At 36.6% G+C, this 72,089-nt stretch overlaps 4 protein-coding genes across 4 annotated transcripts; 3 read left to right on the top strand and 1 right to left on the bottom strand.

The window, feature by feature from the left end:
* The first annotated feature begins 17,385 nt into the window (after positions 1-17,385).
* LOC145632934 (uncharacterized) lies at positions 17,386-18,051 on the top strand. The gene has a single exon (XM_081685255.1). It carries the CDS (start codon positions 17,386-17,388, stop codon positions 18,049-18,051), a length of 666 nt encoding a protein of 221 aa, XP_081541381.1.
* Positions 18,052-31,935: 13,884 nt separating this feature from the next.
* Positions 31,936-32,601, top strand: LOC145632933 (uncharacterized). The gene has a single exon (XM_081685254.1). The coding sequence runs from the start codon at positions 31,936-31,938 to the stop codon at positions 32,599-32,601; it is 666 nt and encodes a 221-aa protein (XP_081541380.1).
* A 14,348-nt stretch (positions 32,602-46,949) lies between these two features.
* LOC145632932 (uncharacterized) lies at positions 46,950-47,453 on the top strand. Its single transcript, XM_081685253.1, has one exon. The coding sequence runs from the start codon at positions 46,950-46,952 to the stop codon at positions 47,451-47,453; it is 504 nt and encodes a 167-aa protein (XP_081541379.1).
* A 3,594-nt stretch (positions 47,454-51,047) lies between these two features.
* On the bottom strand, positions 51,048-52,310 carry LOC145632931 (putative F-box protein At3g23950). The gene has a single exon (XM_081685252.1). It carries the CDS (start codon positions 52,308-52,310, stop codon positions 51,048-51,050), a length of 1,263 nt encoding a protein of 420 aa, XP_081541378.1.
* Between the last annotated feature and the right edge of the window lie 19,779 nt (positions 52,311-72,089).

Genomic DNA, 72,089 nt, shown 5'->3' with positions numbered 1-72,089 from the left:
GGTGAAAATAAGTTTTGACCGGTAAATTAATTTTAGTTGGTAAAAGTACTTGCAGTTCAGTAAAAATTATTATGTTCAATACTAATAACATAGATATTTATTTAGAAAACAAAACTACAAAAAGTACATTTATCACAAAATTTTATAAACATTACGGAGCATCGCTCGGGCACAAAACTAGTATCTTACTACGTATAAAGCAAGACTACAAAGCTCCGTGCCTTATATTAAGTTACAAATCATATGAATATTTCTAAGAGCTTGTACTCACCAAATGTAAGAGCTTGTAGAGTTGATATTACCAAAGTTAAAAATTCTTTTTGCCTTTATGGTGCTCAAATAAATTTAAATCTCATATTTTTTTTAATTTGACGGATCTTTATATACGTAATGTTATATGTAGCCCTTAGGGCTATATATAAGCATTAAATTTACTCTTGGAAATTGTATAAAATCTCAGCAATTAATTGAATTAAACACAAATAACAAACCAAGTTAAAGATGATGTAGAAAAACCAGCCATGAGGAAAAAGATAAACAATTGTATAAGATTATAAATAGAAATTGGGTTAAAAAATTATTAAAACCCTAACCTACTCAATTGTTGAAAATGGAAAAGATTAAAAAAAAAGGAATTAACTTGCTGTGGAAGTCTACGGTAATGGAGGAGGTAAAATGGTCAATACTGCCAGTTGGTGGTGGAAGTTGTCGGTCTTCAATCGGGACAAGTGAGGGCGGTGAATTGCAGGAGGCAAAGGCACCGAAATGCGTGGGCAAAGTGGAGGAGGCATCGCGGAGTCGGCGGCAGTGAATAGGGTATCGGTGATGTGGGGCGCGACGACCGGTAGGTTTGAAAACTGTACGTGGTGGTTGAGAGTGGGAAGAGAGTGAGAATATGAGAATTGAGAATGAAATGACGAAAAGGTCACTTATTTGGTTTATTTTTTCAAAGTTTCATTATTATTCATTTTGAAAAATGGCATTACTATTGTTAAAAAAAAAGTCATCACTAAAGCCCTTTAAATCCCTTTACATACAAGGTAAGGTGGGATAGTGCCGACACCGTTACAGTTTAGTTGTTGAATTACATATGCTGCTGATCATATATTGATTAGCATATCGGCTTAACATCCATAACAACCCTTTTCTTGGCCATGTGGGAAGCTGCTCTAGACCACGTAACCTATATTGATAGGTGGCACCAGCTTGGTTATCTTCCTATTGTAGACACCTAAAAATGTCTCCCCAAATCCAAACCCGATGATGAACAACCTTTCACCGCCATTATTGGTCGGGTTGAGTATGTAATCTTTAGAGTGCTTAAATCCATGTTCATTCCCAATACATTTCATAAACCAACCCAATTCCTAACCCATTTCACCAAACCATAACTTATTTTCCTCTTTTCGTGTCCTTTAAACTAATTCATTTCGTGTCCTTTTTATAAAAACGTTTAGACCAATTTATTTTAGTCCATAGTCTGGGTCCAATTATTAAATATTTGGATGGGGATTTAAAAGAGCTTTCCGACGATATATTATAAGCCCAAATCCGAGTTATAACGAATAAGTTATTGTCAAAATACTAAACTCAGTCTAAATCGAACCTAAGCCCACCTTACCTACGAGAGTCCAAAGGCTTGAATCCCACTCCCAATCCAATTAGGATTAATTAGAAGCTTATATAAGTTTCTAAATATGGTAATTATCCCTTTTGAAAAGATAAGATAAAGAGTTTAAAATTGAAATAAACTTTTCTTTTTGAAAGTCCTAATTCTATTCGAATTGAAAGACGTTCAAAGATAGTTAGATATTATTTTCATGATTCATAGTTTTTATCTAAACCTTAGATGGCTGGATAGCCCTTGAAATTATCTTTCCAATGATATATTATAATATTAATTCCGAGCTATAACGAAAAAGATATGAAAGAAATACTAAACTCTATCCAAAACTGACACCGTCCCACTATTTCGGCCATATTTTTGTTCTACAACATATTTTAATCTGATTCTAATTGGGTTAGAAAGTAGACTTCAAGAGATTTTCAACGATATCTTATTCATCTTATTCCGATTTCTGGATCAAAAGATATGATAAAAACAAAAACCGAAAAAACTGTTGTCTATCGCAAGAGTTTTATCCGATTCGAATTCTTATCTTTTCTTGATTCGACCTCTCTTTTTCCTTATAAATAGAGGTCATGTCTCCCCTTTTTTAATCATCAACAAGCTTGATCACCAAATTATTCTCTCTTCCTCTCTTCTACACCAAAAATCATTCTCTTCTCTCTCATACTCTAAACCTTAATCTTATATTCCTCTCTACATTATTCATCCCTTAAGCACTCCAAGGAGTCCATATAATACCCGAAGTTCTATACTTAAACCAAGGCGTGAAAGGTATAATTAACTGCGGGTTTGGACCAAATCATTTCTAAATTTATTTAATTATTTCAATTTGATTTATTTTTTATTGAAGTTACTAACAATTTATTCATGATGTAGCAATTTAAAGGAACGCGCGGAATGTGAGTAATTAATTTAATTACTTATATTATTTTATATTGCTAATATCATGATTAGGGTTATTTATATTTGATTTGACTAATGATATTATTGTTGAATTTCTTCCAATTTTAATGTTTATTCTTATATTTATTATGATCACCGTATTGCATGTTTAAAGGGAATATGTAATTGAAAATCACGCTTAATAAGATAATTTGGACAACCGGTTTAGGTTCCTTTTTAATCTAGTTATTAAATCAAAGTGATCACTAATATTTTAGAATTATGTGTGCATTAATATTCAACCAATTTAGCAAAATAATAGTTTGGAGCAAATTGAATATTTTGTTTGTATGCCTTTGAGATCGTAGGATTACTTTTCACAACAAGAATCGAGTAGAGGCCAATACGGGCGAATGTGACTCCATGACTCACTTCGTACCATCATCCCCGATCCTCTTTTCGTGGTTCCGAACCATATGGAGTTAGTAATCTCATGATTTATGAATGGGGTGTAACCTTCACGGGTCAATCGTTGTTGCCTATTGTTTTCCCTTAATCGTGGTTGCCTTAAATGATCCGTGAACGGTTTACAAGTTCCTTAAAAACTTGTTTGCGGCTCCCTACTTTGCTTTGTCCCTAATCGTTGTCCCTAATGGTAATGTCAATTCTCACTTCTTATGAGTGCCAAGCATATTCACACATGCTTTTACGTAGGCGCACTTCGAACGACGCCTACAATTTGGCGACTCCACTGAAGAGGATTCTTGGTTATTTATCGATTTGAGTGATCGGTATTTAATTGAGATGAGTGGATGAGACTTGAAAGATTCTTGAATTGTATTCCTGCGATTTAATTGACATTGTCACTTATGCATATGCATTTTAGCTTACCTATTTTGCCACAATAATACGTGTTCTACGTATGTGGCTAGCCCGGGGGATTTAAGCTCTATCAACCCAAAAACGCTCATGGCAACAAGGGTTCATCCGAGTTTTTAAATCCACCCAAACCATGGAGTCAAGTTTGATTTCATCACAAACTCGCGGAGCCGCCCGTTGGCATACACCCTCAAGGGAGGCTGCCTTGCTAACGCGTCCAAACTCTTAACCATGGTACCCTTTGACACCCAAATAAGCTTGACCATAGTGAAACATAGATCTTGACTTTAGGTTGCGAACTTCATTGCATCATTCGTGACAATGTGCTTATGTGTGCATATTTTAATTTTTTATTTTTTTTCTTCTCTTTTTTTTCTTATCTAACCCTTCTTTTTTATTAGAGTCGATCATAGATTTTTTTTTTATTTATTTTGAGTCAACCCGGATTTTTATTCCCATTTCCTTCATAAGAGTCAACTTGTTTTTGTCATAGCTGGAGTTCTAGAAAGAGTTACGTGTTGTGAAACCTATGAATCTGTAGCCGCAAGTTTTATCTTTCATTTAGCGTTGGTTTCGCCCCAATCAGAGTCATATATCAAAAGTTATAACCGATATACTACAGCCTGTCCAGTTTAGGTGTCTTTTTAGCGTCAACTTTCTTTTTTTTTTTTTTTTTTTTGTTTTTAAATATCTTTTCGTGTCAAGCTAGTCTTAGCCAAGTACTTTAATCCGTGTCAACTCATATAACGTAGGAATATAGATTTTTATTTTTATTTATTTATTTTTTTTTATACCTATGAGTCCTAACTCTTCTAGAATTCTAGTCCTCTTCTTAGTTTCTTGTGATCGATTTTTGTGCTAATTAACCTTAACATGTGTTATTTGTCTTTGATTGTGGTTGATCTTATTTATCACTACCGATTACCAATGGACCGTTTTCACCTAGTAAATAGCATAAACATTAAAATTGGACAAAATTAATCAAGTTAGTTTGTCTTTTAGTCTTCCGTGCTATTTGGTCATTGGGTCTTTTGTTTTTCACAACGTCCTCATATCTAGCCATGCGATCATACCACGAGTCTTAATAAACTCACCTAATCATACATGTTGAGTCATTGCACACACTTTGTCTTTGAGTAATACACTATATTGTTTATGATCGTACTATAGGACCATGCATGCTTCGTTTTCCGTCGTAATAGGAATGAGTGGAGTATTTCCCATCAGTTTTTAAAATTGTTTCATACACTCTTCCTTTCCAATCCGAGTATTGAGTTAATGCATTAGATGAGTTCATCCTTTCACATTACTTGAGTCTAAAATCAATAGGCAATAGTTGGAAGAATAAGGGGAACGTTACTCCTTCCTTCTTTCCTTCCAATCAAAGCATCAACAACAAGAAACTTTTTTCCTCAGTAGGCAACCTCACATTGAGGTGCGGCCACATTCACGTTCATATGCATGATCGAGTCAAAGAATATCCAATGCTTATCCCTATGCCCTATCCATCTAAAGCTAGACTTGGGGGCTTGAACCCACATCATTTAGCCTACCTAGCCTAAAGAGTCATCATCTTTGACTCTTCTCACATATATTTCCATCACCATAACCCTTGCAGCCAGCCTTAGTATCACATTCACACACTTCACTCAAACATCCATATCCATATCATCCTTCCCTTTAAGAACCCTTTTTCATGAAGTCTTGTTTCAACACTGTGCATGTCATCATCTTTCAAGACAACATTCATTAGAAAAAACATTGTATACTTGCTTAGCTTCCTGACCTGAGCAATATTCATTGTTTCATGCATTGCATAATGTGCTGAGCAACATTTATATATCAGTGATTTTTAATCATACAAAGCATATCGTGCTTAGCTCCTTGACTTAAGCAACGTTCATTATGCAATAATCACTTCGTCTATATACGTGCTTAGTTTCTAGACCTAAGTGACGTTCAAGATCGTTTCTTTACACCATATATGATGCTTAGCTCCATAACCTAAGTTCATTCATCTATCGTGTCACATGATGTAATTGTCCTTAGCCTCCTGGCCTAAGAACATGCATCATGCATACATTATTTTCAAGACAAGCAATTTAATCCATGCGATTCATTTCATCTTGCTCAACAAAGAAGTTCAAAACTTTTTCCCCTTTTTCATTATTTTCTTTTGGGGAAATTCAAAAACTTTTTCAAAATTTTCTCATCGAGGGAAGTTCGAAAATAAACCTTTTTTTCATGTCTTTCTTTTTCGGGAGAAAGTCGGTACCCTCCACTCATGACAAAAATGACGGAAAATTTTTGCTTTTGCATCTTCGTTTGCTTGTGTCTGCACACACACTCAAATCATACATATACACACACACACACACACAATCGCAAGTCAAACACATGTCATGTCAAGTCGTGTCAAGTCAAACTTGGTCAAGTCAGTTGGTCGAGTCAATCATAGTCTACACGAGTCCCTTGGCAAATATTATTTTGCTGGTCTCAATTACAGCCCACGTCCGGGGATAAGCGGACCATCTACAGCCCACGTTCGGGGACAATCGAACCATCATCATTTTAGTGATCATCTCCCAAGCGAAGACGATTCACGACGCAAGGTTCTCGATACACAGAGACTTGCAATTTCATCATCAGACAAGTTTTTCCTCAAGCATGGAAAATTGTCATCTATCAACTTTCCTCAAGCATGTAAAATATCTCAACCGGTGGGTTTCTTCAAGCATAGAAAACTGCCAACATCATCTGTCGACTTTCCTCAAGCATGGAAAGTATCATCCGGTGGATTCCTTCAAGCATAAGAAGCTACCAAACTCATTTGTCACCGATACACTGGTGTCAGATATATATTCGATCCCTTTACTCTTTTATCTGTGAAACTAACATTTTCTGCAGGTATTGGCGTATACAGAGTGATTTAGGATCGCCGAACGCCTTAAATCATTCTCCGTCCCTATCGACTACTTTGACTATTGTTTTCGAAACTAACGTTTCTACAAACTCTGTCAAAGTGGGGGCTTCTATAGACACCTAAAAATGTCTCCCCAAATCCAAACCCGATGATGAACAACCTTTCACCGCCATTATTAGTCAGGTTGAGTATCTAATCTTTAGAGTGGTTAAATCCATGTTCATTCCCAATACATTTCATAAACCAACCCAATTTCTAACCCATTTCACCAAACCATAACTTATTTTCCTCTTTTCGTGTCCTTTAAAATAATTCATTTCGTGTCCTTTATATAAAAACGTTAAAACCAGTTTATTTTAGTCCATAATCTGGGTCCAATTCTTGAATATTTGGATGGGGATTTAAAAGATCTTTCCGACGATATATTATAAGCCCAAATCCGAGTTATAACGAATAAGTTATTGCCAAAATACTAAACTGAGTCTAAATCAAACCTTAGCCCACCTTACCTACGAGGGTCCAAAGGCTTAAATCCCACTCCTAATCCAATTAGGATTAATTAGAAGCATATATAAGTTTCTAAATATGTTAATTATCCCTTTTGAAAAGATAAGATTAAAGAGTTTAAAATTGAATAAAACTTTTCTTTTTGAAAGTCCTAATTCTATTCGAATTGAAAGACGTTCAAAGATAGTCAGATATTATTTTCGTGATTCATAGTTTTTATCTAAATCTTAGATGGTTGGATAGCGCTTGAAATTATCTTTCGAATGATATATTATAATATTAATTCCGAGCTATAACAAAAAAGATATGAAAGAAATAAGAAACTCTATCCAAAACTGACACCGTCCCACTATTTCGGCCATATCTTTTGTTCTAAAAAATATTTTAATCTGATTCTAATTGGGTTAGAAATCAAACTTCAAGAGATTTTCAAAGATATCTTATTCATCTTATTCCAATTTCTGGATCAAAAGATATGATAAAAACAAAAACCGCAAAAAATGCTGGCTATTGCAAGAGTTTTATCTGATTCGAATTCTTATCTTTTCTTGATTCGACCCCTCTTTTTTTCCTTATAAATAGAGGTCATGTCTCCCCTTTTTCAATCATCAACAAGCTTGAGCACCAAATTATTCTCTCTTTCTCTCTTCTACACCAAAAATCATTATCTTCTCTCTCATACTCTAAACCTTAAACTTATATTCCTCTCTACATTATTCATCCCTTAAGCACTCCAAGGAGTCCATATAATACCCTACTTAAACCAAGGCGTAAAAGGTATAATTAATTGAGGGTTTGGACCAAATAATTTCTAAATTTATTTAATTATTTCAATTTGATTTATTTTTTATTGAAGTTACTAACAATTTATTCATGATGTAGCAATTTAAAGGAACGCGCGGAATGTGAGTAATTAATTTAATTACTTATATTATTTTATATTGCTAATATCATGATTAGGGTTATTTATATTTGATTTGACTAACGATATTATTGTTGAATTGCTTCCAATTTTAATGTTTATTCTTATATTTATTATGATCACCATATTGCATGTTTAAAGGGAATATGTAATTGAAAATCACGCTTAATAAGATAATTTGAACAACCGGTTTAGGTTCCTTTTTAATCTTGTTATCAAATCAAAGTTATCACTAATATTTTAGAATTATGTGTGCATTAATATTCAACCAATTTAGCATAATAATAGTTAAGAGCAAATTGAATATTTTGTTTGTATGCCTTTGAGATTGCAGGATTACTTTTCACAATAAGAATCGAGTAGAGGCCAGTACGGGCGAATGTGACTCCATGACTCATTTTGTACCATCATCCCCGATCCTCCTTTCGTGGTTCTGAACCATATGGAGTTAGTAATCTCATGGATTATGAATGGGGTGTAACCTTCACGGGTCAATCGTTGTTGCCTATCGTTGTCCCTTAATCGTGGTTGCCTATCGTTGTCCCTTAATCGTGGTTTACAAGTTCCTTAAAAACTTGTTGGCGGCTCTCTACTTTGCTTTGTCCCTAAAGTTAATGTCAATTCCCACTTCTTATGAGTGTCAAGCATATTCACACATGCTTTTGCGTAGGCGCACTTCGAACGACGCCTGCACCTATAAATACCCAAGCATACTTTCATTAAAAGGTACGATCTCTCTCTAGAAATACTTTCTTACTCTTTCATTTATTCTTCTCATCAAATTACTAACTTTAGCATCAGAGCGGTTATCCCCGGATAATCCCCCGGTTTAGCTAATTTGTGCTAACTGTGTAGGTGCTTAATTGGACGGTAAACCTTTACCAACCCTCAAGAACTTACGGTATGGAAGCTCACCCGGAACAATTGGCGCTAGAAGGAGGGGATAGTAATAACTTCTATCGTCCAAAAGACCTCCAACAGTCATGGAAGGAAACAATGAAATCATAACACCAGTTTCAGAAGCAGAAAACCGCAATTATGATAGCGGAATTCTTTATGCCAACACAAGTAAAACTTTAAACAACATACCTAAGATCATGGTGGAAGATGAAACTCATCTCATCCAGAAGGACCCGGTTAATATGCTAGTAACACCCGAGCAAAATCGAGCACCAACCCAGACCCTCTGGAGGTGTTTACTTCAGAGGAATTAGATATAACGCCCAAGGTCATGCGAGCAATGTCTTGGAAAAGAAAGGAAGTTACTAAGACAACAGCTGGCAGGGTATGAGGAAACAGTGTGCCATCTGCGCCTATATTCGTCAACCTCGAAAACCAGTTTAGTCAGGCAGCGCCACAACCCCAACCTCAAACTCGACTGCAACCCCATGAAGTGGTGGTGCTGCCAGGACGCCCAACCTCTCATGGTGTGCAAATAGGAGACTCGGAGTTTGATCGGCAAAAGAGGCCAGCAGTGGGCCGTCAAGATGTATAGCCAGAGCTATAGTTAGGCCAAGAATATCCCCATTCACTCAGGAAGTCCTTGACCAAAAAATGCAAAAAATCAAAATGCCATCATGCACATATGACGTCAAAGGGGATCCCAAGAGGTATGTGGCAGCATTCGAAAGCCACATGTTGTTGTACACCGACACGGACACTATGTGGTGCAAAGTCTTCCCAACAACGTTAAAGGGGCCGCCTCAGACTGGTTTTCCAATATGGAGCTCGGTTCCATTAACTGCTTCGAAACCTTGGTGGAGTTATTTACAGACCATTACATAAGCAACAGAGCAAGGCAGAGAACGCTAAGGGAACTTATGTCAGTCATGCAAAGAAAGGATGAGTCGCTTAAAGACTTCATAATACATTTCAACAATGAGGCCAAAAGCATACCGAACTTCAATAAGAAATAGCAGTAATGGCCCTCATGAATGGTTTGGGTGACATCAACTTCAAGAGATATGCCACGAAAATCCTTCCCAAACTTGGGTACAGCGTTCGGCAAGGCGTACAAATATATAAAAAGCGACGAACTCTTAAAGACCAGTAGCTAGGTAGCGCCAACAGAACCATCTCGACGACAGAATGATAATATAATGCCTGACACTCATGCTGGCGAAGTAAATAGATCGCAGTAGCAGAATAAACAAAGGGTGAATAGACCCAGTAAATTAGGCTGGTACAACAATTATACACAATTGAACACGTCTAGAGCTGCAATATACTCAATTAATCAGAAAAAAGAAGACTGGAATTGGCCAGCGCAAATGAAAACTAAAGGACGAGATGTAAAGAAGTATTGCATGTTTCACAGGGATGTCGATCACTATACTGAAGAATGCATTCAGCTGAAAGAGAATATTGAAGACCTTATCAGGAAAGGACAAATATCTCAATATCAACCTCAGGCAAGGCCGAGCCGACAGTATCCCTCTCAGGCAAGGCAAACGGAATACCGAAAGCAAGGTGACCCCTCAATGCAGAACGACGACACTTACCAACAAGGTCTTGCGGAGGTATACTGACAGGGTCATGCACTATTAACGGAGCGAAGAAAAGCTTATAGGAATACAAGCACACTATGAATGCTCTAGGAGTAGAAGAGCGACCTTGACATGCCATAATCCCTTCCGTATCTTTCTCGGAAGCCGATGTCAAGGGTATTGTTTTTCCCCATGACGATCCGCTAGTGTTGATACTGATGGTCAACCCAGAATTTTTCTTGTCTTTTCTGAATGATAAGGAGAAAAAAAATTTGGGGTTAAAAGAAAATGCTATTTTGGAGTTTTATCAACAATTTGCTTGTGTGGGTGGGGATCCCGTATTTTCGGAGGGTGCCACATCAAGCGAGCATTAGTAGACGGGGGTAGCTCCGCCAACATCCTGTTTGCGAAGGCGTTTGATGCCATGATGATAGGCCGGAAGTACTTAACATAAGTCCCATACCCTGTTATTGGCTTTAATGGTTCCACAGTCAGACCTAAAGGTAGCATCGCATTACAAGTCTAGATCGGTGAAGGTGCTGCGGCTAGAGATGTTATGACAGAATTCTTAATAATTGATGTGCCATCAGCATTCAATGCCATTATTGGCAGACCTCTGATTCATGACGTCCAGGCTGGAGTTTCGACATATCACCTAACAATGGTGTTTGTATCGAATATTGGAAGGACAGAGCGCATTAGGGGAAGCCAAAATATGGTGAGGGAATGCTACGTGTTGGCATTGAAACAACCAAGCCGACAACTGGCCACTGACCAAGCGAATAAGAAAAGAGAACGAACTCCATCTACACATGACTTAGTGATGGAAAACTTTGATACGCAACTGGTAACACCCCCTCGCCCCTCTTCAAGGGGAGGAACCGATAAGGTGGAGTTGTAGCCTGGAGTTCCAGGACCGGTAGTGTGAATTGGATCCAACAAGGATGTCGACACACGTTGCCACTTGGTGGAACTCTTACAGGAGAATGCGGATGAGTTTTCCTTATTGGCAAATGAGATGCCCAAGATTTATCCTGATGTTATGGTGCACAAACTGAATGTAGACAGGCGAGCACGGCCGATAAGGCAAAAGAAAAGGAACTTCTCGACAGAAAAAATTGAGGCTATACAGGCTGAAGTCAATAAGGAGCTAGCCACAGGGTTCATTGTGCCTTGCACATAGGGATGGCAATGGGTCGGATCTGGACCGGGTCCGGATGGACCGGATCCAGATCCGTTTTTCAACCTTGGATCCAGATCCGCCCCAGATCCATCGGGTCCAGAAAATGAAGACCCAGATCCAGATCCGACGGATCCAATGGATCCGGACCTGGATCCGGGTCTGGGTCCAAAAGCGCATTTCAACCAAGTTCAATACATAAATTAGAGTTATACAACTAAAAATACAAATTAACAAACATATTGTCTTTGAAAAAAAAAATCCAAACATTTAAAAAAAGGTACGATGGTACAAATGACCAAGAAAAAAAAAATAACGATGATATATCCAATATGAGCATCCAAAATCCATCTCTTGAAAGGACTAATCTTCATCACTACTAATATCATCAACATCCTAGAATAAAGAAATAAACCAAACAAAGAGAAGAATTAGTAATTGGCAAAAACTAAATTATACTTTGTATGTCTTAACATTAATTAATAATAATTTATAAATCTTACCATATCAATTATATCCACCTCTTGTACATCATTATCATTATCATCCTCACGATATTCGGTGATAGTTGAACATGAAAGTGATCCTTCAAAAGTTCCTATCATAAATATAAAAAAATAATTTACTTTAATTTGTATTAGAATTAGAAGTGAAATCTATAATAAAGTAAGGAGAAAAAAAAAAGATAACTAAGTAAAACATTACCCTTTACATCATCGACCATCCAACTTTGTAAGCACATCAAATCCTCTACAGTTTGAGAATGAAGTCGAGAACGGTGAGCACTAACCACTCTTCCACCCATGCTAAATGCACTTTTCAATGCAACCGAAGATACGGGAATTGCAAGAATATCCTTGGCAATTTTTTTCAAAGTCTGATAATTTTGATCTCTACCCCACCATTTAAGAACATCAAATTCATTATCCTCCGGCATTGTGGCATTCTCCAAGTATTGTTCTACCTCACTCCTTAAAGGTGTTGTTCTAATTTTTTGTCTCTTTGATCTAGCAAAATCATCTTCATCTTCACACTCATTAAACCCTCTCTTTAATGGTGATCTTTGTTCTACTACTACCTCATTCTTATTTTGATATTCATGGACAAGATTATCAAGGGTCCTTCTTATTCTTGCCATTTCAACATGGGCACCACTTCCATACAATTTTCCAAAATAATGAGCCACACAATCCATTTTATTTCTAGGATCTAAAATGGCAGTAATAGCCAAAATCCCATTAATATGTGACCAATATTTGTCAAATTTTTCAACCATACTATTAGCCATTATCTTAATAAACTCATTATTATCAGTTTGCACCCAACGATTCAAAGCAAGTCTAATCTCACAAACAATTCGAAAAAACAAATTAGCAGTTGGATGATTTCTAATAGAATAAACCTTAGTGGCCTTATAGAAAATTTCCAACTTTTGACAAGCAAGAGTAGCCATAGTCCAATCACCATTACTAGGAATAGAAAACTTAAGCCTTTTATTTAAACGCTTCAACTTATGAAAGACATCCTTGAAAGGCAAACTAGATTCAAGCATCAAGTAAGTAGAATTCCACCTAGTTTTACAATCAAGACCCACTCTTTTAGGTTTATTCACATTCAAAAGATGACAAGCTTCCTCAAATTTTTCAGTTCTTTTAGGGGTAAACATCCAAAATGCTATACACTCTCTTACTTTTCCAATTTCATGATCAATCACTTCTAAACCATCTTTCACAATTAAGTTTAGAATATGAGCACTACACCTCATGTGCAAAAATTCTCCATTTAACACCAAACAACTATTTTCTAATTTCTCCATCAATACATTAATCATTGCATCATTTGTGGTACAATTATCAACAACAACGGATGAAATTTTGCTTTCCAAAGAATATTGAGACAAACTATCCAATAGAATCTTAGCAATAAACCCCTTTGTATGTGGAAAAGGCACAAAACAAAACCTACAACAAAAATAAACATACCAAATACATGAATAAAAGCTATAACATTTATCTAGCACCACAAATAATAACATAGTTCAAATAGCCAAAAACAAAAGGATAAATCTGAATATTGCATCATGTATACATTAATATTAGAAATAAATTCATTAAACAATTACCTTAGTGTTCGATTATGCAAATTCCATTTTTGATCAATGAAATGTGAAGTCACAACCATGTACCCCTTTTTTTGGTTGGAGGCGGTCCACATATCCGTTGTTATTGCTACTGTACTATCATTGGCCTCTAAAAAAACCTTAAGAGAAACTCTTTCATTGGTATACATTTTCATCACATCACTCCTCAATGTGTTCCTTGAAATCATTTTGAAATTTTCATTTAAACTCTTCACAAAGCTCCGAAATGCAATATGATCAACAATTGACAAAGGATACTCATGTATTACTACCATCTTAACCAACTTTTGTCTTGAAACATCTTGATCAAATAGCACTTTCTTTTGATTTTTCCTTAATGGCCAAAGAAGTAGTCCCATCAACTTCAGTCTTAATCTTCAATTGTGATTGACCAGCAGCAAGATTCAAATGCTTTCCCGAGCATACTTTTTTAGCATGCTTAAGAAGGTGAGATGTTCCTGAATTCCCAGAGTAAGAGAGCCTACTTTTACAAAACTTGCAGGTTGCCTTTTGTATACCATTAATTGTAGTCAGATCAAAATAGTCCCATGCTTCAGAAGTTAGTTTCTTACTTTTCTTAATACTACTAGACTCACTTTCTTTAGTAGTATCATTTTGGACCTCAACAAACCCCTCAAATTCTCCTTCCTCTTTATCATAAGGGACCGTAAATGGTTCCTCATTACTATCTTTAAAATTTGATTGTGCATCCATAAACTGAAATTATTATAAAGGATAAAATCAGTAATATAATTTTATTAAAAAAATCAGTATTATAATTGATTTTATGAAGTAATTAAGGTTTAATTCATGAATCTAATTGCTAATAAGTAACTATGCAGTTCCTAATCGACCTCACAGTAGTAGAATACAAATTAATCAAAAAAATAACCACACAAAATTGCAGACAAAATAAATCACACAAATTGGCAGAAAAAACATGCACAAACATACCCACGAAATTTCAGCATATAATCTTGATAGAATTTCATCAACTCAAATGCAAACTTGTACAAAAACATAACAAACAAATCTGAACTACCAGTCTACTACCTTAAATTTCAGCATACCCACGAAATTTCAACATATAACCTTAATTTATTTGCTCATACGAAGTATAAAGTAAACAGCAAAGAAACTAAAAAGAGGAGGGAATACGGGACTTACAGAACTGAACGGAGATGGAGTCACCGCCGATCTGACAGGTTGTACAGGGATGGAGTCGCCGCCAATCTGACAGGGTGTACCGGCGATGGTCTCGTGGAGAGTAGGCTGAGTGGTGGAGATTGGAAAATGAAACTAGAGAGAGAAAATTAGGGTTTTTTTGTGGGTTGATTTTAGTTTTTGATATGGGCTGAAATTTGTGAGTCTTGTATCCTGAATTTTATTTTTTTAAAAAAATAAATTTATAAAACGGATGTACGAATCCGATTCCGGGTCTGGTAGTTAGACCCTGACCTAGATCCGTTTTTTTCAGCTGGACCCGGATCCGACCCGGATCTATCAGGTCCAAAATTTGAGTACCCAGATCCGTGAAAAACGGATCTGGATCCACGAATCCGGGTCGGGTCCAGATCCATTGCCATCCCTACATGCACAGATCCTGAATGGTTAGCGAACGTAGTCATGGTGAAAAAACCGTTAGGAAAGTGGAGGATTTGCGTAGAATTTACATATTTGAATAAAGCCTGTCCAAAAAATTGCTACCCACTGCCCAGGATAGATAGGCTTGTAGATTCAACTTCTGACCATGCTTTATTGAGCTTCATGGATTCCTTTACGGGATACCATCAAGTTAGCCTGTACGAGCCTGACAAAACCAAAGCGACCTTCATCACTGATGCAGGAGTATACTACTGTAAAGCAATGTCGTTTGGGCTACGAAAAGCGGAAGCAATAACATACCAAAAGCTGGTAGACAAGGTTTTTGAAAATCAGAAGGGAAGGAACGTAGAAGTCTATGTTGATGACTCGATAGTAAAAAGCCGACTGGCCACAAATCACGTTGCAGATCTAAGGAAAACCTTTGAAACTCTTCGACACTACCGGATGAAGTTAAATCTAGAGAAATGCGTCTTCGGAGTTTGGTTAGTAAAATTATTGGGTTTCATGGACAGCGAAAGAGGAATAGATGCAAATCAAAATAAAATTGAGGCCATCCTTAGTTTACCACATCCAAAATTAATAAAAGACATACAAAAGCTTACTGGTCATATGGTGACACTCACAAGGTTCCTTAGCAAGTCAGCTGATAAAGCTTTACCGTTCTTTGTAGTGCTACCGCAAAACAAGACATTTGTTTGGGGAAAAGAACAGGCAAAAGCGTTGGAGGTAGTGAAGAATCACCTAAAGTCCTTACCGACAATAGCTAGGCTAGAGCAAGGGGAGAACCTGCAGTTGTACATTTCCGTTTCCCCAAAAACGGTAGCGGTTGTGCTGCTGGTAGAACGGAAGAAGGTGCAAATGCCCATTTAATTCGTCAAACACGTTTTGAATGCTGTAGAAAGACGGTATCCCGTGATAGAAAAAATTGCGTATGCGGTGGTCTTAGCAGCGCAAAAGTTACGATGGTATTTTGATGCGCATACTATAAAATTCTAAAGAACCAGTCGTTAGAGAAATCTCACCAGCAGATGGAAACCTCTGGGCGCTTGCTTAAGTGGGCGATAAAAGTTGTAGGAATACGTGATAATTTACTAGCCGAGAGTGTCAATAAAGGCTTTGGCCTTATCTGATTTTATTGTAGAAACATCTTACACAGAAGAAGAAGATGTCAAATTATGGAAAGTCTCAATCGACGGCTCCGCAGCATCAATAGGTTCAGGAGCCGGTATAATTATGATTTTTCCACAAGGAGATGTATTCGGGTACACTATCAAATTCAAATTCAGAGCCTTGAATAACGAGGCCGAGTATGAAGCAGCTCCAATAAGAGTGCAGTTATGTATAGCCGCCGAGACAAAGCGAATTGAATTGTCAACAGATTCGTTGTTAGTTGTAAGCCAATATAGCGGTGAATACAAGGCTCGAGAGCAAACGATGATTGTGTGCGTATCTGGCCAAGCTAAAGGAAATAACGGCAAAATTGGAGCACTTTGAAATCAACTTAGTTTCACGAGCTCATAATGCATAGGCAGATGCGTTGGCAAAATTAGCTAGCTCAAGTTTCAATGATTTATAGCGCATAGTAATGGTTGAAATTTTAGATAGCTAGAGTATTGAAGAAAGGCACCAAAGGAGGTTAATTGTATTAATGGAGACCGAGAATGATACGATGTTATACTCATATACTGGCCTATAAATTGTACGGTATTGCTCCTAATGATAAGATTGAAGCGCAAAATATCAAGAAAGATAGCATTTGGTTTGTCATGTTTCTTGGAATGTTGTACAAACGGGGCTTCTCACTACCATTGCGAAGATGTATAACGGCGTATGTGTCTGCCAGGCTCGTAGGAGAAATTCATGAGGGTGATTGTGGAAATCACGCGGGTGGACGGTCAATGTCCTTAAAAGCAATGAAAAGGGGATATTATTGGCCGACGATGAATGAAGATACGCTGGACTATGCCAAGAAGTGCGATAAATGCCATAAGTTTGGGCCAACAATAAATTAGCCGCCAAACGACTTGAAGCCTATTCTCAACCCAATTCCTTTTGCGCAATAGGGAATGGATATTGTCGGACCTTTTACATCGACCACAGGGGGGCAAAAATTCATAATAGTGGGTTTAAATTATTTCACTAAGTAGATAGAGGCGGAACCTATGGCAAAGATCAAATGAGGTGAAGAAATTCATTTGGAAAAACATATTCGCTTTAGGTTGTCGATAGCAATGGTCTTCGATTATGGTTCCCAGTTTGACTGCAGTCAAGTTAAAAATTTCCTAAGTATATACAAAGTGAAGTTTGCCTACGCAGTAGTGTGTCATCCCCAATCGAACGGACAGGCAGAAGCCGCTAACAATCAGATTTTAAATGCCTTAAAAAAGAAAATAGAAGATCCAAAAGGCTTGTGGGCCGATTTGGTACCTGAAATATTGTGGGCAAATAGAACGACAACAAAAGAAACTATAGGAGAGTTACCTTTTAACCTCGTTTTCAGCTCAGAGGCGGTCATTCCTACTGAAGGCGGCCATCCTACATTCCGCATTCAACATTACTGTGAAGAGCTGAATGACCTATTGCTTAGACAAAAAATGGATTTTTTACCCGAGATCAGGTTGAAAGCCGCTATTAATTATGCAGCATACAAGAATTGTATGAGTCTGGCGTACAATAGGCGTGTTAAATATCGGCCTCTTGAGGACGCTGATTTGGTTTTACGAAGAACGACAGCAATAGGCGAAGGGAATGTAGACGGTAAATTCACCGCAACATGGGAAGGACCATACCAAATATACAAAACTCTCCGAGAAGGGTCATATTGGCTTATGACTTTGGAAGGCGTATCGTTAAAGAATGTTTGGAATGCAAGTGTTCTAAAGAAGTATTATGTCTAAAGTGTGGTTTAAGTGTTTTTATTATACTTGTTTAATCTCGGATTGGCATATGGTCAAATTTTTTGTAAATTATTTTCTGTTTACGATCGTAGTAATAGTTGGTAAAATACCTTAGTGATCTGCTTTCTATTTGGCTAAGCCGTTAATAAGAGTAATTAGCGGCCTATTGTCTGAAATACAAAACCTTCCCTCACTTTCGACATGACATGCGAAAAACCTAGCTAGCTGTCTCACTCATACAAGTGAGGAGGGAGGTTGGATAACGAATGCGCCTAGCTAAAGGCGAGTTAAAAGGATGGTTTGATCCACTATCTTTACTCGGCCTGCAAAAGGTTGCAAGTGTAATACTGGAAATACAATGTTTTGCATAAAATATTTAGATACCTAAAGTTTTACATTTAATAATTAATTATCTATAAAACCAGGGAGGATGATAACAGTAACATAGACATCAAAATGCAAAGTAAAGTAAAAGCAAAGTAAGAGTTTTTTATAAACCGACAGCCATCACCAAAAATTGGCAACGATCAGATCGATTGTGAAAACATTGTACGATGTCGCAAATTACAAATTAAGTCTTGTAAAATAAAAATAAATATAGATATTGTTCATATAGATAACAAAGATAAAGACAAAGACGACCCGCACGATGAATTCGGTGATGATTGCCCGCCCCATTAATCTCTTTTTCGGCTTAACTTTTTTCTCGAGAATCTTCTCAGAGTCGTTGTTGACTCCTTCCTCAGTGATATGGCTAGCAAGAAGGGCATCATCAAACTCCTCTTCCAGTAGGTTGCGCGGATCCCAATTGGTCATCATCTCAAAAGGAAGTGGCTCTGCAAAGTACTCTTCCTCATAGCTGGTAGGAGAGTGGTGCTTCTCGTCAGCATAGGAAACCTCATCAGCTTGCCATCTTTCTGATTCCAACTCTTCGGCTTTGCACACACAGCTATTTGCCGCTACCCATCCGCCAGTATAGAGGTCTACCGGTTTGTCCTGGTACAAATCAAAGCGCAAGAATCGGTTTACTGCCCAACGCCTTATACTGGGCTTTTCATGCTGTGCTTCTTCCAGCTTTCCCCTTGCCTCCTTCTTAGTCTTCAAAGTTTTCTCCAAATCAGCAATCTGCCCTACCAGCTTATCCTGATTAGCAAGTTTTTTCTTCAACTTTGAGTGATCAGCAACCTGTTTCTACAATAGTGTCAGCTTTACCCTAATCTTCTCATGCTCATTAATAATGGCAGCCTTGCGCTCATCGTCAACCTTTTTTTTTTTGTCTCAGCCTGGTCTGGGCCCCGCTAATAATACTTGTACATATGCACAACCTCAACCACCGAGTTGACGGTATAAAAAAATTGAAATAAAAACAAATAAATAATAATATTTTATTATTAAATATGGTAGTAATGAATAATATGCATGCGCATATGATAGAAAAATAAAAATTTAAGACTGGACAATTTCTTACCCGAAGCATATCATTCATCATCTGGCCATATGGGGCCGCTAGTCGATTAACAGGCCTGTCTGCTGGAGTGGCCAAATCCTTAAGCATTCTCCATCCCATGCTCCCAGTAGTATTGGGGTCGTCACACATAAAATATTTCCTCCGATTAGTGTTAATACGGGGACGCCATGGTTCGCCTGCAAGACCGGCAGGAACCAAGAATTCCTCGCGCACCTCATCAAGAATCTTTACCTGGAGATTTTCTATAAAATAACCCGTCATGAAAGGAATGGTGTCCTTCGAACAAGTGTATTATTCTGATAGCGGGTTCAGAATTATTAGAAAGCTAATATATTCAGTAAAGTCAAGTGATCGGAATGCCTGGGTGGAAGCCTCTTCCGATCAGTAATATTAGTGTATAATTAATATTACAACAAAATCTTAACTGAACCCTTCGGGTCACACCCAAGCAAATATACGAACCGACTCGACGAATTAATTCGAAAGAAATTAATTCATCGCTCGAGTGTTAAATATTTAGACGTTGGAAATTCGAGCTTAGAGCGTCGGAAGTCGAGTCAAAAATAGTAAAAAGACGAGACGGAAAAATTAGTAATAAATCAACAATAACTAAAATACCCTTAGCATCAGAATCCCGAGTGCTAGGGGATTAGGCAAGCTAGCAGCCCGCACCATGTGCGAGGGATACTAGCAAGCCACGGCCAGCAGCTCGCAAGCATTGCAAGGCTTGATGGCGCGCGCTGATGCTAGCAGCCCACACATGTGCCTGGCTTGCTAGCAGCGCCACTCGGCAGCAGCAGCCCGCACCTATCTGCGTGGACGTGCTGGGCCAAGAAGGCAGCATCTAGCAGCCCGCTTGTGCGGGGCTAGCTGGGCCGGGTGCTAGAGCCGTGTAAATGGGAGAGCATGTGAGGAGTGTGCTTTTGTTTGGACAAGTGGCACAAGGAGAGGAAGGAGTAGGGAGCAAGTATGGTCCCCTCCTCTCCAAGTGGTCCATACTCCTCTTTACATATGACTAGGACACTTGTTGATTTATTACTTGCTTGCATATTTAATTTATTTTAGCTTTAAATTAAATTGAGGAATTTCATGATCCTACATTGATGGGATTGAAATTCTCACTCCCAATTTTCTCTATAAATACCAATATTGGGATTTGGAGAAAAGTGCTTGAGTGGGAGTTAGAAAGAGCATTACATTTTGGCAAAAACTCTTAAACTCCATTAACACTTGGGTTTTGGTCGGACCTTGCTAACTCCAAGGTAGCGAACCTAAAAAGTAGGTGCTCGTCCTTTGTGGGTGAATACCGTTGGAGGCTCGGTATTTACGGAGCTAGAGCTTTCAAGTACGCGTGTGTGAGGGCGAAGCACGCTTTAAAGGTAAATTTCGGTTTTACCCTTTTATGGTTTTTGTTATGCTTTATGGTTTTATTAATTGCGAGTGGTTCTTGGGTCGGGGTTGTTTTTGCGGTGAGTCGGACTCACAAAACCCTAACACGTCATTACCATGATGAAAGCATTCTGGCTGCTAGAACCCGAGCGCAGTGATGTTAAATGCTGCCTATCTCTTAAATGAACCTTCTCAGCGATTGCAGCCTTCTCAGCAGGAACTACCTTTTTAGCATCAGTAGAACCTGGATTGCATAAAACAATGGTTAATTTCGTGGAAACAGGTGGCTTATCGGTATCATCCTCCAAATTAACCACATGAGAGCTGTCTATTGGAGCCTCTCTTAGTTTTCCTCCTTGCTGGTCTTTCTATTGCTGTTTAACCTACTTAACATTATCTTTCTTCTGCCTTTTTTACTGTTCTTGGCTAGACAGCTCACTTCCCCTTTTGGAAGCATTACTACCGCCCCTTTTAGTGGGGAGAGGCCTAGACTTGACTCTGCGATGCTCGCTAGCATTCATATCTTGCTTTTTTCTCTTTTTTCCTTTGAAGCTAGGCTCTAGTGCAATAGACCGGTAGAGTATTGTAGCTACTTTCAAGGGTTCGTGGGAACTGATGCTTTATCCGGCCATCAAGATACAACCCTAGCTTTTCAAAGTCCAATTTATTGATACCTGTAGTCGGACAACGTTGTAAGCTTTCGGGTAAGTAACAACAACACCGTAAACAATGACAGAGGCATACAGTGGGAATTGATTGGACGACGATCGACAAACAACTATTTTAGAATAACTGAGTATATAAATTAAAATAATAATAATAATAATATTAAAAAAAAAAAAAAACCGATATGAAAATGGTCGTACCAAATTCATCAGTCCTGGAGAGACCAACATGAGACAGAGGGGCGTTGCCTAGAATATAATTACAGTTGGGCGGCCACACCCTCGACACGGCTTTGTTTTTCTTACTAGCAGTAACACATTTACAGTTAAAGAAGTTAAAAATGTACTCTTCCAGTTTACCTAACTTTCTATTTTTTATAGTATCGAACATTCTATAGGGAAGGTAGAAAACTCTGCGAACCCTATAGTCGTCAGGTTAAGTTAGAAAATAAAACTGATTCATCCATTTTTTACAACTTGTTAGTTTCGGCCATACTATACACTTGCCAGGAGCTATAAATATTGACCAGTATCCTAGAGATTGGTTGTCTTTCTATCTAGTGTAATCTCCAAAAATAGATTCAGTGTTAAAGGAAAATCCATAATTATCATCACCCAAACAAGAGATATAACGTTGCGTATAGTTGGAGGAGTTAATTGCGCAACACACACACGTTCCATGCCTTGAAAATCTTCTCGACCAATGAGTGTAACGGAAACCTTAGCCCAAATTCGAAATGCATTGCATATACAACAATATGGCCGTCAGGACAGTCAAAGGCAGTTTGCCCTTCTGCAGGTAACTTGAGATCGTAGCCGTTAGGCAAGTTGAAAAAATGTTGCTCAATGAAACAATACTCCTTATTGATAGCAGTCTGCAGCCACTCCAGATCGATAACAGTGTCTATAACTTTGAAATTTTAATTCTTACAATCTAAGAGGCTCTCGGTATTTTGGATCATCCCTTTCCGAATCATACCCCTCATACAAACTTTTCTATTCTATTATGCTACCGGCAGTAGTGTCCCCCAGCTGGTTGATCCTTACAACCCCTTCACTAACTTTAGTCTCCTCGTCATCATCACTCTCATCTTCATCATCACCACTCCCATCTTCTTCCTGATCATTACCTACACTGGGCTCTTCATCCTCATTAAACTTCTCGAGAGATCTTTCAAGAGAATGTATATCCTTGTCCTTGATATCAGACATCTCTTCTACCATCAATACTTTACCCGGCCGCCGCTCGGAGGCCTTGGCCACTTCTGCTTGGTAGCTAGCCCGTTTTGTTCTCGGCATTGCTGTAGTTTTACGACCTATTTTGTCGAGATTAGAACCGTATTCGTTGATAAGTCAACTTGATCACAGACGCTTATAGACTCAATGTCAACAATATCGACAAATTCTAAAATACTAGAGAAAACAGGCTGACAAGACTTTTTAGCTTCTTTCTCTAGAATTGAGGACAAGGGTGCAAACGGGTTAGCCTCGCTGGCCTTACTCACAGTCGAGTTTTCACAGACTCATGCCTAAACTTAATGCACAAGACAAACAATAAACCCACCGCAAACGGCAAACACGGACTAACAAATTTAAAAACAAAATTCAAAAGTTAGGGTTTTTTTACCTTTTAAAGATCCGAGTTTTATTTGATGATTTTAGCTAAGAACGGCCGAAATCAACGAGGAACAAGGAATCACTTCTTCGACTAAGGTTACAAAATCTCCGTCGCAAAACGGGAACTCAAAATACAAGAAATTGGAGGAAGACTTCAGGATTTTTTTTGAAAATCTGAGTCAAAAATGAGGAAACTGCTAATTTTCTAAATAATTATATCTCAATGAACAGTTTCGTTTGATTTGACAGTTTGTGCATGCAATCCAACGGTTGGGAAAAATTGCCTTTTAGACAACCTACATTCGATGATTGACACGTGCCCCACTACATTTAATTTTTGCCCGCCCAGCTCCCTATCTGTATACCACATATGAGCTTTAAATAAAATAATAATATAAAATTGGCTTCTACTATCAGTACTTCGCTCACTTTGGGGGCAAATCAGAGATTTTTTAATCTCAAATTTTTTCAACTAAGCAAAGCACTATCAGTACTTCGCTCACTTGGGGGCAAATCGGGGGATTTTTTAATCTCAAAATTTTTCAACTGAGCAAAGCACCATCGGTACTTTGCTCACTTTGGGGGCAAATTGGAGATTTTTTTTTATTTTTTTTCACACAACATTGCTGATATCGGTACTTCCCAATTTTGTTATATAAAGTGAGAATGTTCATTTTACCGACTCTCTCACTTGTGGGGCTAGTTGTACGGGATAGTGTCGGCACCGTTACAATTTAGTTGTTAAATTACAGTATGATGCTGATTATGTATTGATTAGCATATCGGCTTAACATCAATAACGACCCTTTTCTCGCCACGTGGAAAGCTGCTCTAGACCACGTAGGCACCTGGTTCTTACAAGGTCAATTTGCCACCTATGCTGATAGGTGCCACCAGCTTGGTTATCTTCCTATAAATATCCAAGCGTACTTTCATTAGAAGTATGATCTTTATCTAGCTCTCTATCTCTAGAAATATTTTCTTACTCTTTCATTTATTCTTCTCATCATATTACTAACTTTAGCATCAAAGCGGTTATCCCCGGATAATCCCCTGGGTTAGCTAGTTTGTGCTGACTATGTAGGTGCTTAATTGGACTATAAACCTTTACCAACCCTCAAGAACTTACGGTATCGGAGCTCACCCGGAATAGTACCGATTTTAAACGAATGGGTGCCTTTCCACAATTCTACCGGCTTTAGTGAGGAGATAAATGGAGAGCGGGGTTTGAGTGTTTGAATACTATAACAGAGGGAAAGACTTGGAAAAGAAATAAAAATTATCGAGCCTATCATGTGGTTTTAATATAGTTTACATTATATGGATAGAAGTTTTTATTAAATTGGTGCTTTTTTTAGGTGTCATCAAAAAAATTTCTACTGTGCACTTGTAAGCATTGTACCAAAAAAAAAAAAAAAAAAAAACCCATAAATCTTTAAAGAAAATTAAAGTATGTATTAGATTTAAGAATTACTCGTAGATTATTTATATAATGCAAAATAAATAAAAAAATATATAAATTATCATGCCAATTATTAAAGGGGTTATAACTTAATCTATTTTAATGATAGTGTCCGAGGTTTTAATTAAAGGCTTGTTTGGCATCATTTTTGGTTTTCAGTTTCCTGGTTTTTTTTTTTTTTTTTTTTTTTGAAAACTAAAAACCAAAAACAGGAAACAAGAAAAAGGTGTTTCCACTTTTTTGTTGTCAGTTTTCAAAATTATCATGATTTTAATAAGTCTAAATATTTTTTGATCCATTATGTGACATATATAATATAATTTTAAAAAAACAAAAAACCAAAAAAATAGAAAACTACAGCGATGCCAAACGGACCCTAAACTAAGTGCATTCCTTTCGTGTTTGAAAAAAATTTCTATTACTGACTAGTGATATACATGTGTGGACGTTATTACACTGGGAAAAAAAACATACCTTTAATTTGAAGAAAATCTAAGAGTTATTATAAATAGATTATATATATCAATATATTCGACCTCTAATTTGCATTGTGTTTAATACTTTACTCTGTATCATCAATTAGTGCTTTTCAAGTTTATAAGTACAGAAAAATGAAATGACATGGCGAATTCATGATAACAAATTTAATAAGCATGTTAATATATTAATATATAGTTTGTTATTGCATGTTATGATTTTCTCATGAGCAAGTCAACATACAAATCTCTTTTTATTTTTTATTTTATTTATTGATTTATTTATTTATTTATTTATTAATTTATTATTATTATTATTATTATTATTATTATTATTATTATTATTATTATTATTATTATTATTATTATTATTATTATTATTATTATTATTATTATTTTATCAAAAACCAAGGCATAGTGTATGCTTGTCACAAATTTATTTTACTTGTGGCACAAATGTAAAGTTTGCCACGGGAAAAAAGCTATTCATGGAAAAAATGTAAAATTTGCCACGGGAAAAGCACTATCGTGGCACAAGTGACATATTAGCCCCGAGAATTTAAATACCCGTGGCATAATTATCCTTCTTTTTTAGGATATTTATCATAACTCATTTTTCACGTGGCTAGATGAAATCATGCCACGAATTTTGAATTCTTGTGGCATAATTCGTGGCACAAGTACAGTGGTGATTTGTTGTAGTGACGTCTATCAAACATAGTACTAAGATTGCAGGCGGATAAGAACGCCTCGTCTCTCAACCACTCGTGCTTGGGTATCTAGTTTTTAGGCACGGATATGACTTTCCCGGTTGAGAGGGGGGTAGTCGTCAATTCAAAGAAGCCCGACTCAATGATTTTCTCAAATTCCTCATCCGGAATTCAGGGGAGGACGCACTTCTGACCCAGCAGGTCAGGCTTCCTATTGTACAGGCGGTACTCGTGGTTCTCTCACCGCATGGGGGCAGACACCAGATAAAACTGCTCCTTGTTATTATCTTACTTAGACAGTTTGTCTAAGGTCATTTGTTATTTAGGGTACATGGTCAGAGTATACCATACCCGCCAACCGCCTAGGCTACGGTTGAGATAGTGCATATGTGCAAAGGCCTCACGGCCGGGTGAAGCCCTTGCCTCGCAAGCGGCGATGTAGCCCAGATTGTTGACCTAGGAGTTTGGGTCAATTACCACATGCCTAGGCCATATCCTCTGAGGATAGCTTTTATTACGTTATGAAGAGGCAAGCGGAGAACGGCTTAGAATGCCTCCTCATAACAGCCGAAATAGCAGTCGACGTTTCTTTGTTCGTCCTCCTAGGCAATGGTGCCTAATTCAGGTGTCACCTGGATGTTTTATCCTTCGACAAAAGGGCATTTGAGTTTAAAGTTCTCCAAGCCCTTCTTCATCGCATTTCTATCTTTGGCTGAAATATGGATCTCAGCCGGGTTGTTTACGTCCTTCCAATTTTTGCGCTTTTCCTCCTCGCTTCCTTAAGCGGGGGAAGGTTGTTATCACTGTTATCTTCAGAACTAGACCCAAAGGCAGTGTTACCTCCGTCACTCTCCTGAGAAACCTCACTATCAGAGCCAAAGGCAAAGGCGGCGTCTTCCTCGTCTACATCTTCAGGCTCCATCTCTTAGGAGTCAGCATTGAAGACGACCTCTTCCCCGTCTCCCCCCTCAGACTTAGCTAGGATCCCACTACTAGGGGTGCTAGGGATCCTAGAAGGGAAGTCATCTTCTATACCAATCAGCATATTCTCCCCCTCAAGCGGCGTGATTTTTTCAGATGGTACTTCCAATTGTCTCTTCTTCACCGCCCGGTGGCTGTTTGTTTAATCCGAGCCATTGTATCCTTCATAGAAACAGAGACGGACGATTTTGGGGATGTACAAGGCTACTCCATACTACCTCATTCTTATTTTGATATTCATGGACAAGATTATCAAGGGTCCTTCTTATTCTTGCCATTTCAACATGGGCACCACTTCCATACAATTTTCCAAAATAATGAGCCACACAATCCATTTTATTTCTAGGATCTAAAATGGCAGTAATAGCCAAAATCCCATTAATATGTGACCAATATTTGTCAAATTTTTCAACCATACTATTAGCCATTATCTTAATAAACTCATTATTATCAGTTTGCACCCAACGATTCAAAGCAAGTCTAATCTCACAAACAATTCGAAAAAACAAATTAGCAGTTGGATGATTTCTAATAGAATAAACCTTAGTGGCCTTATAGAAAATTTCCAACTTTTGACAAGCAAGAGTAGCCATAGTCCAATCACCATCACTAGGAATAGAAAACTTAAGCCTTTTATTTAAACGCTTCAACTTATGAAAGACATCCTTGAAAGGCAAACTAGATTCAAGCATCAAGTAAGTAGAATTCCACCTAGTTTTACAATCAAGACCCACTCCTTTAGGTTTATTCACATTCAAAAGATGACAAGCTTCCTCAAATTTTTCAGTTCTTTTAGGGGTAAACATCCAAAATGCTATACACTCTCTTACTTTTCCAATTTCATGATCAATCACTTCTAAACCATCTTTCACAATTAAGTTTAGAATATGAGCACTACACCTCATGTGCAAAAATTCTCCATTTAACACCAAACAACTATTTTCTAATTTCTCCATCAATACATTAATCATTGCATCATTTGTGGTACAATTATCAATAACAACGGATGAAATTTTGCTTTCCAAAGAATATTGAGACAAACTATCCAATAGAATCTTAACAATAAACCCCTTTGTATGTCGAAAAGGCACAAAACAAAACCTACAACAAAAATAAACATACCAAATACATGAATAAAAGCTATAACATTTATCTAGCACCACAAATAATAACATAGTTCAAATAGCCAAAAACAAAAGGATAAATCTGAATATTGCATCATGTATACATTAATATTAGAAATAAATTCATTAAACAATTACCTTAGTGTTCGATTATGCAAATTCCATTTTTGATCAATGAAATGTGAAGTCACAACCATGTACCCCTTTTTTTGGTTGGAGGCGGTCCACATATCCGTTGTTATTGCTACTGTACTATCATTGGCCTCTAAAAAAACCTTAAGAGAAACTCTTTCATTGGTATACATTTTCATCACATCACTCCTCAATGTGTTCCTTGAAATCATTTTGAAATTTTCATTTAAACTCTTCACAAAGCTCCGAAATGCAATATGATCAACAATTGACGAAGGATACTCATGTATTACTACCATCTTAACCAACTTTTGTCTTGAAACATCTTGATCAAATAGCACTTTCTTTTGATTTTTCCTTAATGGCCAAAGAAGTAGTCCCATCAACTTCAGTCTTAATCTTCAATTGTGATTGACCAGCAGCAAGATTCAAATGCTTTCCCGAGCATACTTTTTTAGCATGCTTAAGAAGGTGAGATGTTCCTGAATTCCCAGAGTAAGAGAGCCTACTTTTACAAAACTTGCAGGTTGCCTTTTGTATACCATTAATTGTAGTCAGATCAAAATAGTCCCATGCTTCAGAAGTTAGTTTCTTACTTTTCTTAATACTACTAGACTCACTTTCTTTAGTAGTATCATTTTGGACCTCAACAAACCCCTCAAATTCTCCTTCCTTTTTATCATAAGGGACCGTAAATGGTTCCTCATTACTATCTTTAAAATTTGATTGTGCATCCATAAACTGAAATTATTATAAAGGATAAAATCAGTAATATAATTTTATTAAAAAAATCAGTATTATAATTGATTTTATGAAGTAATTAAGGTTTAATTCATGAATCTAATTGCTAATAAGTAACTATGCAGTTCCTAATCGACCTCACAGTAGTAGAATACAAATTAATCAAAAAAATAACCACACAAAATTGCAGACAAAATAAATCACACAAATTGGCAGAAAAAACATGCACAAACATACCCACGAAATTTCAGCATATAATCTTGATAGAATTTCATCAACTCAAATGTAAACTTGTACAAAAACATAACAAACAAATATGAACTACCAGTCTACTACCTTAAATTTCAGCATACCCACGAAATTTCAGCATATAACCTTAATTTATTTGCTCATACGAAGTATAAAGTAAACAGCAAAGAAACTAAAAAGAGGAGGGAATACGGGACTTACAGAACTGAACGGAGATGGAGTCACCGCCGATCTGACAGGTTGTACAGGGATGGAGTCGCCGCCAATCTGACAGGGTGTACCGGCGATGGTCTCGTGGAGAGTAGGCTGAGTGGTGGAGATTGGAAAATGAAACTAGAGAGAGAAAATTAGGGTTTTTTTGTGGGTTGATTTTAGTTTTTGATATGGGCTGAAATTTGTGAGTCTTGTATCCTGAATTTTATTTTTTTTAAAAAATAAATTTATAAAACGGATGTACGAATCCGATTTCGGGTCTGGTAGTTAGACCCTGACCTAGATCCGTTTTTTTCAGCTAGACCCGGATCCGACCCGGATCTATCAGGTCCAAAATTTGAGTACCCAGATCCGTGAAAAACGGATCTGGATCCACGAATCCGGGTCGGGTCCAGATCCATTGCCATCCCTACATGCACAGATCCTGAATGGTTAGCGAACGTAGTCATGGTGAAAAAACCGTCAGGAAAGTGGAGGATTTGCGTAGAATTTACATATTTGAATAAAGCCTGTCCAAAAGATTGCTACCCACTGCCCAGGATAGATAGGCTGGTAGATTCAACTTCTGACCATGCTTTATTGAGCTTCATGGATTCCTTTACGGGATACCATCAAGTTAGCCTGTACGAGCCTGACAAAACCAAAGCGACCTTCATCACTGATGCAGGAGTATACTACTGTAAAGCAATGTCGTTTGGGCTACGAAAAGCGGAAGCAATAACATACCAAAAGCTGGTAGACAAGGTTTTTGAAAATCAGAAGGGAAGGAACGTAGAAGTCTATGTTGATGACTCGATAGTAAAAAGCCGACTGGCCACAAATCACGTTGCAGATCTAAGGAAAACCTTTGAAACTCTTCGACACTACCGGATGAAGTTAAATCTAGAGAAATGCGTCTTCGGAGTTTGGTTAGTAAAATTATTGGGTTTCATGGACAGCGAAAGAGGAATAGATGCAAATCAAAATAAAATTGAGGCCATCCTTAGTTTACCACATCCAAAATTAATAAAAGACATACAAAAGCTTACTGGTCATATGGTGACACTCACAAGGTTCCTTAGCAAGTCAGCTGATAAAGCTTTACCGTTCTTTGTAGTGCTACCGCAAAACAAGACATTTGTTTGGGGAAAAGAACAGGCAAAAGCGTTGGAGGTAGTGAAGAATCACCTAAAGTCCTTACCGACAATAGCTAGGCTAGAGCAAGGGGAGAACCTGCAGTTGTACATTTCCGTTTCCCCAAAAACGGTAGCGGTTGTGCTGCTGGTAGAACGGAAGAAGGTGCAAATGCCCATTTAATTCGTCAAACACGTTTTGAATGCCGTAGAAAGACGGTATCCCGTGATAGAAAAAATTGCGTATGCGGTGGTCTTAGCAGCGCAAAAGTTACGATGGTATTTTGATGCGCATACTATAAAATTCTAAAGAACCAGTCGTTAGAGAAATCTCACCAGCAGATGGAAACCTCTGGGCGCTTGCTTAAGTGGGCGATAAAAGTTGTAGGAATACGTGATAATTTACTAGCCGAGAGTGTCAATAAAGGCTTTGGCCTTATCTGATTTTATTGTAGAAACATCTTACACAGAAGAAGAAGATGTCAAATTATGGAAAGTCTCAATCGACGGCTCCGCAGCATCAATAGGTTCAGGAGCCGGTATAATTATGATTTTTCCACAAGGAGATGTATTCGGGTACACTATCAAATTCAAATTCAGAGCCTCGAATAACGAGGCCGAGTATGAAGCAGCTCCAATAAGAGTGCAGTTATGTATAGCCGCCGAGACAAAGCGAATTGAATTGTCAACAGATTCGTTGTTAGTTGTAAGCCAATATAGCGGTGAATACAAGGCTCGAGAGCAAACGATGATTGTGTGCGTATCTGGCCAAGCTAAAGGAAATAACGGCAAAATTGGAGCACTTTGAAATCAACTTAGTTTCACGTGCTCATAATGCACAGGCAGATGCGTTGGCAAAATTAGCTAGCTCAAGTTTCAATGATTTATAGCGCATGGTAATGGTAGAAATTTTAGACAGCTAGAGTATTGAAGAAAGGCACCAAAGGAGGTTAATTGTATTAATGGAGACCGAGAATGATACGATGTTATACTCATATACTGGCCTATAAATTGTACGGTATTGCTCCTAATGATAAGATTGAAGCGCAAAAGATCAAGAAAGATAGCATTTGGTTTGTCATGTTTCTTGGAATGTTGTACAAACGGGGCTTCTCACTACCATTGCGAAGATGTATAACGGCGTATGTGTCTGCCAGGCTCGTAGGAGAAATTCATGAGGGTGATTGTGGAAATCACGCGGGTGGACGGTCAATGTCCTTAAAAGCAATGAAAAGGGGATATTATTGGCCGACGATGAATGAAGATACGCTGGACTATGCCAAGAAGTGCGATAAATGCCATAAGTTTGGGCCAACAATAAATTAGCCGCCAAACGACTTGAAGCCTATTCTCAACCCAATTCCTTTTGCGCAATAGGGAATGGATATTGTCGGACCTTTTACATCGACCACAGGGGGGCAAAAATTCATAATAGTGGGTTTAAATTATTTCACTAAGTAGATAGAGGCGGAACCTATGGCAAAGATCAAATGAGGTGAAGAAATTCATTTGGAAAAACATATTCGCTTTAGGTTGTCGATAGCAATGGTCTTCGATTATGGTTCCCAGTTTGACTGCAGTCAAGTTAAAAATTTCCTAAGTATATACAAAGTGAAGTTTGCCTACGCAGTAGTGTGTCATCCCCAATCGAACGGACAGGCAGAAGCCGCTAACAATCAGATTTTAAATGCCTTAAAAAAGAAAATAGAAGATCCAAAAGGCTTGTGGGCCGATTTGGTACCTGAAATATTGTGGGCAAATAGAACGACAACAAAAGAAACTATAGGAGAGTTACCTTTTAACCTCGTTTTCAGCTCAGAGGCGGTCATTCCTACTGAAGGCGGCCATCCTACATTCCGCATTCAACATTACTGTGAAGAGCTGAATGACCTATTGCTTAGACAACAAATGGATTTTTTACCCGAGATCAGGTTGAAAGCCGCTATTAATTATGCAGCATACAAGAATTGTATGAGTCTGGCGTACAATAGGCGTGTTAAATATCGGCCTCTTGAGGACGGTGATTTGGTTTTACGAAGAACGACAGCAATAGGCGAAGGGAATGTAGAAGGCAAATTCACCGCAACATGGGAAGGACCATACCAAATATACAAAACTCTCCGAGAAGGGTCATATTGGCTTATGACTTTGGAAGGGGTATCGTTAAAGAATGTTTGGAATGCAAGTGTTCTAAAGAAGTATTATGTCTAAAGTGTGGTTTAAGTGTTTTTATTATACTTGTTTAATCTCGGATTGGCATATGGTCAAATTTTTTGTAAATTATTTTCTGTTTACGATCGTTGTAATAGTTGGTAAAATACCTTAGTGATTTGCTTTCTATTTGGCTAAGCCGTTAATAAGAGTAATTAGCGGCCTATAGTCTGAAATACAAAACCTTCCCTCACTTTCGACATGACATGCGAAAAACCTAGCTAGCTGTCTCACTCATACAAGTGAGGAGGGAGGTTGGATAACGAATGCGCCTAGCTAAAGGCGAGTTCAAAGGATGGTTTGATCCACTATCTTTACTCGGCCTGCAAAAGGTTGCAAGTGTAACACTGGCAATACAATGTTTTGCATAAAATATTTAGATACCTAAAGTTTTACATTTAATAATTAATTATCTATAAAACCAGGGAGGATGATAACAGTAATATAGACATCAAAATGCAAAGTAAAGTAAAAGCAAAGTAAGAGTTTTTTATAAACCGACAGCCATCACCCAAAATTGGCAACGATCAGATCGATTGTGCAAACATTGTACGATGTCGCAAATTACAAATTAAGTCTTGTAAAATAAAAATAAATATAGATATTGTTCATATAGATAACAAAGATAAAGACAAAGACGACCCGCACAATGAATTCGGTGATGATTGCCCGCCCCATTAATCTCTTTTTCGGCTTAACTTTTTTCTCGAGAATCTTCTCAGAGTCGTTGTTGACTCCTTCCTCAGTGATATGGCTAGAAAGAAGGGCATCATCAAACTCCTCTTCCAGTAGGTTGCGCGGATCCCAATTGGTCATCATCTCAAAAGGAAGTGGCTCTGCAAAGTACTCTTCCTCATAGCTGGTAGGAGAGTGGTGCTTCTCGTCAGCATAGGAAGCCTCATCAGCTTGCCATCTTTCTGATTCCAACTCTTCGGCTTTGCACACACAGCTATTTGCCGCTACCCATCCGCCAGTATAGAGGTCTACCGGTTTGTCCTGGTACAAATCAAAGCGCAAGAATCGGTTTACTGCCCAACGCCTTATACTGGGCTTTTCATGCTGTGCTTCTTCCAGCTTTCCCCTTGCCTCCTTATTAGTCTTCAAAGTTTTCTCCAAATCAGCAATCTTCCCTACCAGCTTATCCTGATTAGCAAGTTTTTTCTTCAACTTTGAGTGATCAGCAACCTGTTTCTACAATAGTGTCAGCTTTACCCTAATCTTCTCATGCTCATTAATAATGGCAGCCTTGCGCTCATCGTCAACCTTTTTTTTTTTTTGTCTCAGCCTGGTCTGGGCCCCGCTAATAATACTTGTACATATGCACAACCTCAACCACCGAGTTGACGGTATAAAAAAATTGAAATAAAAACAAATAAATAATAATATTTTATTATTAAATATGGTAGTAATGAATAATATGCATGCGCATATGATAGAAAAATAAAAATTTAAGACTGGACAATTTCTTACCCGAAGCATATCATTCATCATCTGGCCATATGGGGCCGCTAGTCGATTAACAGGCCTGTCTGCTAGAGTGGCCAAATCCTTAAGCATTCTCCATCCCATGCTCCCAGTAGTATTGGGGTCGTCACACATAAAATATTTCCTCCGATTAGTGTTAATACGGGGACGCCATGGTTTGCCTGCAAGACCGGCAGGAACCAAGAATTCCTCGCGCACCTCATCAAGAATCTTTACCTGAAGATTTTCTATAAAATAACCCGTCATGAAAGGAATGGTGTCCTTCGAACAAGTGTATTATTCTGATAGCGGGTTCAGAATTATTAGAAAGCTAATATATTCAGTAAAGTCAAGTGATCGGAATGCCTGGGTGGAAGCCTCTTCCGATCAGTAATATTAGTGTATAATTAATATTACAACAAAATCTTAACTGAACCCTTCGGGTCACACCCAAGCAAATATACGAACCGACTCGACGAATTAATTCGAAAGAAATTAATTCGTCGCTCGAGTGTTAAATATTTAGACGTTGGAAATTCGAGCTTAGAGCGTCGGAAGTCGAGTCAAAAATAGTAAAAAGACGAGACGGAAAAATTAGTAATAAATCAACAATAACTAAAATACCCTTAGCATCAGAATCCCGAGTGCTAGGGGATTAGGCAAGCTAGCAGCCCGCACCATGTGCGAGGGATACTAGCAAGCCACGGCCAGCAGCTCGCAAGCATTGCAAGGCTTGATGGCGCGCGCTGATGCTAGCAGCCCACACATGTGCCTGGCTTGCTAGCAGCGCCACTCGGCAGCAGCAGCCCGCACCTATCTGCGTGGACGTGCTGGGCCAAGAAGGCAGCATCTAGCAGCCCGCTTGTGCGGGGCTAGCTGGGCCGGGTGCTAGAGCCGTGTAAATGGGAGAGCATGTGAGGAGTGTGCTTTTGTTTGGACAAGTGGCACAAGGAGAGGAAGGAGTAGGGAGCAAGTATGGTCCCCTCCTCTCCAAGTGGTCCATACTCCTCTTTACATATGACTAGGACACTTGTTGATTTATTACTTGCTTGCATATTTAATTTATTTTAGCTTTAAATTAAATTGAGGAATTTCATGATCCTACATTGATGGGATTGAAATTCTCACTCCCAATTTTCTCTATAAATACCAATATTGGGATTTGGAGAAAAGTGCTTGAGTGGGAGTTAGAAAGAGCATTACATTTTGGCAAAAACTCTTAAACTCCATTAACACTTGGGTTTTGGTCGGACCTTGCTAACTCCAAGGTAGCGAACCTAAAAAGTAGGTGCTCGTCCTTTGTGGGTGAATACCGTTGGAGGCTCGGTATTTACGGAGCTAGAGCTTTCAAGTACGCGTGTGTGAGGGCGAAGCACGCTTTAAAGGTAAATTTCGGTTTTACCCTTTTATGGTTTTTGTTATGCTTTATGGTTTTATTAATTGCGAGTGGTTCTTGGGTCGGGGTTGTTTTTGCGGTGAGTCGGACTCACAAAACCCTAACACGTCATTACCATGATGAAAGCATTCTGGCTGCTAGAACCCGAGCGCAGTGATGTTAAATGCTGCCTATCTCTTAAATGAACCTTCTCAGCGATTGCAGCCTTCTCAGCAGGAACTACCTTTTTAGCATCAGTAGAACCTGGATTGCATAAAACAATGGTTAATTTCGTGGAAACAGGTGGCTTATCGGTATCATCCTCCAAATTAACCACATGAGAGCTGTCTATTGGAGCCTCTCTTAGTTTTCCTCCTTGCTGGTCTTTCTATTGCTGTTTAACCTACTTAACATTATCTTTCTTCTGCCTTTTTTACTGTTCTTGGCCAGACAGCTCACTTCCCCTTTTGGAAGCATTACTACCGCCCCTTTTAGTGGGGAGAGGCCTAGACTTGACTCTGCGATGCTCGCTAGCATTCATATCTTGCTTTTTTCTCTTTTTTCCTTTGAAGCTAGGCTCTAGTGCAATAGACCGGTAGAGTATTGTAGCTACTTTCAAGGGTTCGTGGGAACTGATGCTTTATCCGGCCATCAAGATACAACCCTAGCTTTTCAAAGTCCAATTTATTGATACCTGTAGTCGGACAACGTTGTAAGCTTTCGGGTAAGTAACAACAACACCGTAAACAATGACAGAGGCATACAGTGGGAATTGATTGGACGACGATCGACAAACAACTATTTTAGAATAACTGAGTATATAAATTAAAATAATAATAATAATAATATTAAAAAAAAAACCGATATGAAAATGGTCGTACCAAATTCATCAGTCCTGGAGAGACCAACATGAGACAGAGGGGCGTTGCCTAGAATATAATTACAGTTGGGCGGCCACACCCTCGACACGGCTTTGTTTTTCTTACTAGCAGTAACACATTTACAGTTAAAGAAGTTAAAAATGTACTCTTCCAGTTTACCTAACTTTCTATTTTTTATAGTATCGAACATTCTATAGGGAAGGTAGAAAACTCTGCGAACCCTATAGTCGTCAGGTTAAGTTAGAAAATAAAACTGATTCATCCATTTTTTACAACTTGTTAGTTTCGGCCATACTATACACTTGCCAGGAGCTATAAATATTGACCACTATCCTAGAGATTGGTTGTCTTTCTATCTAGTGTAATCTCCAAAAATAGATTCAGTGTCAAAGGAAAATCCATAATTATCATCACCCAAACAAGAGATATAACGTTGCGTATAGTTGGAGGAGTTAATTGCGCAACACACACACGTTCCATGCCTTGAAAATCTTCTCGACCAATGAGTGTAACGGAAACCTTAGCCCAAATTCGAAATGCATTGCATATACAACAATATGGCCGTCAGGACAGTCAAAGGCAGTTTGCCCTTCTGCAGGTAACTTGAGATCGTAGCCGTTAGGCAAGTTGAAAAAATGTTGCTCAATGAAACAATACTCCTTATTGATAGCAGTCTGCAGCCACTCCAGATCGATAACAGTGTCTATAACTTTGAAATTTTAATTCTTACAATCTAAGAGGCTCTCGGTATTTTGGATCATCCCTTTCCGAATCATACCCCTCATACAAACTTTTCTATTCTATTATGCTACCGGCAGTAGTGTCCCCCAGCTGGTTGATCCTTACAACCCCTTCACTAACTTTAGTCTCCTCGTCATCATCACTCTCATCTTCATCATCACCACTCCCATCTTCTTCCTGATCATTACCTACACTAGGCTCTTCATCCTCATTAAACTTCTCGAGAGATCTTTCAAGAGAATGTATATCCTTGTCCTTGATATCAGACATCTCTTCTACCATCAATACTTTACCCGGCCGCCGCTCGGAGGCCTTGGCCACTTCTGCTTGGTAGCTAGCCCGTTTTGTTCTCGGCATTGCTGTAGTTTTACGACCTATTTTGTCGAGATTAGAACCGTATTCGTTGATAAGTCAACTTGATCACAGACGCTTATAGACTCAATGTCAACAATATCGACAAATTCTAAAATACTAGAGAAAACAGGCTGACAAGACTTTTTAGCTTCTTTCTCTAGAATTGAGGACAAGGGTGCAAACGGGTTAGCCTCGCTGGCCTTACTCACAGTCGAGTTTTCACAGACTCATGCATAAACTTAATGCACAAGACAAACAATAAACCCACCGCAAACGGCAAACACGGACTAACAAATTTAAAAACAAAATTCAAAAGTTAGGGTTTTTTTACCTTTTAAAGATCCGAGTTTTATTTGATGATTTTAGCTAAGAACGGCCGAAATCAACGAGGAACAAGGAATCACTTCTTCGACTAAGGTTACAAAATCTCCGTCGCAAAACGGGAACTCAAAATACAAGAAATTGGAGGAAGACTTCAGGATTTTTTTTGAAAATCTGAGTCAAAAATGAGGAAACTGCTAATTTTCTAAATAATTATATCTCAGTGAACAGTTTCGTTTGATTTGACAGTTTGTGCATGCAATCCAACGGTTGGGAAAAATTGCCTTTTAGACAACCTACATTCGATGATTGACACGTGCCCCACTACATTTAATTTTTCCCCGCCCAGCTCCCTATCTGTATACCACATATGAGCTTTAAATAAAATAATAATATAAAAATTGGCTTCTACTATCGGTACTTCGCTCACTTTGGGGGCAAATCAGAGATTTTTTAATCTCAAATTTTTTCAACTAAGCAAAGCACTATCAGTACTTCGCTCACTTGGGGGCAAATCGGGGGATTTTTTAATCTCAAAATTTTTCAACTGAGCAAAGCACCATCGGTACTTTGCTCACTTTGGGGGCAAATTGGAGATTTTTTTTTATTTTTTTTCACACAACATTGCTGATATCGGTACTTCCCAATTTTGTTATATAAAGTGAGAATGTTCATTTTACCGACTCTCTCACTTGTGGGGCTAGTTGTACGGGATAGTGTCGGCACCGTTACAATTTAGTTGTTAAATTACAGTATGATGCTGATTATGTAATGATTAGCATATCGGCTTAACATCAATAACGACCCTTTTCTCGCCACGTGGAAAGCTGCTCTAGACCACGTAGGCACCTGGTGCTTACAAGGTCAATTTGCCACCTATGCTGATAGGTGCCACCAGCTTGGTTATCTTCCTATAAATATCCAAGCGTACTTTCATTAGAAGTATGATCTTTATCTAGCTCTCTATCTCTAGAAATATTTTCTTACTCTTTCATTTATTCTTCTCATCATATTACTAACTTTAGCATCAAAGCGGTTATCCCCGGATAATCCCCTGGGTTAGCTAGTTTGTGCTGACTATGTAGGTGCTTAATTGGACTATAAACCTTTACCAACCCTCAAGAACTTACGGTATCGGAGCTCACCCGGAATAGTACCGATTTTAAACGAATGGGTGCCTTTCCACAATTCTACCGGCTTTAGTGAGGAGATAAATGGAGAGCGGGGTTTGAGTGTTTGAATACTATAACAGAGGGAAAGACTTGGAAAAGAAATAAAAATTATCGAGCCTATCATGTGGTTTTAATATAGTTTACATTATATGGATAGAAGTTTTTATTAAATTGGTGCTTTTTTTAGGTGTCATCAAAAAAATTTCTACTCTGCACTTGTAAGCATTGTACCAAAAAAAAAAAAAAAAAAAAAAAAACCCATAAATCTTTAAAGAAAATTAAAGTATGTATTAGATTTAAGAATTACTCGTAGATTATTTATATAATGCAAAATAAATAAAAAAAATATATAAATTATCATGCCAATTATTAAAGGGGTTATAACTTAATCTATTTTAATGATAGTGTCCGAGGTTTTAATTAAAGGCTTGTTTGGCATCATTTTTGGTTTTCAGTTTCCTGGTTTTTTTTTTTTTTTTTTTTTTTGAAAACTAAAAACCAAAAACAGGAAACAAGAAAAAGGTGTTTCCACTTTTTTGTTGTCAGTTTTCAAAATTATCATGATTTTAATAAGTCTAAATATTTTTTGATCCATTATGTGACATATATAATATAATTTTAAAAAAACAAAAAACCAAAAAAATAGAAAACTACAGCGATGCCAAACGGACCCTAAACTAAGTGCATTCCTTTCGTGTTTGAAAAAAATTTCTATTACTGACTAGTGATATACATGTGTGGACGTTATTACACTGGGAAAAAAAACATACCTTTAATTTGAAGAAAATCTAAGAGTTATTATAAATAGATTATATATATCAATATATTCGACCTCTAATTTGCATTGTGTTTAATACTTTACTCTGTATCATCAATTAGTGCTTTTCAAGTTTATAAGTACAGAAAAATGAAATGACATGGCGAATTCATGATAACAAATTTAATAAGCATGTTAATATATTAATATATAGTTTGTTATTGCATGTTATGATTTTCTCATGAGCAAGTCAACATACAAATCTCTTTTTATTTTTTATTTTATTTATTGATTTATTTATTTATTTATTTATTAATTTATTATTATTATTATTATTATTATTATTATTATTATTATTATTATTATTATTATTATTATTATTATTATTATTATTATTATTATTATTATTATTATTATTTTATCAAAAACCAAGGCATAGTGTATGCTTGTCACAAATTTATTTTACTTGTGGCACAAATGTAAAGTTTGCCACGGGAAAAAAGCTATTCATGGAAAAAATGTAAAATTTGCCACGGGAAAAGCACTATCGTGGCACAAGTGACATATTAGCCCCGAGAATTTAAATACCCGTGGCATAATTATCCTTCTTTTTTAGGATATTTATCATAACTCATTTTTCACGTGGCTAGATGAAATCATGCCACGAATTTTGAATTCTCGTGGCATAATTCGTGGCACAAGTACAGTGGTGATTTGTTGTAGTGACGTCTATCAAACATAGTACTAAGATTGCAGGCGGACAAGAACGCCTCGTCTCTCAACCACTCGTGCTTGGGTATCTAGTTTTTAGGCACGGATATGACTTTCCCGGTTGAGAGGGGGGTAGTCGTCAATTCAAAGAAGCCCGACTCAATGATTTTCTCAAATTCCTCATCCGGAATTCAGGGGAGGACGCACTTCTGACCCAGCAGGTCAGGCTTCCTATTGTACAGGCGGTACTCGTGGTTCTCTCACCGCATGGGGGCAGACACCAGATAAAACTGCTCCTTGTTATTATCTTACTTAGACAGTTTGTCTAAGGTCATTTGTTATTTAGGGTACATGGTCAGAGTATACCATACCCGCCAACCGCCTAGGCTACGGTTGAGATAGTGCATATGTGCAAAGGCCTCACGGCCGGGTGAAGCCCTTGCCTCGCAAGCGGCGATGTAGCCCAGATTGTTGACCCAGGAGTTTGGGTCAATTACCACATGCCTAGGCCATATCCTCTGAGGATAGCTTTTATTACGTTATGAAGAGGCAAGCGGAGAACGGCTTAGAATGCCTCCTCATAACAGCCGAAATAGCAGTCGACGTTTCTTTGTTCGTCCTCCTAGGCAATGGTGCCTAATTTAGGTGTCACCTGGATGTTTTATCCTTCGACAAAAGGGCATTTGAGTTTAAAGTTCTCCAAGCCCTTCTTCATCGCATTTCTATCTTTGGCTGAAATATGGATCTCAGCCGGGTTGTTTACGTCCTTCCAATTTTTGCGCTTTTCCTCCTCGCTTCCTTAAGCGGGGGAAGGTTGTTATCACTGTTATCTTCAGAACTAGACCCAAAGGCAGTGTTACCTCCGTCACTCTCCTGAGAAACCCCACTATCAGAGCCAAAGGCAAAGGCGGCGTCTTCCTCGTCTACATCTTCAGGCTCCATCTCTTAGGATTCAGCATTGAAGATGACCTCTTCCCCGTCTCCCCCCTCAGACTTAGCTAGGATCCCACTACTAGGGGTGCTAGGGATCCTAGAAGGGAAGTAATCTTCTATACCAATCAGCATATTCTCCCCCTCAAGCCGCGTGATTTTTTCAGACGGTACTTCCAATTGTCTCTTCTTCACCGCCCGGTGGCTGTTTGTTTAATCCGAGCCATTGTATCCTGCATAGAAACAGAGACGGTCGATTTTGGGGATGTACAAGGCTACTCCATACACCTAAAGCCGGCAACCTCATTCCTAGACTCAGCTGTACCAAGTGACCGATTGACTACTAACCTAAGATGTGTCGTGTGTGTTGTTGATCAATCTATTTATTGAATATAAATGTGCATACAGAAAAAAAAAGAAAAGAGAAAAAAAAAAAGAGCTGAGAGGGGTAGAAACGGTACCTTAAGATTTGAATTTGAAAGGTGTTAGCCGTTAACCGGCTGTAACAGGTCGGCACAAAATCTACTGTTTGTGATTAACACAGGTTGTTATCAAACTCTCTCTCTCTCTAGAAAATATTGACTTTCTCTCTAGACTATTTTGAAAATGTCTAAAATGAGGGGGGTAAAAGTCCTATTTATAAAGGGGTGAATTCAGGGGCAACCGTGTAATTTCCCCAGAAGGTGAATAGTTAAAACTGATCACCCAATGGCTGAGTGACAAGTGTCACAGATGCCACGTGGCATGCCACGTCACATATGTGAGGAGCAAATGTTTTGGGTAAAAATTACCCATGCCACTTGACCCGATTATAGATGACACGTGTCGACCTAGGATAAGCTAGGAAAGGACCTACCCCCATTTAACGCGTGGCACTCGTAATGACTGATGGATAAGACGGCCTTCAGGGCCCAAATCCCGAGAAGCCGCAATGCGGTGTAGCCCATCAGAATTAGGTCAGAGTGACCTAAGAAAGGACACTTTTACCAAAAACCTTATAAATAGGGAGATTTCCCCCATTATATGGAGTCACATTCATTTATTACGTACTTTCAACCTACATTCTCTTATATCAGAGAAAACACCTGATCTCGGAATCCGATAGATCCCATTTTCAACTTTTCCGCACTTTTTAATTTTCTTCGTTCACGCTCTAACTTGATCGTCGGAGGCGGAGCACCTACCAACCAGAGTCTTCGTGTTTTTACAGGTACTAACCGCGTGGGACCAATATTGGTGACTTAACTCACCCGAGGGACCAGAAAACACCCAAAACAGTTATGTATTTTAGACATGAGATATGTACTGCATTTTGCTAATACAAGATTATGAACCGTTACATGCAGTAAAATTTATGAATTTTAAAACTTTGGAATAGATTGAGTAGTAAAAAATTATTGCACATCAATTATAAAATTATCCTAAAATGATTGAAAGTTACTTCAATGTTAATAAAAGCTACCTATATTTAATTGATATAATTCCCCAAGAAAAGAAGTAAAAAACATTAGTGTTTGGAGGTAACAATGTTACCCTAAGTCCCTAATAAAACTTATGCATGCCGCTATTTACATGAAAATCATAGCATTTTAAACTAAGTTTTTCAAAACTAAGTCAACTAGCTACTATAGAAACCCTTGCATCTCTAATTTGGAGAATATTCATAATTCCACTCATATTGATTTAAGGTACAACGAAATGGAGAGCGTAGTAGCGAAAGAAAACCTAGGGCTTTCTAGCAAAGAAAATGACATTTTGCAAAGGTCAAATAAGAAATTTAAAAGGCAATTTCGTGATAAAGATGAAGGCAAGACTCAATCCTTTGCTGTGACAGAGGATGGGGATGTGCAAATGATGGACATGAGTACCCAAAGGGAATCAATTAAGCAGGGGTCGTATCTCCAAGCTATGCAGGGGATTTCTGGAAAAGTCAATCCTTTATATGAAGGATTTGGGGAAGAGGATGATGATGTCTCTGATGATGATATCCCGGAGGATGATGAAGCGGCTGATGCGACATGTCCTACAATCCTGTTAACTAAAGAGGAGAAGCGGCGTTTGAGGCAACCATGGAAAGATGCGATAGTTATCAAATTATTTAATAAGAGGCTGAGTTATGATATTCTTGTTCGAAGGTTACGCATGAAATGGTGTCTAAAGGGAGACATAGCCCTAACTGATGTAGGGTTTGCTTATTACATCGTGCGTTTTAATAATAGGGATGACTATGACTTTGTAATGTCTCAGGGGCCATGGATCATTGGGGACAACTATCTCACCATAAGGAAATGGGTTCCTAATTTTATTCCTGATGAAGAACTAATCCGCAAACTCACTTCTTGGGTTAGAATACCAAATCTATCGGTTACTTTGATTATTCCTTTTTGCAGGAAATTGGGTCCAAAATTGGAAGAGTAATCAGGATTGATAAGCATACAGAGTTATGAATGGTAGAATATGGAGAATATAGTATGTAGGACTAAGGCTCATATGCTTTAAATGTGGCAAGCTGGGACATAAGGATGAACAATGTGGTAGTTTTAGCAATGACATTCAGGTAATGGGTGGTGCAGGAGGACAAGGTCACAAGAATGTTGTTCAACCAGAGGTTAAGGACTCTTATGGTTCCTGGATGTTAGTACACAGGACAATAAAGAGATCGAATGTCAAGGAATCTGGTGATGTTCCGAGCAAAGGAAAAAATGTCACAAATGTTCAGCAAGCTGCTCCTACACAGCTCAAGAAGAACACTAAATGGGTTCCAAAGAGTGCTCAGGGTAAGGACCTAGGAGGTGGTAGTGGGTCCAGATTTGCAATTTTAGGGAACGAGGATGACATGGAGGAGGAATCTCCACAGCTTACCAAAAATCAGACGAAAGAGGATGCCTTCGAAATTGTGCAGGATGATATTCCTAAAGTGGCTACTATTAATTTAGGTGAGGAACAAAATATGGTGAGTACTGATATGGTCGAGGATCAAGTGTCTTCAAAAGATTCTGGAAATAATGTTGAGGAGGGTTCAATTGTTAACCTTGGTGAAAATTCCCAAAAGGAACAGAATAATTTTGGTGGTGTTGATCTTGTGCTAGGTGACAGAATGTTTGTTAAGGAAAATTTATCTTTTCATGGAAAAATAAATAAGGATGATAGGCAGAGGATTCCTCTTTCTGTGAGAAATAAAGCTTTCTTGCCTAATAGTAATCGTTTGTTTAAAAAATCCCATAATTTTTCGATTTCCAAATTCTCTAAAAATAGTGTCAAATCTAGGGTGAATGTGGGAAAAGAAAATATTATGGAAGTAGCTTCCTCTACTCCCTCAGCTCTTCGTGATCATAATACTCTGCTTGGTGATAGTGCTTTGTCTGAGAGTAGTGAGTATAATGAACCCGATGGAAATCCCAATGTGCTTGGAAACTCGGATCACCCCGACTTACGATCTGTTCATAAATTACCAGACGGAGGGTCCCTCAATGGTGACGGCTCATTTGATAGCCAACAGACTGACGATTCAAGTGGATTCATACCTACCACCGACTCACAATCCACCGGATCTTATGGCAATGTTCTAGATTCCTTATGTAATGGACGGCCTAATGAGAGCGCTTCGGGAAGCGTACTTGGCCATTTTGCCTAACATTCCTCTGAACGTTTATGACCGGTATCCAAATTTTTCGATGTTTAATATGTCAGTAAAAGTTATGGTATGGAATGTGCAGGGGGTGGGGAATAAATTAACTCTTATTAGAGAGTTGGTGAGGATTATTAATCCTACTGTTATGGCTCTTGTTGAGACTCATATGAGTGGTGATAATGCTAGGAAAATTTGTGAGAAAATTGGATTATCTGGAAATAAGTGTGTGGAAGCTCAGGGGTTTGTTGGAGGTATTTAGCTATTTTGGAGAGCCAAAGAGGTTTCGGTGACAGAATATGGTAGTAATACGCAGCACCTTTCTGTGGAAATTAAGAAGAATGGTGAAGAGCCGTGGCTCTTCTCAGCAGTGTATTCTAGTCCCGAAAGTGTTCTTAAAAGACAATTATGGGAGGCATTAGATCAAATTAAAAACGATTACTCAGGACCGTGGCTTTTAGCGGGTGATTTTAATGACACTCGGAGTATGATGGAGCGTAATGGAGTTGGGGGTTCTGAAATGGTTCGTAGGTGCTGAGCTTTTGCTGAGTGGATTGACAAGAATGATTTAATTGATCTTGGTTTCTCTGGACCCGAGCATACTTGGTTTAGGGGGAATTCATCGGAAACTTTTAAATCAGCGAGGCTAGACCGTGGATTGTGTAATGAAGCTTGGAGAATTCGGTTTGAGGATGGAGCTTTGAAGAATCTCCCCAAGGCTAGTAGTGATCATTGCCCTATTCTAATTAGTACATTGGGTTTTGCTCCTATTCCGACCTCAATCAAACCATTCCGTTTTCAAGCGGCATGGATGAGTCATGCTACTTTTGATGATTTTATTCGGCTAAAGTGGGATTCTACTGCTCCTTTAGTCCCCTTTCTTCGGAAATTTGCTGATTTGCTCTCGTCTTGGAATAAGGATACCTTTCACAACATCTTTCACAAAAAATCGGAGTTGTGGGCTCGATTGGAAGGTATTCAAAAGAGGTTGGCAGAGGGTAGGGATAGACATCTTATTAAGCTTGAAGCAAGGCTGAGACGAGAGATGGAAGATGTGTTGAATCAAGAAGAGTTGCTTTGGTTTTAGAAATCGAGGGTTGATAGGATTATCGATGGGGATCGAAATACAAAATTCTTCCATCTATCAACCATTATTCGAAGGCAAAAGAATAAGGTTGTTTCTTTGAAAAATCAGAATGGAGAGTGGATCCAAGATCCAAATCAAATTAAAGCTCTAATTGTGCAGTACTGGAGGTCGATTTTTCAAGAAGAATTTGCTCCGTTTACAGGTGAAAAAATGTTAGTAGATCAGTTTCCATTTATCTCTTTAGAAGATTGGGCCTTAGTTTTTCAGCCTTTTGAAGATTGTGAAATTAAGCGGGCTTTAGTGGGAATGAAGGCTTATAAGGCACCAGGCCCAGATGGCTTTCAACCTCTATTTTTTCAGCAGTATTGGGAGGTTGTAGCTCCTAGTGTCATCCGTTTGGTTAAAGATGTGCTTGAGGGGAAATCTTTCCCGGAAGGTCTTAATGATGCTTTTCTTGTGCTTATTCCGAAGAATGATGTGCCGGAAAAACCTAATCATTTTCGTCCCATTGATTTGTGTAATATTATTTATAATATTGTGACGAAAGTGATTGTGAACCGTTTAAAGCCTCTTCTGCCTACCTTGATATCACCGACTCAATGTAGTTTTGTCCCTAAGCGTCAAATCACTGATAATATCATTATTGTGCAAGAAATGCTCCATTCCATGAGGAAGAAAAAGGGTAAGAACGGTATTATGGCAGTGAAAATAAATTTTGAAAAGGCGTATGATCGACTTCGTTGGCCTTTTATTCGTGAATCTTTGATGGAGTTACGGTTGCCACAATCTATGGCTGATGTTGTTATGCAATGTGTCACTTCAGCCAAATTACAGATTCTTTAGAATGGTGAACCAACTGAGAGTTTTGCTCCAACTCGGGGGATTCAGCAAGGAGATCCATTATCTCCCTACCTTTATGTTATTTGTATGGAGAGACTTGCTCAATTGATTGAACATGAGGTTAAATTTGGGGGATGGAAAGCTGTTCGTGCAAGTCGTAATGGGCCTAGTATTTCTCACTTGGCCTTTGCTGACGACTTGATTCTTTTTTGTGAGGCATCGGTGGAGCAAGCTTTGTGCATGAAGAATTGTCTAGACAAATTCTGTAGAATATCAGGGAGTAAAGTTAGTAATGCTAAATCATGTGTGTATTTTTCAGCTAATACTGACTGTGATGTTCGTGTGGCTGTGCGTAATTCATTGGAGATGGACTGTACGGATGATCTTGGAAGGTACTTGGGGGTCCCTACTATAAATGGCAGAGTTGCTAAGCAAGATTATCAGTACATTATGGATCGAATTAATTCCAAGTTGGCTGGGTGGAAGGCGAAAACCTTGTCTCCGGCTGGTAGAAACACTCTTGCTCAAGCTTGTTTATCGTCAGTGCCGTATTATACTATGCAAACTACTAAGATTTCTAAGGCTATGTGAGATGAAATTAATAAGAAGACAAGAAGATTCTTGTAGGGTGGAGACGAGAGCCATAGAAAAATCCATCTTGGTGCGTGGGAAACAGTGACAAAGCCGAAGAGGGATGGAGGACTTGGGCTTCGATCAATGCGTCAAGCTAAATCCGCTTTTCTTTCAAAATTGAGGTGGAGATTGCTCACTGAACCAGATGCATTATGGGCTTGAGTTATTCGTCATAAGTATTGTGATGGTCGGTGTGACATTGTCATGTTCAAGAAAAGAGATGGTTCTTCTAATGTTTGGCAAGGCATTGTAGAGAATGTGGATGTTCTAAAGAAGGGGGTAAGTATGGTTGTTGGGCGTGGTGACAAGACCCTATTCTGGAAGCATAGGTCGGTGGACAAAACCCCATTAATTGAGATTGTTGATCCAATTCCCCCCTGCTATTCGAGACTTACCTGTCCGTGAATTTTAGGACTCAAATTTGGGGTGGAAGTACAAGTTATTTGCTGATTTCTTTGATGCAGATACTTTGGATGCAATTGCATCTCATGAGATTATTGAGGATGAGGAGGCAATTGATGAGGTTTATCGGAACGGGTCTGCTTCAGGTGGCTTTACAATTAGTTCAGCTGTCAAGATAATTCACAATCAGGTTGATATGGATTCAGGGCATCAAATTGGCCGGCATCGAATTTGGAAAGTTAGAGTCCCTCAAAGGATCAGGATGTTTTTGTGGTTGGCTGTTCGTGATAGGCTAATGACTAATTGCAATAGATTTATTCAAAAACTTTCAAATGATCCGAGGTGTGGTGTCTGTGGCTGTGCTAGTGAAGGGATTGATCACAACTTGCAGAGATGCCCTGTTGCTCGCCTGATATGGCGCAAGTTAGGTTGGCCTGATAGTGTGATTTTGGCTGATATTAGCTGCTCTGAGTGGATTTTTCAATACCTGGATGAAGGGAATACGAGTGTATCTGCTCATAGGGCTGTGTTATTTGGGGTTACGCTCTGGTGGCTTTGGCGTTGGAGAAACGAGAGAACGTTTGCTAGGGAGGCGGATATTCCTTTCGATCAAGTAACTTTTATTCTTGCTAGAGTCGGTGACATTAACAGAGCGTTTGATCGAGCAGGGGTCTTAGGTGAAGGGTACGGTCTTGTGCTCGAAAGGAGGAAGTATATATTAGGTGGAAGACTCCAAGAATAGGGTGGGTTCATCTAAATACTGATGGTGCCTCGAAAGGCAACCCCGGGCAAGCTGGAGCTGGAGGTATTATTCGAGGTAGTGGTGGGGAATTGTTCGAGGCCATTGCCACTAACTGTGGTATTATTTGTTCTAATACAAAGGCAGAATTGCTTGGTGTGCTTCGTGGTCTTGCGGTGGCTTGGAATGGTGGTCATAGGCGCATCCAATTGTCTATTGATTCGGAGACAGTCATTCGCATGATAGTGGACCCGTGTCCTAATAACTCCCCTTTTGTTCACATTGTTCGTAAGTGTAAAGCCATGATTTTGAGACAGGGTTGGGAAGTGACGATTAGTCACTGTTACCGAGAAGCTAATCAAGCTGCTGACTGATAGCTAATTATGGTGTCAACTCTCCGCAAAAGATGGTGATTTTTGAGACGATCCCAAGGGATCTTTGGGCCTTTTTATTGGAGGACTTGAGGGGGAGGGCTATGACTAGACTTATTCCCAGGGGAAGAGCTTAGTTGTAGCTTTGTTTGTTTTGTTTTTTTTCTTTTGTGTTTTGTTTTTGTTTGCTTTTTAGTTTTGGTTTTTGTCTTTTGTTCGGGGTTTTTCCCCTCTCTTGCACCAAAAAAAAAACTAGCTACTATAGAAAAATGAAGAAGCATCCACTTGAGTTACAAAAGGACTCAATAGGCAGCAATTGGTTAGCTCTAGCAACTCCATGGCTTGCTATTAACTCCGTGTCATCCTCACGACTTAGGGCCTGTTCATATTTACTTAATTTCATTTCAGTTCAGCTCTAATCAGTTCAGTTCAGTTCAATTAAGCTCCAATCAGTTCAGTTCAGTTCAGTTCAGTTCAGTTCAGCTCCTAATTTCCTTCTCTTATAAAATATTCATTTCAGCTCAGTTCTGTTCTGTTCATTTCAGCTCCAATCAATTCAGTTCAGCTCAGTTCAATAAATGTGAACAGGCCCTTAGTCATAAATTCACGGACAATTGAGTTTCATTCCCTGTCAAAGTATCATTTGTAAGTCAAAATTACAGAATACGCACATAATTTAAAATAGATCATAGAGGCATGGTGGCAGGTTAAAAGATTGGGTTATTTATTCAAAAATTGATTAATTATTAATTATAAAATATTATCATGTGTAATATAGATTTGTTTTTTTTTTTAGAGAGCCTGAAGGGCAGAAGTAAGATTTATTCCCATGACTTTCTAAACCGGGAAGAAAACTCTAACCACATGAGCTATATCTCACGTACTGACTCACTCTCAATGGTATAGACTGTGACTAACCCCAATCCCCACCCAACTCAAACAATGCTAACGATAATAGAGACACGAAATTCATTAGGAATGCAAGGTAAGACTGTAAGAGTCAATTTTCTACCGAGTTCAAATCATTTGCTTAAACACATGGTTCATATAAATTATTTCATTCATGAAGAGAATAAATCAATGAAATCTCATAAAGAAAATTAAAGATAAGTCATGACTTAGAAGTGAGCTACATTATGGAGTTATGGACAATATCAGCTGGATGTAATGCTGACATCTCCGTCCATCATATATGAGTATATTGAGGTGAGGAATTATGCATATGTATAAACGAATAAATATTCTGATATCATTGGATGATCAAATGGTACCATTGAATATACAGTGATACTATATGTGCACATAATGGTATTATATACGCATTCAGTTGTACTAAATTTATGCGTAAATAGTACCACTGAGGATTCAATGGTACTATATAAACTTTCAGTGGAACAATCAGCATGTGGTCCCCCATCACGTGATACAATCCGACCAAAAAATAGGTGTGGTCCACCTACATGCCTCCCTCTTCCTATCTCTCTCCTCCTTTCTCTCTCTACCATGTGTTTTTATAATATTTTAATCAATGTTATGCATTAGTAAATGCATAACTTTCCTCCATTTTTAGTTCCTCATATTGAGGTAATCTCCGTCCATTTGTTATGATAGGATTTGTTGGAAAAATTCTTATAAGACCACAATTGGCTGTTGTAATTTCTTATAAATCACAAATTAAACGATGGTCAAAGGTAAGTATTCAAATAGAGCAAAATCAAACTAGATCAAGTAAAGAATGGAGTATGATCCGTATAATTATAACCAATATTTTTTTTTGTTTTTGAATAGTAATTATAACCAATATAATAGCAATTGTGACAGTATAACAATGCTTTCGAATTTTCCAGGAATAGTAATTAGAACTATTTTTCAAAATAAAATGTCAATTAAGCATGTAAAATCAATAAATAACATTGAATTAATTAAACACAAAAAAAAATCAAGTTCATGCAATCCAAAAATCAGTGTAAACCATGCTTACAAATTTACATTATAAATAATTAAATTTCTCCAAAAACTAATAAAGGGATCACAATTGTGCTACTGCTCTGGAGACATAAGTTGAGACAGGTTGAGCTGAGTAGGGAACCATTGGTGTAGTAATGGTGGAAGTGCAATACTCAAATCGTTGACGTTTGTGAAATAAGGCTTATGTACGTTCAATTCCTTAAATGTCCTAGTACACAAGTTGATTTTGTAACTAGTACGGTATGCTTGAATAAAAATGACATCCCTTTCATAGGGATGAAAACCCAGGAATTCGAATCGGCTCAACAAACGCTTGAACAAAGACTTGTGAAACTTGCGTAAAAGGACCTTATGTGCCAAACTCCATACCCCTTCACCAACATTCTTGGTCACATTGAGTTGCCATACTAACAGATGTCGGTGAACGGCACGCCCGTTGTTAGTGTGCCTTGTGTACACTACGATCACACATAGATGACCACAAGATATTCCGAATCCCTTCACTACAGTAATAAATTCGGGCAATTCAATGATCCGGTGCAGCCTCAGCCGTGTATCATGATCTTGGTTGTGGTAATGGTAATGGTCAAAATCAAAGGGATTAAAAGACACTAGAGAGGTATTACTAATCCAATGCAACATGCCATTGTGTGATACTATGTTCGTCTTCGCCACTAAATGTGGTGATACAGTGTATTCACTCCATTTGTTTATGTTAGAGTTATAGAGTTGTACAATCCATGCATTGCTTGCACCTGAGATATCATAAAAAGCATTAATATTCAGAATCCGAATCACCATGAATTTTAAACAATTGTCGCCAAGATCACACAATAACCCATATTTAAAATACAAATCATATCGATTATCACGGACTGAAGGCGGAGAAGGAAGTAGAATCCAGTGATGTATTTTTGGGTTAACCACATAATAAAACACATTCGAGCAAACAACAAGAACCAGGTCATGACATGACGCTTTAAGTGAAACACATTGGGAACCCAGGAAACTAAGGTCTTGATGTTGAACAGCTAATCCATCATTAGATATAGATCGCACGTTATATATAGTTAATCTCCATTGGAAAAGTAACGCGAAGGACTTTATATGGCGGTGGTAAGCTGTGCAACAGTTTACCAAGTAGCGGCTAGAGATGATGGAATTCCAGCGTTTGCATACCAATCTGCATTGAGTAGCTATTTTGCCATTGGGTAAAGCACGCATTAAGATTTCTACTAATATCTCATCTGGAACTCTGCACAACCATGGCTCGTTTTCTCCTTCCTCCGCCGCTTTCGCCGCCGTGTTCTTTCTCTCATCTGATTTAAACTCCATGATATGATTGTTATTCCGTAATACTATATTGATGTCTTCTTTGCTCCAAAAAAAAAAAAAAATTGATGTCACTTATTATACAATTTATCAATACTTAACGATTAGGAAAATAATAAATTTCCTCATCTAAGAGAATTAATACTCCGTAAAATATATCTTTACTCGTAGACTAGGAAATTAAGCCTTTTTATGTTACAGATCTAGAGTGTATATGAGAAATTTTTTATTTTTTATTTTTTTTAAAAAAAAAAAAATCATATTACAATCAAATTCTTAGCCTTTTAATTTTTTTTTTATTTTATTTGACGGGAATCGTTAGCCTATATTGAGTAGATAGAAACTTTATTATCTAATTAGTTTACCAAAGGTAACATAAGATAGGAAATATAGTATTTTAATAACCACAAATCCTTAACATATATTAATTAATTAAATAATCATATCATATCATATAATAACTAATATATAAAGCTAAACTTTTAGCCAGGTGACGAGACAACGACACTTGGCGTTCCAACTTTTTGCCAAGTGGGAACGCCAAGTGTCGTGCCAGATATAGTTATATAAAATTCAATTTGTAGCATAAAAAAGTTAGTTTAATTAGAATTTTATTTTCAATCAACTTTGGATAATTTTAGAATAGAATTGTTAATTTAGAGTTTTATTTTTGATAAAGTACCAATATTTCATATGTACAAATTGAATTATAATTTATTCAAAAAATAATTAGATTATAACTCTGATAAATTATCATATAAATTTATTTTTTGTATCATAATATTTTTTTGGAGCGAAGGAATTAGTTCAAAATGTACCATATCCAAGGTTTATAATATATTCTAATCAATTAAAATAATATACTTCAGAATCTAATATAATTTTATTACTGTGTGTAGACCTGTTAAACAGGTCGGGTCACGAGCCATTTCAGACAGGGTCAAGAAATGTTTTTCACTAATATTATTATTATTAGTCATTACATGTCTACAAGTTTAAATCGTTACAAAAATAAGTCAATTCCTAACTAATTTTGTATCAATGATATATTTTAAAATTTGACATATAGATTAAAATATATCTTAAATTTAATAAACAACCCGGGCATCGCATAGGCACAAAACTAGTAACTAATATATAAAGCTAACCAGACCACGAGACAACGACGCTTGACATTCAACTTTTCGCCAAGTGTCGCGCCACGTAGGCGACACTTAATTATTAATAAGACACGTAAGATTAATTTTAATATTTTTTATTGTAAAATAAGATTAAAAAGTTATTTTAGAGTTTTACTTTCAATGAAATTTGAATATATTTAGTAGAATAAAAAAGTTATTTGAGAGTTTTATTTTCAATAAAGTTATGAATTAGTATTTGATTTTCAATAAAATACCAATATTTTTATACAATATGGCGGATATAAAGCTAAACTTTTAGCTAGGCCACGAGACAACGACACTTGGCAATCCAACTTTTTGCCAAGCGTCGCGCCACGTAGGTGACACTTAATTATTAATAAGACACGTAAGATTTATTTGAATATTTTTTTTTTGTGTTTTTTTTTTTTTTTTGTAAAATAGGATGAAAAAGTTATTTTAGAGTTTTATTTTCAATGAAATTTGAATAGAGTTAGTAGGATAAAAAAAAGTTAGTTCAGAATTTTATTTTCAATAAAACTTTGAATTAGTATTTGATTTAAATATAATACCAATATTTTTATACAAAATGGCGGATCAAGAGAGGTACAAAGAGAAAAAAAATTAAAAAATTAAATAGACCTGCTCGTTCTTTTAAGTCTTAACATGCAACTAGTCTTTCCTTGGATGGTCAGAGAAAATGGTAAGAGATAACAACTTTAATTAGATGTACATTATTACTTCTAATTTTTTAGACTTTCAAGTGAATATTAATCCATAAACAACCTATAAACTGACAAATATGACTCTCAAGTGATTATTAATGCATGAGTAAAAAATTCAAATAACATATTCCCTCTGTTGCTGAAAGTTCGACTCACTTTGCATTTGCACAGTCTCCAATACACATTTTTTACCATTAATAACTTCGACTATGTATAGGTAAATTTTTTAAAAAGTTGATATTTGAAAAATTTATCATTAGGAGAATCTAATAATATCAAATTTTGTTAAATTATTTTAATTGTATAAATCATAAAATGTGGTCAAAGTTATTTTTTTGACTTCATGAATAGTAAGTGAGTCAAACTTTCAGGAACGAAAGTAGTATATATATTATTATCTTAGATGAAAAGTTTTATTTTTAAAAATCAATAAATAACCAAGGCATTGCGCGGGGCATAAAACTAGTGTGTTAACACGAGGGATTGCTTAAGTGGTTAGAGCACTCTTCCAGTTTCAAGAGATTTTGGGATCGCTTCTCATCTCCGTCCTAATGGCTCTCTAAATACCAAATAATAATAATAATAATAATAATAATAATAATAATAATATATTAATATAAATAATATGAAACGAAAGTTGTGTTATGAAATATTTGTGGATATCCATTATCCTCCTTTGTATCATTCCAAAACAATCTAGATCTAGGGTTTATATTCTTATCCAATCAAACACTAATATATTGTATATATATATATACACCTTATCATATAGAATAATATACACAGATTTATTCTCTTTCAATCTCTCATCTTTCCCCTTATTTTACAACACGTTATCAACACCAAAGCTCTAATCAATATGTAAATTTTATTATTGATTTCTTAGGCTAATGATTAATTCGTTGTATACTGAATGTGCTAAATTATACTCATTATTATCTTGTTGTGTCGCATCTTGGGAAGAAATTAGAAGAAGATTAATCTTGATCATGGGTGTAGGCGTCGCTCGAAGTACGCCTACGTTAAAAGCATGTGGTGAATATGCTTGGCGCTCATAGGAAGTGGGAATTGACATATACGATTAGGGACAAGGAAAGTAGGGAGCCGCCAACAAGTTTTTAAGGAACTTGTAAACCGTTCACGGATCATTATAAGGCAACCACGAATAAGGGACAACGATAGGCAACAACGATTGACCCGTGAAGGTTACACCCCATTCATAATCCATGAGATTACTAACTCCATATGGTCCGGAACCACGAAAGGAGGATCGGGGATGATGGTACGAAGTGAGTCATGGAGTCGCATTCGCCCGTATTGGCCTCTACTCGATTCTTATAGTGAAAAGTGATTCATGCGATCTCAAAGGCATACAAACAAAATATTCAATTTGCTCCAAACTATTATTATGGTAAATTGGTTGAATATTAATGCAACACATTACTCTAAAATATTGTGATCACTTTATTAAACAATAAGATTAAAAAGGAACCTAAACCGGTTGTCCAAATTATCTTATTAGTCGTGATTTCCAATTACATATTCCCTTTAAACATGCAATATAGTGATCAATAAATAATAATAGAATAAACATTAATATTGAAAGCAATTTAACAATAATAGCGTTAGTAAAATTAAATATAAAATAACCTAATCATGATACTAGCAATAAGAAAATAAAATAAGAGTAATTAAATTAATTAATTACTCACATTCTGCGCGTTCCTTTAAATTGCTACATCATGAATGAACTGTTAGTAACTTCAATAAAAATATAAAGTAAACGGAAATTAAATTAAATTAAAAGTGGAGTTGATTTGGTCCAAACCCTCAGTTATTTGTACCTTTCACGCCTTGGTTTAAGGACGGAACCTCGGGTTAAGTATAGACTCCTTGGAGTGCTTATGGGAATTGTTATGGAAGAATAAGGAGGCTAGAAATTAGGTTAAAGAGGGAGAAGAGAATGATTTTTGGTGTAAGGTGAGAGAGAATGATTATTGGTGCCCCGACCTGCAGAAAGGGGGGTCCTATTTATATGGAAAATGAGCAGAGGGAACAAGCGGAACCCTAAAAAGATAAAAACCGTAAAAAATAATACCGTGTCACGGAAAAGAGCACCGTGACACGGTGGCAGGCACCGTCAGACGGGGGAAGATCCCGTGAGACGGGAAAAAACTTAGTGACGCGGGAAATAATTAGGTTACGGGAAGTGAAAACGCGTTTAAGGATTACGCGGAGAAAACACGGAGCAATCCCGTGGCATGGGATGTGCACCGTGACACGGGAAGAAATTCCGTGACATGGCATTGTCCACCGTGGCACAGTGCAGTGTGCCGTGTCATAGTGTAAAAAGTACGCGGAAATTACACGAAATATCCCCGTGTCACGGAATGGGCACCGTGACACGGGAAATTGCACCATGACACGGGAGAAAATTGAGAAAAATTACAAAAATGGGCACCGTGTCACGGGAATAAGTCCCGTGACACGTTAGCTTTTGCCGCGTCGGGGCATTTTTGCTGCTGCGCGGTAATTTCAGTTTTTTTACCCGTTTTTAAAATAATCATAACTTTTAATCCGTAACTTGGAATAAGGCATATAATATATCATTGGAAAACTTATTAAGTCTACTTTCCAACCCAATTAAAATTTTAGTGCAACCCAATTAAAATTTTAGTGCAAGGGTGTCGGTTTTAGGTCGAGTTTGGTGTTTTACTCATATCTTTTTCGTTATAGCTCGGAATTGGGCTTATGATATATGGTTGGAAAGCTTATTTAAAGGCCTATCCAAAAAAATAATAATTGGATCAAAATTTTATAGCAATAAAATCAGTTTCTCTCAATTTTGCGATGTGGACACGAAAAGTGGAAAATAGGTTATGGTTTAGGGAAATGAGCAAGAAATTGGATTGGTTCATGAAATATATTGGATAGAACATGAATTTAAGCACTCCAAAGATTAAATACTCAACTCGACCAATAATGGCGGTGAAAGGTGTTCATCAACGGGTTTTATTTTGGGGAGACATATTTAGGTGTCTATAATGGGTTTTGATCTTTTAATAATGAAATCACACATTTCAAGAATGTCATATCATTCCAATCCTCATTAATTAATTTGGGACTAGCACGAGTAGTCTCACGGTATTAATAATTTGGAATGTTAATGGTAGTGCCGCTTTATTTAATTACAAAGGACTCTCGTATTATTTTTCGGTTGCATTGGTTTGTTTATCTTGAATTATTGCTATACTTTATTTTCTTTTCATTGACGTTTTCATGAGTTACAGGCTAGAAGATGACGTTGACAACATGAATTTGACGATAAGGCTGGTTTTTATAGTGGGAAAGGTTTTGATATCAGGAAATTTCATTCTCAACTATCCTGTTATTGTTAATTTTAAACCTTTACATAATATGTTTTTATTGTTTCCCAAATTTTCGTATTTTTATTATTCCTGGAGTTCAATGAGCAATTTGGGAATAGTTGAATTTGATGCAGAATAACTAATTAGTAGTTTTGTTTTGACTATAAGTTTTGTTTAGTTTGAATCTAAAAGGGTATTTAGAATTATTATTGGGGTTAATTTTATGAACGTATGGTTTTCATGAACTTGTAGTACATATATTTGCTAGATTTTGGTATTACTTTTCCTATCCGTAAATGAGTTTGGTTATATCTCTATGTTTGATAGCAAATATGAATGGTTTGATTTAGCAATTATTTACCCATGTCTAATGCCTTGAATGTTTGTAAATTGTACGAAGAAAGCCTAAGGCACATGTGAAACTATTTATAATTTATGTATTGAATTATGTTTTTATGTTTCAAGTATGATATGAACCATGTGGTTTTCTACTAACGTGAACGTGTTATTGTTGGTTGCTTATGTGCTTGTTTCTATATTCTAATTAAGCTATATCAGGCAATATATTGATATAATTGATCGATCCGATAGTATAGTTGATTCAATCGATTCAGGTATGTTTTTATTAAAGGTTGAAGTAGTAGGTTCTCATTAGAGGTGATCGTTTGCGGGCTTGGACGGGAAACGGGCCGGGCCTATACTTCATTTTTGTCCAACGGGCTAATTATAGCTAACCCGAGCCCTTTTATGAGGGCTTGATAAATTGTCCAAGCCCGCTCTATTAACAGGCCGGGCTTGCCCGCGGGCTCACGGGCCTAAAATATTTGTTTTACATATATCTAACACTAATTATTATTTATTTTTTATAATTTACATATGTTAATATTATTTCAATTTAGTTATCTTAAAAATTCTTAATCACTAATGATACTAGAAAAAAACATATTTAACTTGTGACATATGTTAGTGAAAAAAAAGGAAAGAATGAACTTATTTAATACAAGTATAATGATTAAATATAAAATTGAAATAAAAAGTTGTAGCTAATAATAGGTTATAGTCCAATATAGTCTCTTTGTATTTATTTTCTAAAATATACTACATAATCAACTAACTAAAAAATCATTAAACTATTACTTTTTGAAGTAAACGGGCCGGGCGGGCTAGCCCACGGTACATATTGTCTTGTCCGTGTCCGCCCATTTATATTAACGGGCCGGGCCTAGCCCGCCCAAATTTTTAATTTTTTTTCAAAATGGTTGTCCAAGCCCGCTTATTTTGCGGGCCGGGTTGGGCGGGTTTAGCGGGTTGACCCGTCCATGAACAACTCTAGTTCTCATATTATTTTTACCTTCTCATTCAATTATAGTATTATGTACCTATTATTATTATCCTTATAAGTTGATAAAATTATGAAGCATACTATATACATTATATTGATTGATGTGTGATGATTAAATTTAATTATAGTATTATGTACCTACGAAGGTAAATTGAATATGATGTGCGGACCTGAAGTTCCTTATATTTATAAAGAGTATTCATGTCTTATTTTTACCTTCTCTTTCTGAAAAATGTAGATGGATTGGTATATATTCTCGTACATATGGACTTGAAGTTCCTTAATTAATTAAATATATATAGCAAAAAGTGTGTTATGAGTTCAATTAATTAAACATGACATTGTGAGAAACTATACATAATTATAAGAGGTTTTTTTTTTTTTTTTTTAAGATGAATGTAATTGGGCATGAGGAACATGATAAGTGTTTTATAAGTATAATTTTATATAAGTATGTTTTTGCTAAAAGGAACACTTTACTTGATACATGACATTGCCAAAAAAATTTATGGCTTAAAAGTTGCAAGGATTTTAAAGATTGTTGGATTGATTCATTCCATACCCCCATTTGCAAGGATTAGGGGGAGATTGTATATAACCCTTGCATATAAATAATAAAATATATTGATGGTCAGTTTGATACATACAATAACTTAAATATCAACGATTTATTTAATAGAAGTTGTCACATGTTCATTAAATATTTTGAAATGATACCATCCTAAAGATGGATATAAACAAATGACATTTATTATATACTAGGTGTAAATGCTCTAATTTAAAATTGATGTCCTAAGATTACAACATCAATTTTTGATAAATCTATAGCATGCCTGAAGCGTGATAAATCAATAGGTTGTAAAGATAATTAAGTATCTTTGAAAAGGAAAGGAGTCACTATTGACAATGACAAATTTGAGGAAGTTGGTAAATATCATTATATTTCTAGAAGAAATCAATTTTAGTAAAGTTCATATGTTTCATGATTATATAAAAGACTCTAAAAGAGTATGAATTATCCAACAAGATTAACATGTATCAAGTTTATAGTTTAAACTCCAGTAGAGTATGAGTGATTATTGGATAAAATATTAATTAATTATATTGCCAATTGTATAAAGAAACACATGTTGGTGTTCTAAAATCACATGACATTCATGGCCATGCATATAGTAAGTTTAATAATGTGATCACTAGTGTTGAAAACTGACCAGAGTTCAAATTTAGAGAACTGATTGGATGTGATAATTAAATTAGGCCATCCGGGTTTAATAATAATTACCCGTAATGGAAACCTGAAGTTTCATTTGATAATGTGCTGACGCTTTCTCAATGTTAAATATATAAAATGAATTGAATGGCAAGACGTAACATTGAGATTGGGTTATATTTGGATTGTGAGTTATAATAATTTGTATTGATGAAAATTTCAAGATTTAATATGTTTTGATTTTTTTATATAAAGGAGTAATGGCTGACTAGAAGTTCACCAAAATAATTTATATATTATTGTCAACTATCAAGTGATTAGAAGCTCACCAAATATACTATTTAAGTCTTTAAAGATCCAGAAGATCAACACCAACTAGAATTACGAGCAAGTGATTTATGCTTGTATAACAAATCTTTTGATTGGGGCTATTATATGTCAGCACATATGAAATAGGAGAAGAAAGAAAAACGTACAACTGCACAACATATGTCTCCCCATTGACATTGATCTCCAGAAGAGAAAATATTATTGAAAATTTAATAATAAATACACATGAAATATAAAGTTAATGAATAAATAATTCTTCATTGAAATTGTTCTCCAGAAGAGATAAATTTTGATTGTGATCCTCTTAATGAAGTGAATTTTATTAATGCAAATGTGTCTACTAAGTTGGTATATAATAAGATGCCCCTATAAATGAGATATTTTACCAACTTAGGGGGAAAAGAACGAATTAGCAAAAGTTGGAAAAATTAATTAAAAATAAATAAATAATAAATATGATCCCTATAATGGTAGTTTGAAAAGTTATATATATGCCAACTTTTTTATATACATTATCAAGATATGTCGCACATTTATGATTTGATTTGTATTCAGTTATGACTCATGTTGCATAGCGTTGAAGATACATTTTGGTTATATTAATTATGTGTATACATTGAGATAAAATCTTACCAATTGTACTTGAATCACTACACCTGAAGTGTAGGTTGTATATGATTGGTTCCAAAATAAAGATATGTTTAATAGATATGATATTTGGCAAGATAGTGCAGCTGACACTAATAGTGTAATAGTATATAAATACCATAGTGTATGAAATACCCTAAAAGTGGTATAGATATCTGAATTATTATAATAGATGGTCTATGATGTAAGAAAAAATTATGATGGTACCAAGGAGAAATGTATTCAGATATCATAGTAAAATAGCATGCGGAATGTAAGTTAAAGGAATTTTATGATACCGGTACATAATGGAACCGATGAATAATATGCATATGCATAATGGAATGAACTAATAAGTAAGGGATCTGAAATATATGTACATTTTGATGTTGACATAATGATAATGATCATAAGTTTATCATGGATCCGAAGTCCAATGAAATATGGATTTTTAAATCCACACTGTACAGTGTCTTGATCATTTTGAGTCTTATATTCATGTGCATGTGAGTCATATGTTAATGGTTTATTGCATATGTAGGAAGTTAGATGCAATACTCATTGTATAATTTGTTTAATATGTTATCATGTTTTATATATCTCATATTGCATGGATTAATTTCTTACAATAATTGTGGTATATGTGAATGTTTGTTCAAAATATATATAGTATGGCGTATTTGTAACTTTGAAGGAAAATTACAAAGAAATATTTATATTCCAATGGGCTTATAGTTGTGATGAAATTATTGAAAACGTCAATTTAATAACATGTTATGAATCATGTAAAAGGAGTTTCTGAAGAACTTATATACGACGTATTAAATGCCCAACCCTACAAATTTTTATGTCTTGAATATTGCAATTATTATCAAACTCTTGAAAAGTCTATGTGACTACATTAATGAAATCTCAACCTGAAGTTTGAGCATATGAGAGTTAGTAAGATTTACTATTTGTATTTACAAGAGAGCTATCCTGCCAATCATGAAACATCTAAATAATATCAATGGAATACTTATGCGCAAAAATGTTTTCTCGTGGTCCAGAAGAACCATGATTAGCGTACATAGTTACATATGTTATATTATAATTCATATGAGATTGAAGAATGACATTAATATTATCAAGTTTTGTCATCAAATTATTATTAATGAATGTTTGATCAAATAATAATTATCAATTTCTATTATTAACGACTTCCAGAAGAAGTCATAACCGCATGAGTTTAACCTTTTTAATCAACTATTAAATAGAGATTTGAAATGGTGATATTAGAGATAAACACATGTATAGTGAAATGAAGACAATTCACATGTTCACGTGAAGACTTGAAGAATTGAAGATGCAACTTCAGCTTAAGAGATTCGAAGATCAACGTATGATATTTTACTTACTACATATAAGAAGATATCCAAACATATTGGATTCATCGTTGCGGCACTAGAAGATCTCAAGTTATGTATTCATTAGGGGGAGAAAATACGCGCTGCACTCTTTTTCCCTTGACCATGGTTTTGTCCCAAATTGGTTTTCCTGGTAAGGTTTTTAATGAGGCAGCATCTCGAGTGTATTACGAAGAATGATGTACTCTTTTTCCTTCACTATGTTTTTATCCCACAGGGTTTTTCGTAGTAAGGTTTTAATGAGGCATAGTCTTCGATAATGGACATCCAAGGGGGTGTGTTATGAAATATTTGTGGACATCCATTATCCTCCTTTGTATCATTCCGGAACAATCTAGATCTAGGGTTTATATTCTTATCCAATCAAACCCTAATATATTGTATATATATATATACACCTTATCATATAGAATAATATACACAGATTTATTCTCTTTCAATCTCTCATCTTTCCCCTTATTTTACAACAAGTTGTAAATTATTATTTGTTTTCTCGAAAAAAAAATGAATTTATCAAAGCTTATTAATTAACAATCACAGTATAGAAAATGATATAAATATCCCTTAGGGCTACATATAACATTACCCGGGTAATGTTATATGTAGCCCTAAGGGCTATATAAAGCATTAAATACACTCTTGGAAATTGTATAAAATTAGGAATGCATGATAAAAAAAACACACATAAATCAGTGTAATTAGTATCAAGAGCCATTTTGAAGGAGAAAAATTGTTTGAGGACATTTTGGTAAGCCATTTGATTCTAGGGCTTGTAAGGTTTAAAAATTTTCGAGTGTTTATTAAAAAAAAAAATAAAAAAAAAATAAAATCAAAAAATCAAAATGTCCTCAAACAATTTTTCTCTTTCAATTCCCATTTTCAAAAGGTGAAAATTAAATTATCAATCATGGGTTGTTAAAATGAAATCTTATTTGAAAGTTGTGAGTTTATGGGATGTAATTGAGAGTGATACTGATCCTACCCCTCTTCCACAAAATGCCACACTATTCCAAATGAAAAAAATATATGAAGAGATGCTAGAAAGCCACGGGCATTTGCGTGTCTACATGGGGCCGCATCAGAAGAAATTTTCATAACTATTATGAGTTGTGAACCTCCCAAAGAAGCATGGGAGAAAATTAAAGAGGAGTTTGTAGGAAATCAGCAAACAAAATTAATGCAAATTTTAAACCTTAAGAGGGAGTTTGAGATGATGGGAATGAATAGTAGTGAAGGTGTCAGGGAATATGGGAGTCTTCTAATGTTAATCGCAAATCAAATAAAATTACTTGGTGGAGAATTTGACAATTAAAGAGTGGTGGACAAACTTCTTGTTAGTCTTCCAGAAAGGTATGAAACTAAACTTTCTTCAATTGAAGATATTAAAAATTTTTCAAAGTTGACAGTTTCGGAGTTAATCAATTCACTACATGCGGTGGATCAAAGGAGTTCCATGAGAAATGAAAATGGTGAAAACAAGAGTGAAAAGACATTTCTAGCAAAATCTCCTTATCAAAAGGGGAAAGGCAAGTCCCTCCAATGCAACGTTTGTCACAAAATTGGCAACAAGGAAAAAGATTATTATTTGCATAAGGGGAAATCTAAGTGTTTTAATTGTTAAAAATTTGGGCACATGGCAAGAAATTGTAAGTCCAAAAATGAAGAGCAAGAGACCATAGCACAAGTGACCATGTAAGAGAACGTATTTTAGAGTTGTGGGTGAGAAGTGCACGATGGAGGGATGTACTCCAAAATTTGAAGAGTGTGTTGGTGAGATGTAACAAGTAAACATTGATGGTTGATGAAAATGTGCATCAACAAAATTTGTGTAGGTGATGAGAAGGGCATCACAATATTGAAGAGACGTGCTTCATGATTATCACAAACTTTGAAGCAAGGGGGTGTATTATAGTTAATGATTCAATTTTGTAGTGAATTAGCTTCCTTAGTTTTAGGATAAATATCTTAGTTTGTTTAATTTAGAGGTAGTCAAATTAATTTAGTCATGCGTTAACTAGTTGTTAGTGGCGTTAGTGGACTTGTTAACTAAGTAGTTGGAGTATATCATGGAATACCCACTGTAGGCGTCGTTTGAAATGCGCCTACGCTAAAGCATGTGTGAATATGCTTGGCACTCATAGGAAGTGGGAATTGACATAATACGATAAGGGACACGATTAGGGACAAGGAAAGTAGGGAGCCGCAAACAAGTTTTTAAGGAACTTGTAAACCGTTCACGGATCATAAAAGGCAACCACGATAAAGGGACAACGATAGGCAACAACGATTGACCCGTGAAGGTTACACTCCATTCATAATCCATGAGATTACTAACTCCATATGGTTCGGAACCACGAAAGGAGGATCGGGGATTATGGTACGAAGTGAGTCATGGAGTCACATTCGCCCGTATTGGCCTCTACTCGATTCTTATAGTGTAAAGTGATTCCTGCGATCTCAAAGGCATAAAAACAAAATATTCAATTCGCTCAAACTATTATTATGCTAAATTGGTTTAATATTAATGCAACATATAATTCTAAAATATCGTGATCACTTGATTTAATAACAAGCTTAAAAAGGAACCTAAACCGGTCGTCTAAATTATCTTATTAGGCGTGATTTTCAATTACATATTCCCTTTAAACATGCAATATGGTGATCATAAAAAATATAATAGAATAAACATTAATATTGGAAGCAATTCAACAATAAATTGTTATTCAAATCAAATAATAAACTTAATCATGATACTATCAACAAGAATAAAAATAAGAGTAATTAAGTGATTAATTACTCACTTTCCGCGTTTCCTTGAAATTGCTACATCATGAATAAATTGTTAGTAACTTCAATAAAAAAAATAAATCAAATGAAAATTAAATTAAATAAATATAGATTTTATTTGGTCCAAACCCTAAGTTAATTATACCTTTCACGCCTTGGTTTAAGGACGGAACTTCAGGTATTGCATGGACTCCTTGGAGTGCTTAAAGGAAGGAATAGTAAAAGAATGGGGAGGCTAGTGTTTAGGCTAAAGAGGGAGAAGAGAATAAACTTGATGATCAAGCTTGTTGATCCTTGAAAAAGGGGTGATATGACCTCTATTTATAGAGAAAAAAGAATGTCGAAGAATCAAGATAAGATAAGAATTCGAATCGGATAAAACTCTTGCGATAGACAACAGTTTTTGCGGTTTTTGTTTTTATCATATCTTTTGATCCAGAAATCAGAATCAGATGAATAAGATATAGTTGGAAAGATATTGAAGTCTACTTTCTAACCCAATTAGAATCAGATTAAAATATTTTATAGAATAAAATATATGGATGAAATAGTGAGACGGTGTCAGTTTTGGATAGAGTTTCACATTTTATTCATATCTTTTCCATTATAGCTCGGAATGGATATTATAATATATCATTGGAAAGATAATTTCAAGGAATATCCAACAATATAAAATTTGGATAAAAACTATGAGGCACGACAATAATATCTGTCTATCTTTGAACGTCTTTCAATTCGAAAAAAAATTAGGACTTTAAAAAAAAGGAGTTTTATTCAATTTCAAACTCTTTAAACTTATCTTTTCAAAAAGGATAATTAGGATATTTTAGAAACTTATAGAAGCTTCTAATTAATCCTAATTGGTTTAGGAATGGGATTAAATCATTTGGACCCTCCACATGATCATTGGGTCGTAGGTAAGGTGGGCTTAGGTTCGGTTTAGGCTCAATTTAATATTTTGTCCATAACTTATTCGTTATAACTCGGATTCGGGATTATATTATATCTTTGGAAAGCTCTTTCAAAGCTTCATCCAACTATTCAATCACTAGACCCAGATTATGGACCAAAATAAACTGGATTAAACGTTTTTACAAAAAGGACACGAAATAAATGATTTTAAAGGACACGAAATGAATTATTTTGGGTTTAAAGGCACGAAAAGAGGAAAATAAATTATGATTTGGGGAAATTGGATAGAAGTTGGGTTGGTTTATGAAATGGAAATATGGGTTTAAGCACTCCAAGATTAAATACTCAACTTGACCAATAATGGCGGTGAAAGGTTGTTCATCATCGGGTTTGGTTTTGGGGAGACATTTTTAGGTGTCTACAGAAGCCCCCACTTTGACAGAGTTTGTAGAAACGTCAGTTTCGAAAACGATAGTCAAAGTAGTCGATGGGGACGGAGAATGAGTTAAGACGTTCTGCGATCCTAAATCACTCTATATACGCCGATACCTGTAGAAAAATGTTAATTCCACAAATAAAAGAGTAAAAATATAGAATACGTATCTGGCACCAGTGTATCGGTGACAAATGAGTTTGGCAGCTTCCTATGCTTGGAGGAATCCACCGGATGACGTTTGTTGAAACGCTTTTCATACTTGAGGAAAGCCGACAGATGAGTTTGGTAGCTTTCTTAGCCTGAAGAAACCTATCGGATGACACTTTCCATGCTTGAGGAAAGTCGACATATGATTTTGGCGTTTTTCTATGCTTGAAGAAATCCACCGATAATGCTTTCCATGCTTGAGGAAAGCCGACAAAGGAATTTGGCAGTTTTCTATTCTTGAAGAAATCCATCGAATAATACTTTCCATGCTTGAGTAAAGTCGACAGATGATGAGATTGCAAGTCTATGTGAACCTTGCGTCATGAAATGATGGTGGTTCGATTATCCCCGAATGTGGGCTGTAGATGGTCCGCTTGTCCCCGGACGTGGGATGTAAATGGTTCGCTTGTTCCCGAACGTGGGCTGTAGATGGTCCGCTTATCCCCGGACGTGGGCTGTAAATGGTTTGCTTGTCCCCGAACGTGGGCTGTAGATGGTCCGCTTGTCCCCGAACGTGGGCTGTAGATGGTCCGCTTGTCCCCGGACGTGGGCTGGTTGTAAATGGTCCACTTGTCCCCGGACGTGGGCTGGTTGTAAATGGTCCTCTTGTCCCCGGACGTGGGCTGTAGATGGTCCTCTTGTCCCCGGATGTGGGCTATAGATGATCCACTTGTCCCCGGACGTGGGCTGTAGATGGTCCGCTTGTCCCCGGACGTGGGCTGTAATTGAGACCTGCAAAAAAAAATTTGCCAAGGGACTCGTATAGACTATGATTGACTTGACCAACTGACTTGACCAAGTTTGACTGGACACGACATGACATGACATGAGTATGACTTGTGATTGTGTGTGTATAGTTTGAGTGTGTGTGCAGACACAAGCAACCAAAATTTTTGTCATGAAACGAGTGGAGGGTACCGACTTTCTCCCGAAAAAGAAAGACGTGAAAACTGAACTTTTATTTTTGAACTTCCCTTGATGAGAAAAAATTTTGAAAAAGTTTTTGAACTTTCCCAAAAGAAAAAGATGAAAAAGGGAAGAAGTTTTGAACTTCCTCCTTGAGGAAGATGAAATGAATCGCATGGATTGTATGCATGATGCAAGTTCTTAGGCTAGGAGGCTAAGGACAATTACATCATGTGACACGATAGATGAATGAACTTAGGTCAGGGAGCTAAGCATCATATATGGTGTAAAGAAACGATCTTGAACGTCACTTAGGTCTGGAAGCTAAGCACGTATATAGATGAAGTTATTATTGAGTATTGCATAATGAATGTTGTTTTGAAAGATGATGAAACATTCACAGTGTTGAAACAAGATTCCATGATAAAGGGTTCTTAAAGGGAGGATGATATGGATATTGATGTGTGAGTGAAGTGTGTGAATGTGATACAAAGGCTGGCTGCAAGGGTTATGGCGATGGAAAGAGATGTGAGAAGAGTCAACGATGATGACTCTTTAGGCTAGGTATGCTAAATGATGTGGGTTCAAGCCCACAAGTCTAGCTCTAAATGGGTAAGGGTAAGCATGGGATATTCTTTGACTCAATCAAGCATATGAATGTGAATGTGAATGTGACCGCACCTCGATGTGAGGTTGCCTACGTATCCATTAGGAATCAGGCCAAACGTAGCTCTAACCAAACTTTGCACAAGTGTGTGTACACCTCAAAGAGGTCTTTCAAGGGTTGTAATGTGGTTAAGCTGAGGGTTTAAGGAAGAAAGGGGTAAAAGGCTCAAGACCCGAGAGAAGCCCCCAAGATATGCAATTGTGTATTAGACTTTGCATGTTTTATTTTTCATATATATTTTTTTTTTGCTTTGATTTTTTTGTTTTTATTTTTTATTCTTTTGAATCAATGTAGGAAATCTCAGATCATGCGGTCCATCACTCACTTAGCATTCATATTTCTCAGGCATGGTACCAAGCACTCGATGAGAGCGAGACGCAATTTGAGACGTGTTCATATCAAAGACATTAGAACACTTGCCTTTAGACATTGTTTTATTGTTGCTTTGCTGTTTTTTTTTTTACTTGCTTTTGAATGTTATACAATTACACATCTTCCAATCCCAGGGTTAAGTGAATGTGGGCTGAAGAAATGAAGGCCAAACGTTAGACGAGGCTCAAAGTGGTTGATGAAGAAATGGAATGTGATTGAATGGTTAACAGGGAATGACAGGGTTGCAAAGGTGCCTCAAGTCATTGGTGTACCTTGTGTTTAGTTTGGTAATTGATTTTTTTTTCCTTTTTTTTTTTTTGCAAATGACATGATCGAATGAAAAGAAAAGAAATGCTCATTAATGAAAAAGGTAAGAAATGTGACACATAGACACATGGATAAGGAGAACCTATGCTAGACTTTTTAGGGGGGGGGGGTTTGAAACAAAAAAAGAAGAAAACATGAAATCTTGGTGAGAAGCTTGCATCGTGCATTGTCTTCATGGCTTTTTATGAGTTACTTCTAGCTGCCTGCTGAGGAAAATAGTTTCATGTTGTTGATGTTTTGATTGGAAGGAAAGAAGGAAGGAGTGACGTTCCCCTTATTCTTCCAACTATTGCCTAGTGATTTTAGACTCAAGTACTGTGTAAGGATAAACTCACTTAATGCATTCACTCAATACTCGGATTGGAAAGGAAGAGTGTATGAAACAATTTTTAAAACTGATGGGAAAAACTCCACTCATTCCTATTACGATAGAAAATGACACATGCATGGTCCTAACAATATAGTGCATTACTCAAAGACAAAGTGTGTGCAATGACTCAACATATGTGATTAGGTGAGTTTATTAAGACTTGTGGTATGATCGCATGGCTAGACATGAGGACGTTGTGAAAAACAAAAGACCCAATGACAAAATAGCACGGAAGACTAAAAGACAAACTAACTTGATTAATTTTGTCCAATTTTAATGTTTATGCTATTTTACTAGGTGAAAACGGTCCCTTGGAAATCGTTAGTCACAAATAAGATCAACCACAATCAAAGACAAAGAACACATGTTAATGTTAGCACAAAAATCGATCACAAGAAACTAGGAAGAGGACTAGAATTCTAGAAGAGTTAAGACTCATGGGTATAAAAAAAAATTAAATAAAAATAAAAATCTACAATCCTATGTTATACGAGTTGACATGGATTAAAGGATTTGGCAAATACTTGCTTGACACGAAGAGATATTAAAAAAAAAAATTTTAAAAAAAAAACCAAAAGAAAGTTGACGCTAAAAAGACACCTAAACTGGACAGGCTGTAGTATATCGGTTATAACTTTTGACCTGTGTCTCTGATTGGGACGAAACCAATTCTAAATCAAAGATAAAACTCGGGGCTACAGATCCATTGGTGGCACAACACGTAACTCTTTCTAGAACTATGGATATGACCAAAATAAGTTGACTCTTGTGCAGTATACGGGAATAAAAATCCGGGTGACTCAAAAATTAAAAAAAAAATAATAATAATCTATGGCTCGACTCTAGTAATAAAAAAAAAAGGTTTGATAAGAGAAAAAAAGAATAAATAAATAAAAGGTCAAAAAATGCACATATAAGCACATTGTCACGAATGATGCAATGAAGTTCGCAACCTAAAGTCAAGTTCTATGTTCGACTATGGTCAAGCTTAAAACACTACCACAAAAACTAGATTACAAATCACAAAATATAAAACGGTTATCAAAGATAGGCGTTCTCCAGAAGAATATAGAACGTATTTGTGCAAGAGGCGTTTTATGAGTTATTAAATATAGAACGGTTAGAATAGTTAACCGTTCTCTTTTTTTTTTTTACTCAAATAATAAAAAATAAATAATTTCATTTTAGATGATACAGAACGGTCATCTTGACAACCGTTTTGTATTTCTTTTTTATTCTATAATATTTTTTTTAAAAAATTAGAGGGATATTTATGTGGACCATTGGGATATTTAGAATTACCCTAATTATTCAAAGGCTGCTTAATATAATTGAAACGCTTTTATACTGCACTATCACTATTCACTAGAGTATTAACTGCTTACTGCTTAAGAAAAACGATGAAAAGTGAAACCTCATGTTGCTCAATTCACCAATTACTGCTTCGCCGCCCTACCGCACCACCGTCAACCCATCTCCCACCGTCGTTCCACCGCCACACTGTTGAACATCACTTCACTGCACCGCACCGCACCGCTACACCACCACTACACTTTCCAGGTAATTCGTTCAAATTTTTCTTGATTCAGATAAGTTTGTCAATCTAGTTGTAATAATCAATCGAAAATTTCAATTCAGTTGTAATGAATTCATAGTTCTCATCCATTGCAGTAATTTCGATCGAATTTTAGGCGGATTAAAAAAATTCACTATTTTAGTTTTTGGGAATTCAATCGATTCTTATAAACGCAAATAATTCTATAAAATTGCAGTTTTTTCAATCAAATTACACTTAATTGATACGAATTACAAGAAATTTCACTATTAATCAAAATTATTATCTCCAAATTACTCTAAACTAGGTCCAATATACAACCCTAATTAGATAAAGAAAGAGGGGTAAGGGAAATTGATTACCACTAGGTTATTATGTTCTATTAATTTCAAATACTTTGCAAATTATTTTAGAAAAATTGATTTGCTTTGCTTTTCTTTCATAAAAGGGCTGGTTATGAGATGTTGTGATTGAAATTCAGTGATGATTAAATCTAATTCTAGTGATGTATAAGAGTAGTCATGTTGTTTGTGGTTTTTGGGTAGCTGATTATGAAGAGAGAAGAGCAAGAAATCATAATCTTATGGAAGTGAACTTATAATAATGATAAGGAGCAGAGTTGATTAAAGGAAAAATTCTTGTTGGTTGATTGTGAATAGTTGATACGTTAGTACCCCTCCTCCTTTGACATTAGTAATATAATTTGTTGATTATATCTGCATCCTACTTTTGATACTATAATGTCAACTCTTCCATTTCTTAACAATTATCAGGCACTTTTACTAAGTCATCCAAAGAAAGACATGGTGACATTGCATAATACCAGCCATTTATAAAGTATGTATCTTGTTTCATACTCTTTTCTTTATCTAGCTTTTTCTTTCATTTAAGTTGAATTTCTCTTCTTCAACTAATTTATTTAGAATATTATGCTCCATTAGAATACGTGATAAGTAATTACATCTGTGAGTTTGATTTTGCTATAAAATTGTAATTGCTTTTCTTAATATGAGTAGAGAAATTCGTAGAAAGGCACTTCAGCATCTTGCTACTGAGTTTCTTGGTGCACATATCTAGAACATAGAGCATTGTCCCG

This window comes from Chenopodium album, chromosome 5 (genome assembly GCF_948465745.1).
Source record: "Chenopodium album chromosome 5, dcCheAlbu1.1, whole genome shotgun sequence".
Classification (NCBI taxonomy): domain Eukaryota; kingdom Viridiplantae; phylum Streptophyta; class Magnoliopsida; order Caryophyllales; family Amaranthaceae; genus Chenopodium; species Chenopodium album.
This window is presented reverse-complemented; position numbering and strand designations above follow the sequence as displayed.

Coding starts and splice junctions, on each gene's coding strand:
- LOC145632934 (XM_081685255.1), top strand. CDS start 17,386: ATGGTCTTCGATTATGGTTCCCAGTTTGACTGCAGTCAAGTTAAAAAT.
- LOC145632933 (XM_081685254.1), top strand. CDS start 31,936: ATGGTCTTCGATTATGGTTCCCAGTTTGACTGCAGTCAAGTTAAAAAT.
- LOC145632932 (XM_081685253.1), top strand. CDS start 46,950: ATGGAGAGACTTGCTCAATTGATTGAACATGAGGTTAAATTTGGGGGA.
- LOC145632931 (XM_081685252.1), bottom strand. CDS start 52,310: ATGGAGTTTAAATCAGATGAGAGAAAGAACACGGCGGCGAAAGCGGCG.